Source organism: Apostichopus japonicus, chromosome 13, assembly GCF_037975245.1.
Source record: "Apostichopus japonicus isolate 1M-3 chromosome 13, ASM3797524v1, whole genome shotgun sequence".
In the NCBI taxonomy this organism is placed as follows: domain Eukaryota; kingdom Metazoa; phylum Echinodermata; class Holothuroidea; order Aspidochirotida; family Stichopodidae; genus Apostichopus; species Apostichopus japonicus.
This window is the reverse complement of record NC_092573.1, coordinates 14,095,660-14,167,748: the sequence shown is the minus strand read 5'-3', so window position 1 is coordinate 14,167,748 and position 72,089 is coordinate 14,095,660. Positions and strand designations below refer to the sequence as shown.

General features: G+C 38.2%; 3 protein-coding genes and 2 long non-coding RNA genes across 6 annotated transcripts in view; 2 read left to right on the top strand and 3 right to left on the bottom strand.

Moving 5' to 3' along the window:
* The window catches only part of LOC139978590 (galectin-3-binding protein B-like), an 8,624-nt gene extending 2,504 nt beyond the window's left edge, over positions 1 to 6,120 (bottom strand). Inside the window, exons 1-2 of the mRNA XM_071988933.1 lie at positions 5,787 to 6,120; positions 2,864 to 3,199 (exon numbers count right to left, since the gene is read on the bottom strand). Of these exons, the coding sequence (XP_071845034.1) occupies positions 2,864 to 3,199; positions 5,787 to 5,913 (463 nt within the window). The 5' untranslated portion in view covers positions 5,914 to 6,120. The remainder of the gene's footprint in view (positions 1 to 2,863; positions 3,200 to 5,786) is intronic.
* A 9,044-nt stretch (positions 6,121 to 15,164) lies between these two features.
* LOC139978595 (uncharacterized) lies at positions 15,165 to 35,949 on the top strand. The gene is made up of 2 exons (XR_011796982.1): positions 15,165 to 15,898; positions 34,552 to 35,949. It is a non-coding gene; the product is annotated as an uncharacterized lncRNA (long non-coding RNA).
* Positions 15,926 to 26,401, bottom strand: LOC139978583 (uncharacterized). 2 transcript variants are annotated; one of them, XM_071988923.1, is made up of 6 exons: positions 26,217 to 26,401; positions 26,031 to 26,167; positions 24,099 to 24,434; positions 23,442 to 23,638; positions 20,837 to 20,932; positions 15,927 to 17,922 (listed from the first exon to the last, which is right to left on the bottom strand). In XM_071988923.1, the coding sequence occupies exons 2-6, from the start codon at positions 26,155 to 26,157 to the stop codon at positions 17,800 to 17,802; spliced, it is 879 nt and encodes a 292-aa protein (XP_071845024.1). In that variant the 5' UTR covers positions 26,158 to 26,167; positions 26,217 to 26,401; the 3' UTR covers positions 15,927 to 17,799. The 2 variants fall into 2 exon arrangements, with proteins under 2 accessions (XP_071845025.1, XP_071845024.1); XM_071988924.1 differs by lacking the exon at positions 20,837 to 20,932 and having other exon boundaries at positions 15,926 to 17,922; positions 26,031 to 26,401.
* A 147-nt stretch (positions 35,950 to 36,096) lies between the features above and the next one.
* LOC139978589 (uncharacterized) lies at positions 36,097 to 71,824 on the bottom strand. Its single transcript, XM_071988931.1, has 4 exons — positions 71,529 to 71,824; positions 38,860 to 39,195; positions 38,415 to 38,623; positions 36,097 to 36,619 (listed from the first exon to the last, which is right to left on the bottom strand). The coding sequence occupies exons 1-4, from the start codon at positions 71,635 to 71,637 to the stop codon at positions 36,497 to 36,499; spliced, it is 777 nt and encodes a 258-aa protein (XP_071845032.1). The 5' UTR covers positions 71,638 to 71,824; the 3' UTR covers positions 36,097 to 36,496.
* Positions 45,439 to 49,215, top strand: LOC139978700 (uncharacterized). The gene is made up of 4 exons (XR_011796994.1): positions 45,439 to 45,932; positions 46,530 to 46,687; positions 47,777 to 47,892; positions 48,550 to 49,215. It is a non-coding gene; the product is annotated as an uncharacterized lncRNA (long non-coding RNA).
* Positions 71,825 to 72,089: the final 265 nt, after the last annotated feature.

Below are 72,089 nucleotides of genomic sequence, written 5' to 3'. Positions count from 1 at the left end.
ACGCAATGTAGTCGGCAGAACAGTTTGATGTGATTGGTCTTATGAGTATATATATATATATTTATATATATATATACATATATATATATATATATATATATATATATATATATATATATATATATATATATATATATATATATATATATATATATATATATATATATATATATATATGAATATATATGTTCTATCGACGCTTACGTCTCCGTGAATTTGTTGTCGACGAAAATGGCAATAACACCACGCAACAAACCAACGACTTGCATTCCAATTTTAAGCCAAAAAGCTCGTGGAATCCACCCAAGGCCCATTGTGCGCCTCTTGAATCATTTATTTCGGCCATTGGAGAGGATGTAAAAACACAGACCTCTGCAGCAGACTTCCGCGACAATCTCAACAAAACTGAGAGACAGGCCATCCATGAACTCCGGAAGCGCGATGACATTGTCATCAAGCCAGCCTACAAGGGTTCTGCAATTGTCGCTATGGGCAAACAATTCTACAGAGAGGAAGCCAACAGACTCCTCGGCAACCCTCAACACTACAAACTCCTGGATTCTGATCCTACTCAAGAAATCACACAAACCGTGAAAAGAGTCATCCAAAAGATAGTATCTAACGGTTCCATTGACCGCAAGTTAGGCAAAAACCTCCTGGAAAACGACCCAAAACCTGGTCGCTTTTATTTTCTGCCTAAAATTCACAAAGAAGGCAATCCCGGGAGGCCCATAATATCGGGTAATGGTACAGCGACTGAAAAAATTTCCAAATTCGTGAATCTTCTCATCCAACCTCTTGTTTCGGCCCTACCGTCCTATGTGCAGGACACTACGGATTTCATCCGGAAAATTGGGGAAATAAAAAATCTTCCCCTATCTATTCTGTTAGTTACCTTGGATGTGTCTTCGTTATACACAAATATCCCTAACGAAGAGGGCATTTCGGCCTGCACAAAAGCATTCAAACCGAAACGTGGCAAAACCCCCACGAAGAAAGAATTGGCCGAATTAATACAACTTATCTTGACCAACAATAATCTGGTATTTGGCAAGAAAACACTACCTCAAAATTCATGGCACCGCAATGGGTACCAAAATGGCACCGTCTTTTGCCAACATCTTTATGGGAAACCTCGAGAAAGAATTTCTATCTCGACAAAACTTGGAACTACACACGTGGTTACGTTTCTTTACGAAATCTTCATGATATGGACCCATGGCGAGCCAAATCTAAAACTCTTCATTGATGACATGAACTCGTTTCATCACACTATCAAATTTACTGCTGATTTTTCTGGACATGGCGTTCACTTCCTGGACACCACTGCGACCCTACAAAATGGTTCACTCAAAACAGACCTGTTCAATAAACCCACGAACAAGCACAACTACCTCTTACCAAGCAGTTGCCATCAACGTCACTGTACCAGTAATATTCCGTACAGTCAAGCGTTGCGCATTCAACGCATTTGCTCCTCTGAAGTCGATTTTGATTCACGCACTAAAGAATTGTCACAACACCTCCTAAACAGACAGTATTTTCGGGGTACTATTGAAGATGCCATCAAAAATGCTAAAAGCAAACCCCGTACCGAAACATTGACGTACAAAACTCGTCAAACCAGTTCCAAAAGGGTACCGTTGGTTACTGAATTCCACCCTGGTCTCCCACCACTGGCTAATATCATTCAGAAGAATTTTCACCTACTTCAAGGCACCGAACGCCTGAAATCAGTTTTCTCGGAACTACCTGTTATCGCATTTAAAAGACCCACCAACCTACGGGATATTTTAGTTCTGGCATCCTTTCGGGATTACACCGCATTAGGGGAAAGCAAAACAGAAACTACGGGATCCTCGCCCTGTACACAAAATTGCAAAACGTGCTCACTTGTCGATTCGACTGGGGCCTTTCAGAGCAACCAAACCAAACGCACGTTCCAAATTCGGCACAAAATTAACTGCCTATCCAAAAATGTCATTTACCTCATCTACTGCAATATTTGTAACTTACAATACGTTGGAGAGTCCAAAAACACTCTTAGAATGAGAATGACACAACATAGATCGGCGATCAAAACAAAAAAGATCAATCAACCTGTTGCAAATTACTTCAATCTCCAAAATCATTCAATTCAGAATTTGCGTGTTATTGCAATTGACCAAAACGATTCTTGGACAGATAAATCTAGGAAAGGAAAAGAAAATTTCTGGGAACTATACCTAAAGACCACGGCACCATTCGGTTTAAACATCAGAAACGATTTGCCGTCCCAGATAAACCAAACAGCTCCTTTGCAATTACGACGGAATCGGATTAAAATAATCCGACGCGGATTAAAATAATCCGAATTTCTAAAACTTCTGCTCAATTCAGCAGAAATCAGTAAGTCGCTTTGACTTCACAACCATGCCGACACTCTTCGCTATAAAATAGTTTCAATTCCTGCTACTCCTTGTCACTTTCGGTGATCATGCACTGAAGAAGAGCTAGTTTTGCTCGAAAGCTCTGCAAAAACCAAACAATGGTTGTTTTACTTCCAATCACTTAATTTAATTATTGTATCTCACTCGAGATCCAGTCTTTCTCTAAATGCAGCATAGTTGTTTAACAGTTTTCCAGTTATTCCTATACACACACACACACACACACATATATATATATATATATATATATATATATATATATATATGTATCTATATATATATATATATATATATATTTATATCAATATGTCAGGAGATAGTGTTATCATGTAAGAATTTGTCAGTAATAAATTCAATATGGTATAAATCTTCTTTCTTATCCCAGAGCATTCCTCATTCAGAAGACAAGGGGACGTGGCTATTCGTAGACTTACCTTTGCAGATGACCCCAAGGTCATTGTCATGCTTCCAGGAAGTAAATGTAAAGTTCATGTAGGTCAAGACTTGGATATTACCCTCCCTTTTACTTCTGTCACAGTCAAGGATTGACTCTGCCCCCTCAGAACACATAATGTTCCATTCGGGTGAGCTGAGGGGTCCAAGATGCTCTGTGGATTTAATCGATTCTGCCGGACCTTGAAATCCTTGTTGTCTGCAGACCACAGTGGTAGTAGCCTCATCAAATTCGATTGTGGAAATAGTCCCCCACTCATCCTCTAAGAAAACTTCTACGTGTCCCTCGCGAGGATTATCTGACACGATGTGAATATCTGTACGAAAGTAGTAGACATAGTACATGCTAACATGACAGGACTATATTAAATACTGCACTACTTATCATATACAATTTAATGATTGGTCATTGCTGCGAGCCAGACTCGAACACACTTTTCTGTGACTAGTAGTGTCGTTTTTTGATTCCAAGTAAGATTGAACTGGATCCAGCTATCTGCGTTTATATCATTCTGATCTGACAGTACTTCCAGAGGCTTTTTGTATCTGTACACATTAGTACATGAAAATATGTCATTTCCCCTCCCCTCCCCTCCCTAACCCCTCCCCCTCCCTATATGTTACAAACTGAAAGTTTAAACTCTAGCTCAGTATCCTTTACTTATATACACGATTGTGATTAGTTAACGCTATTGATTATGCAGAATCTCCTCACCTATGTATTCTTTATTAGAAGTCGAGGATGGAATTTGTCGATCATGTAGGCCTGTATTATTTAAAATAATATACAATAATGAAATAATAATTGAAAAGTCTCTTCTTGTTTACCTAGTTAATTGTATGTAATTAGTTTCTTGCCGTAACTGCAAAGTTGAAAGATATTTCACTTGAATTTTTTTACAATTATAACCAAATCCTTTTTTAAAACAAAGATGACATATAATATGAATTTACTGATGCTTTTTATAAAAGCCTTGATTTATCTTTTTGAACGCTTTGTTCGGTATATTCGGGGGAATTTATTTGAGTTTTGACTTCCTGAAAGATGAAAATTGTATAAATAAATTCGTTTATTTTCTTTCACTTTCTTGCACCTTTGACTTATGCTACATATCATAAGCACCACATACACAAAACTACACTGTTAAGAAAAGTGTTGTAATTTTACGGTAGATTACCGACAGTCAATGTGCTATGTAGCCCCTGTTATAGCCCTGTGTTATAAGACGCAATTGAACTGCAGTTTTTAAGGGGGGGGGGGGGAAACGGTGCGACGTTTTTTTTTTGACGTTCGAACGGTAAAATCACGTCATTAGAATTCAATTAAAGAACAGCTCCTCTCCTGTAAACTTTTCTACTGTTATCAGATCAATGTTGACTCATTATGAACTTACATTATAAACTTATTCTGTATAATTACGAATGAGTACCACAACAGCTTAATGTGTACGTTTTTTAGAAAAGTCACCCAGGAAAGAACCTGGGCACCATAACCAAACAACGGAACGACTGGTCCACCCCTATAGTCCCATTGCATCGAGACTGTGAGATCATCGTCAGGATGTGTATCACGATTCCCATTCAAGGGGAACATATTCAACACATGCAGGTACTAGTGATCTGTTTAACTTTTTAAGAAAAGTCACCCGGGAAAGAACCTGGTATACGAACAACCAAACTACTAAACGACTGATCCGCTCTCAACCCTATAGTCCCCTTGCAACGAGACTGTGACTGTGTGATCATCGTCACGTGTATCACGATTCCACTAAAAGGGGAAAATATACTACACATGATCTTAATCAAAAGGCCGAAAAGTGATCTGTTTAACGTGCTTAAGTAATAGATGAAGTGCACTTGTGTAGGTTATAATAGTTGAAAGCCAAGTCAGCTATACATTCCGATTTTGTGTATTGAAGATTATAGTGAACACTGTCACTTTAGTGTAAATGCACAAAATTTGACACGAAGGGTAAATAATATGTTTCGAGTCATAATATCCACGGTTAATTTAAAGTGCATTCTCACTGTTATTCTACGACCAAAGGTGAATGTTCGTATATGGTATCATAGTATTTTTACTTCAATTACGTCCTGTGGTTTTATAGAACGGGAAGTAAAGGTACACAATGAATAAACATGCTTTATAACGGTTACTTTTATTTTAGCAGTAAAAATCGCTGTACTATACAAACGGCGTGCCACAGTAATGTTACGTCAACATTTCACCTTTAATTGATAGTTGCTAGCTCAGCTGAATGTTTTCTGCAAAACTGCAAAACTCATATAAATAAACCATTTCAAGATATCTTAGGATAATATTGACTCATATCTTGTTACGTTGAAGTCATCCATCAAACCTCAATATAGTTTCGCATTCTGGTTTAAAGATAATATAGAGGCAGCTCTGCATTTTAAGTATTCAAGAACACAGCCATTTTACTTTTCAATCTAATTTCAAACTTGTATCATGGTTTATTTCCTTAAAAAGAAGGAACATGAGACAAGGAAAAAGGAGATGGGAGGAAAGGAAATGACACTGTTATCCCTTGTCTTGTATTTTTCTCAAACCTAAATGGATAGGTACTAGGTATAAATAGATATAGATATATATATATATATATATATATATATATATATATATATATATATATATATATATATATATATATATATATATATATATATATATATATGTATATATATATGTGTGTGTGTGTAACGAACCGACTGGTTCGCTCATCGTCAGTTGTTTATCACAATTCTCTAACAAGGGGAACATAATGTTACACATGATGTTTGCCACAAGGACACATGACAACATAAACACATTCACTGTTGATATTCCAGTTCTACAAATAATTTTTAAATTAAAAGGAAAAGGGGTAAAAAGTGTCAACTTACCTCCGTCAATAACTTGAGCTTGGCAAACGCAAACAGTAACAAGAAAGATACCAATGAGTCTATAAGAGAACATGGCTAACATCGATTTAGGAACTGAATTCAGAGTCATTACGTCCACCATATTCATTGAAAAGCAGACTACAGGAGGTCAACTATATCTGAACTGGTATAATCATGAATGTAATGGTTTAGCAGTCTTGATCAGTATGCTTATCGCTTTTGACTTCCACCGGGAGGATATTAAGGTTGTCGCTTCACGTCTATCACTGTTTGAAGTGATGAATGAATTAGACGGTTTTTGTGTAATAAGCTAAGTTCTTCTATGTGATGCGTCACTGTAACTCATACGGGAAGCAGGATGTATCTCGACTGAGCAGTACATTCCAACTATGGTATTATACATAGCAGTACCGGAAACAACTAGTGTATTTAGCCAATTGGTCTTAGTTCAACATTCAAATGTGGCACAAAGATGAACAGAACATCCAAGAGATTGTCTCTACAAGATGTCTATGTCTGCTGTAAAATGGTTAATTTCGTGAACGCTTCATTAAAGAGGTTATGAAGTGGTGGGTTTCATGTCTTGGAATGGTTTATCTACATAATTATAACACCACCCATGCACAACTTTCCGTAAATGCGGCTTCAAACGCCAGCAATTTGCTGTCAAAGTATTCCCTAGAGACCTCTCCAGCTGCCACTCATAAACAATTCAAAGCGGCCCATCGCAGTTCATATGACGTCATCAAAGAAACCATTTCAGCCAAAGCCGACTCCCCGTTTTTTACCGATACGGCGTCATACAGTTTACTACATATAATCACAACACTTTGCTCATCAATTGAACATGTGTTTTCTCGAATCTTCCGATTCCGAGGAAATGGAAATAACCTCTCAGAAACTTCGTAAAGCCATGACGAAAATGATTTTCTTGAAGAAGAAGATGAAAAAAATAGTTTTCAAGGGTGATGAAGATATCGGTGTTTTTCCATATCAATTGAGCCCCTTGCAGAAGAATTGTAAAGCGATCCCGATGGCCGAGACGCGTCGCTGCCGATCGAAGTCCCCGAGCAGAACGGTTGGACTATCCTGAAACTGGTCGGTTGAGCATAAACAAAACCACCGTTATTAAGACCATCATATGATTTATAATTTAAAATGATCCTGCTACTTAACTTCGTAGCGAAGTTTCTAGAATTTTTTACTTACAGTGCAAGGAAAGTGTGATATTCTGTGCAAGTGCAATCCTATAGTACTAGTCGTGGTAACATGGGGTCTAGACCTATCTACTAGACGTTGTATAACAGGCTAGCCTGTGTAATTGTATCATCAAACTGTTACGTAAAATCATAACACAAGGCCAGTTTTACCACAAAAGAAAAATTGCAGATGTAGTATTGATTGTTCTAAAAACCAACTGGCTTTAAGATTTGTACAAAATATTAGGTAACCAAAAAAATTCGTCATTTACTGCATCAAGGAGGCCTAAGCTATGGTCATAACAAGTAATTTGACAATAGTATAGGCCCACAGGCACTCGTGACATTGTTTATGTGTAGTGTTTAGAACGAGTCGTGTCCAAATTCTTCGATTTTTGTCATCTTTTGGAAAAGCGTGCACTTTAATTCCGTCTTTACTTGTGGTGGAGCAGCCTGGGACCACACATCGGCACGGCATATTTAACAGTTACGAGATAAATTTCACGTAAAAACAAAACTACAAATCTCATAGCACTGTAACAGAGTAACGTTGTGTGTTCTTAGACGTTTAAGAATGTAAACATAGTGTTCTGGAAGTGAGCTGAGTTCCTCGACTGACGTCACGTCGCATTGCCGTATATACATCAATATTTAGAAAGGTTTTATTACCCTCGAATGTTTGATCGTTTATTCCTCGAGGATGCAAGCTTTGTTTGACACGAATTTGGTATCATTGGAAAGCTACGAGTGTATAGAAAACGATGATTTATATAAATGTTTCCATTTCACCCCCTCTTTAAGACTAGGCACAGTTTACACTGTCCGAAATTTGATTACATATACATGACGTAACATTTGACTTGTTTCATCCAGGATAGCAACTCTCTTCTAGGGTTGAATTACTGGACAAAAGAAAAGACGTAAATTTAGAATGTATGTCATCAGATGTTCAAGAATTATGTGACATCACAAAATATAAACGCGGTATGTAATTGTAACCACACTGTCTACGCATGACGTATGAGTGCCAAAGCTTTGGCAGACGATGGATGTGCCCTCGTTGTAAACTATATTGACCAAATGTTGCAGTGGATATATTTATATTCAAACTATATGTATGCTCTTCGTCGGATATCAAATCATTTATTTTGTAGATTTATTAGATTTGCCAATTTTTGGTGAGTCAATGGATCGGTGTTACGTAATTAACCAATGCAATCAATTCCACACTGAAGTGTTTCATTGTTTCGCCATAATGGAAGCAAACCATTAACAATGTATAAATGAGCAACATGTATAAATCTTGCCGTTTCACTACATCATAAGAAACTGTACCAAGACTGGAGAGTTGCATGTGACGTGCTAGCACTTACTTACTCTGATACTTTTACATATAAGCATATCCTACGCGATACCTTTATATAATATGCATATGTCCTATGGACCATTGCAATTATATGACTTTGGACATCTCGTTTCCATACTATTAAATGATATCTGATTTCTGAATAATAACCACTTTTATTTTAATCCATCTCTTTGAAGAGCCGTTGAGTCTTCAAATTAAATCAATTGTTGTATTGCAATTTTCTTGAAAGCTTACTGCAAGCGGGTCAGAAATAAATTTCTTTCTGAATTGATACAGTCTAAGTCAATGTGTCTAAAGACAACTTATATTAAGAACATGTGATGGTACGCTGGTTTGAGGTCTTCAGGGCACGGTGTTACCTCCACGGATGTATCCCAAAATGCATCTACCATTGGTTCTTACACGTCATCTGGAAGTTCCTACTGTGCCAGAGAGTAAATATTTATCCAGAAAAAATCACTCATGAGTGTTTTATTGTTTTGTAATGTATCTTACCGTATTTTTAATTTTTACTCATTTTACTTCATTCACAACAAATGTTATGAAGAAAACAATTTAATAGGTTTGACTTCATTTTAAGGGCGACAGCTCATTCTCTAGAGCTTCTCAATCAAAGAATTGAACTTTTGTAATCTTTTTGAAATAAAAGACGATGATATTCATTGACCGATTTATTATGTGAAAGGAACTTAAATCTGTTTGATTTGTCATTACTGTCCTTGTTTATTCTTTTCAGATCACTGTCAAGACTTGTGATTGTGGCAGCAAACAGGTTGACAACCGAATAGTCTCCTTAGTTACCTGCTCAAGTCCAATAGATTGTTTTACACAACAATTTGTTAACTACTGTCCAACCACGCATAGGTCGTTCATATGTTTTAACCTTTATTTGCCAAACTGTAAATTACGGATATGGGAAATTTGTCTGGCAGAACGTATATGCATTTGACATGGTGTTAGTTGGGGCGTAATACGGTCAAACTTATAAAGCGGGTGAATGTGTAATGTTATCGGCATTCTTCTTACGGGTACAAGACCAGATTCGGAACGGACTGATCACAATTGCATTCGCAAAGCCCCCTACTGACTTTGTTTTTCATGAAACAAAATTCTCAAAAATCTTTTTCAAAGAGAAATTAACTTTTTGGGAACTTTCTCCTGTCTAGAGTGTCAGTATATCATCAAAGTGTACTGCATAGGCTCTACTAAAAATTGTCACTCAATGATTAATATGCGATTTTCGTTGCTTTGTAAGCTTGCGTGACTTTTATCAGGCCAAGTAATACTTGATGATTGAAACAGGGAGTTATTATGGACAACTCTCTGATTGGTTCCATATTAGATTTATCATAACAACCTTACCCATCATATTATCGCGAGTTATTATCTGTCAAGTACTGTGCATAACACTTCTGCATCTTCTATTGTTTTTTGGGAAAGAATTGTAAGTTCAACTTTCCTAGTAATGTTTTGATAAAATAGCATGACTTGGTAATGTATTTAGGGATATAGCCAGATAGAAAAGTGTTACTGGAAATCATTTCACAGTGTGAATTGGAGTAATCCTAGCAAAGATAACCTGTCGTACACGTCGAAACAAGATGGCATAACAGAAAATGAACAGGAAACGAACAGTCAAAGCTTTCATTGTTCATCTGAATGTAAACTCATTGACTTGTAGATTGCAACGGCAACCAGAAGTCAGTGAAAATTCGTCAATATCCATTTTTGAAGACCGACGTGCACAAACACAGGTCGACAGCACACTTAGTTGAAAAATCTTTAAACAATGCATTAAAATGATCAACAGATAGTTTTGCTGTTCAACTATAAATATTGTAGAAGAAGATAAAGAATCTCTCTGAACGTTTAACTCCATGTATTCTATGGATTGACACAATCAACTCTAATAGTACAGTACAACCATCTTTAAAGTTGAAATATGGTATTGAACGAAGCTCTCTCTTGGGGTGGAAAGATGGATGGCGATGAGGGTGTCCCCTCGTGTTACATAATTTAACTAGCAGATGTTTCACAAGCGTATATATTTCGAATAATTTTTTTTTGCTAAGGTTGCTGGAGACCCGGTCCTGTTCAACCCCATGAATGTTTTATTGTTTTTGCTTGGTCAACAATAAATGATTGAATTGAGTCCACCTAAAGTATGTCAACTTTGCTGTAACAAACAAACCAAGTAGAGATACAGAACACTTTATGAAAAAAGGCGCTAGCTTAAAACTCAACGCTATTTTAATAGAAAATTTTATAATGTCTCTGAAAAGCATACATACATTCCGTTTTTTGAGAATTGTGCCTCATCAGGCCACATATTCAGTGGAAGGTGGCTTCACACATGCCGGTCGAAAAGAGTGTTTCAACCCCTGGTCATAATCCAGAATTCACGCACGCCACCTAGACCAACCCTCTGCGCATCCGTCCGGGTTTTCTGCGCCACCAAAGGAGAAATGAAAACGGGATCCTAGGCCACAAATTGTGTCATACAACCACCAGAGCGTTACGAATCCCAGTTTGACTTGAACCATATAGCACGACTCAAGCGACCGGCAGAGCAATAGTTTTTCATCTACCCGGTATAGCACCGGCCACCACGTCTACTGTTATAAATATACGTAACTTCAGATGGACTCGAGCTCGGAACACCTGGTTACCAGTCCACATCTCTACCAATGAGCCCAATGACTAGGTAGCCTACTTCTGAAATAAATTAATTTATCGTGACGGTTGTACAATGTGTATTCATTGCAATACATTCCCGTACTTTCAACAAACATTCCTTGCAAACAACGTTACTGACATTAGCACAATGGATGAGTATTCTAAAGTGCACAATAATGTTGCAATGTTTATTACATCGCAACACACTGGAAGCGAGTAATGTTCTCTTTGAAAGATCTAAATGTACAATAGACTTACACTGCAATGCTATTGATGACTTCAAAGCAAGTAGAAGAATAATGAAGAGATATCGTTAAGCTACAACGATTGCTATTAATTGTAGCGCACAGAAAAAAGAATGTTGGTTTCTTTGTGATATCTATATGTATATTCAGTACTATATGATACTGACGACTTCAAACCGATAATAAAGGATGATCGTTAACGATGTTAATGCATGAAATGCTGCGCCAACTTACGTACGATAGCATAAGTCGAACGTTTGAAATAACTAGTAAAAAAGTTGAAATAGTCAAACTTTAGATAAAACGCAGAAACTTCGGTATTAAAGTTTGACAATTCGAGAGCAAAAGTCAGAATTTTTTAGACAAATCCAAACTCTGAGGAAAAAGGTGAAAGTTGTGAAAGTGTGCACATTTTTAGATAAATCGTTGAAATTTTCAGTGTCACATCTAGTTCAACTTAGCATGAACGAAAGTAACTAAGTTCGTTTTTCGAAGATAGCCAATCTGTTCAACGTTTTGCACTAACCCCGCCAGCTCCCCCGCCCCCCCCCCCCCCTCCCTCCATATTTTGTTATATCTTCGTAGCTCAACCACCGATGGTGATCTTGTTTGCGTTTGACTTTTCTGAGTTCTAAGTTCAAAACAAGTCAATTCACATCTTTTTCATAAGTTTCCCGAGTTCCAATGCCAAACATACCTCCACAAATTACAAGTTAATAACTCATTCGGCACAAGGGTACTACTGAACAAAGAAATGCATTCCTAACAAATCTAAGTTTCACTATTTTTTATACATCTCGACGATCTTTTGCGAGTGCACCTCGTTGTGGTGTCCATGAAACATTGCGCCCACCTGCAACCCTCAAGACTGAATGGATGTCTACACAAATGCTTCAGGTCACGTGATTTTGCAACACTGTGCATAAGGTAGAAATTATGAGTATTTATTGGCAAAACCTTGCGAATTAGAGACTGAAAGATTCCCAGCTCGTCTACATGGGCGTCACCTTCAGTGACGCCAGGGCCACACCCTCATATAACCCTTGACTCTTCACTGGTTCACATCCTATCCTTCAATCAGTCGGAGAAATTACTCATCCCCCCCCCCCTCCGTTCCTTCGTCCACATCTTTCATTACGTACAAGCCAATGTCCGTAGGTATGTGTAATCGAAAATAAGGCGAGTTAGGAAATTTTTGTGTTTATTTATAATGAACAGTATTAGACTCATTTAAACTAAGTAACAATCAATTTTGCACAACTCATACCCTTAACATATGTTTTCATTGGTTACATGATTTGCTATGATCGAGAAGATGCGTTCAAGACATATGTGTCTGTGTAATATGTTGTTAAGGAAAGCGCCAGGAAGAGTTTAGAGACAATAACTTTCTTAGGCTTATAGATGATGGAAATTAATCTAAGAGCATAGTGCCGAAGTTCAAATGTTATTCCTACAAGCCGTCAGTTTTCACATAGTATTCCAAATTTCAGTGTTGCAAAAGGGAACTTCAGGTAATCTATGATGTTGTATTGAGGGCACATTGACAGACAAATTATGTGATTCTACTTACTTTACACTCTGCCGTTTTTACCTTTGAATGGGGGTACCTTGCTACAACTTTCAGTTTATCGGTTCGAAAAGCACGTTTATATTTATATTCGCATACATCCACGTTTAAATCTAAAAGTTATAAAAAAAAAACTTATTTACCTTTATAGTCCATTAAACTACTGTTATACATTACATAAGTGGCTTCCTAGTATATTCCCTACTTTCCAGCTGTTATTTGCATTTACTTTTTGTCAGTACAATTTGTCTCCTAAGAACCTCGTACAACAACTGTGTACAACGAATCTGATTAAATCCTATGAAGTCTACACACAAGTCGTCAGCTCTGAGACTAACCAGTCAAACTCTCCTCTGCGCAGAACACACGACAGCCTCCCAAGAAATGAGTGTGCAGCACTCTCCTCACTGATGTCTCGCAGTGACATTATCATCAAGCCAGCCGACAAAGGTTCTGCAGTTGTCATCCAGGATCGACAGGATTACATCAAGGAAGCCATGCGTCATCTCTCCAACAGCGAGATATGTACCAGCGGAACCAGATCTTTAAGAAGGATGTTTCTTTCCTTTCTCCCACAGACTGTAAGGCAGCCAGGTTTTATCTTCTGCCCAACCCTGGTAGGCCTATCATCTCAGGTAATGGGTCCCCCACCGAGAAGATATCCTTGTTTGTTGACCACTTCATCAAACCTCTAGTTCCTCAGATTAACTCTTACATCTCTTACACTCCAGTTTTCCTCGGGAAACTTTAAGATATCAAGAACCAAATCCCTAGTACAGCCATCATCGGTTCTTTCGACGTCACTTCTCTTTACACTAACATCCCTCATGCTGAAGGCATCGCAGCCACGTGTGCAGCCCTGTCTAAGAAGGTCCACCGTTGTCCACCCATCTCTGACATCAAAGTTCTCATGCAACAGGTTCTCACCAAAAACAACTTCACGTTCATGGACAAGCATAACCTTCAAAGACACGGGACTGCCATGGATACCAGGATGCCTCCTTCCTTTGCTTGCCTGTTCATGTCTAGCCTTGAAGAACGCATGCTCAGTACAGCTCCCTGCCGTCCTGTTATCTGGTGGCGCTACATTGATGACATCTTTTTCGTTTGGACCAGTGATGAGGATAGCCTGCTCACCTTCATCAATCACATCAATTCTTTCCATAGCACCATCAAATTAACCTCTGATTACTCTCACCAACAGGTTAACTTTCGCGATGTGACTGTTCGCAAGGAACACGGTTCTCTCTCTACAGACTTATACACCAAGCCCAAAGACACACACCAGTATCTCCATTCTTCAAGCTGCCATCCCCGTCACTGCAAGTCTGGAATTGCCTACAGTCAAGCACTTCGTCTTCGTCGCACTTGCTCTAACAATTCCTCCTTCATCCGCCTTACAGATGCTTTGGAAAAAACACCTTACAGCCAGGGGACATGGTGCCAGAAGGATGCGTAAAGCCATTCAGAGAGTCCGCTCCCTTTCCAGATCATCTACTTTGGCAGTGAAGAACAAAAAGGGACGAGATTGCAACAACAAGCTCCCCCTAGTTGTTTCTTTCCACCCAAATCTTCCTCCTCTTCAGCAAGTCACCTCTAACAACCACAACATTCTCCTCACTTCAGATAGACTCCAACGAGCCGTCCCTGAAAACCCATCATCGCCTACAGACGACCACGCAACCTACGAGACCTTGTGCGTGCTGCTGTTCCACCTCTAAATTCTAACCCTACACCCATTCAGCATGGTACTTTCAATGTGATCGTACTTCGAGATGCATCATCTGCAGCCACCACATTGTTGAATCCAATTCCATCACCAGCCACAGCATGCAACTCACACACAAGACTAAGGGTCACATCACTTGCACAACCACTAACGTCATATATCTGATCTCTTGTAGAGTTTTCGGCATCCAGTATGATGGTGAAACCAAAACCAACCCAAGAAGCGATTCTATGGTCACAGATCCACAGTAAACACCATGAAGACTGAGACCCCAGTTGGAGAACACTTTAACCTTCCCAACCATACCATTAATGACATGTCCCTACAGGGGATTGAATCCTTAGGTAGCCGTCCTGACCTAGTACGAATCAGCACAGAGAGGCTGTGGATGCAACGCCTGCGCACCATTCAACCCCTTGGGCTCAACACTCAGGAAGGACATGACTAACTTTTCTTCTGACCCCCTTCCTTCTCCCCTTGTTCCCCCCCCCCCCATCACTCCTCTTCTCATAGCTCTCTTCCACCCTTTTTTTCTCCACACCTTTCTGTCTTTGTCCTTCTCCAGTTTATATCCCTACCCCCCGTCCCTTTATCCACTCTTTGTCCCTCCACTGTTCATCTCCCACCTCTCCTCTTCCCTTGTTGGTTTCTTTCTTTCTTCCCTCCATCCCTTGTCTACTAATCCCCTTACATCTATCTCCTTGTGTTCACCATGCTCATTAACTGTCTGTATTCTGTGCGTGTTTTTTGTCCCTTCTGTTACTGTTACTTGTCATTTAGCCTTTGCAGAAGATCCTGCTAGGATCGAAACGTCAGGCAAACTTACTTTTACACATTCTCCTACACAGGCTCTTTAGTGGATAAGCGGTTTGCTAACAGTTCTATTTTATTTTTAAATCCTATGTTATATATGACGTTCCTGTTAAACATCTAATTTGTAGCATTAACGTTGATTTCCCTGGTCATCGCAATTGCATTCCGATGTTAGGGAATAGGTAGATGTCATTGGGTGGTAAGAATCAATTCAATGGAGAATACAGCTTATGCATCTTCCTTCTAACGTTAAGCTTATACACAAGTAATCAAAAAACCTTTGTAGTGCGTCAATTTGGCTACATTTGGAATAAACAATAAAAAGAAAGACAGACTATGTCCTTGTATCAATAAACATATATTTAATATTCTTTCTATTGTCAATATAGTCATTTTCTATTGTAAGTAGCTTATCAAATACTATAAAACTGCAATTTTACCTAATTTTCCCATGTATTTTTTTTTTTTTTTGAAAATTTCACCAAAAAACATGCTGTGCAATATACTTCAGGCAAAAACAATCTAACAATATTATTCAATGGAAATTCAATTCAATATATTTAGATCCTATAACCAATTTGTTCCATGTTTTGACTATACTGTGTACCGTTAGTCTGCAGGTTGTATTCTTAATAACAAAGGCAATATCGATCAGTTTGAAAATTTGAAATTTGTGAATTGCATGATTAATACTCGTAAACCCCCAAGAAAAGTGTCTTTTATAGAAATTAATGGAAACATTCATTAGTTGTTATTAAAATACGCTTATGTTTCTTGGATATAAAAAAAACATAAAGAAAGGTTATATTTTACAAGAGCCGGTGACCGATAAACGTAACTAAATATAAAGCTGTCTTGAAAGAAACCCGAGAGAAAAGAACACCTGCACGGCACCCTCGGTAAAACACGACGAACGTATCTGATAAAAAGCAGTATATCACATCTTTGTTTTAGTCATATCTGAGTAAAACTAGAACCCTCTCTTTGTTAGGCTTAAAAGGAATGTCTGGTAGCCCTAAGAATTTACCTTAAAAAACGATAAATTATTTTCCAAACATGTTGTCGAAGTATGAGAACGCTAACTTTGCGTTTGACATTGAAACGTCATCTTCGCAAATGCAGATTGCGACATAACCCACGTTCCATACAGTACCTACAGTAATCACAACAAAAAGCGCGTTTGTATTAAGCTTAATTTCTTCCTTAATTGATGGTGAAATTTCTTATAAATTAGATATGCTTTTAAAGACTCCTTAAGCCGCCATATATATATGTAGTAGATCAGTGGTTTCGTGGTCTTTGTGTAACACAAGATAAGTTTGAACAGCAGACTCTTCGTTGTTTACATTGCGATGTTCAGCTCCAATGCGAAGAATGTTCGCATGTAGGCTGCTCTAACGTTTACAATCGGACAGTTCTGCGAGCCTAAGCTTCTCGGTACTACGTTCTGCCCTGACATCGATTCCGCCAAGTGGTTCAGCCAAGTTATTTCGGTGTTCCGAATACTTTTCAAGTTTCCTTTTACTGTAAAGTTGATCCGTGAATTTTATCTCAGCGATTTCAAAGAACAGTTTATGTACTGTGGTTTGAGTGCGAGAGTGTAGTATGTGCAACGCTACGTACGTATACCAACTGGGCATGGTATAGTACGCTGTATACGCTCGCGATATGAACGTATTGATAATAGGCAATCACCTGTGCGTGTACACACGAGAGTGTATTTGCTGCGGAAATAGGAGTGCTAACTTCAAGTCGCTCAAGTTTGCCTATTTGCCTGCACTACGTCAATCACCAAATTGATGCGTTCGAACAAACGGTGCTTTTGGTGAGAAACTATTGGAAAACCAGATTTCTACAAGAAGAAAATGTCGAATGGGGACAATTTTCAAATGGTTAGAAAGAAAAAAATAAAAACTACAAGGATAATGTATCAAAATTGTCAAGTGGAAAGGCGGAAAGGCCGTTTAAATACCAAAACTTGATAATAACAGATTCTACTTTCCCTCCATTAAAACAAGGAACTATAGTGGTTCATATAAATGCCGTCAAGTGGCTATTCATGCACTAATAGTCTGCTGATAATAGATTCAGTTTACTATTACTACTAAAGATGGCCAATTGAAAGTTTTGCCTCCTCTTTAGCTTATTCAGCTTTAGGCAAATGTTGTTGACCAAAGGCTAGTTTAATGTTCATAGCTACAATAGAAAGTAACACCTCTTATGCGGTCGTAGGTCATATCCAAATATAACTGACACTTAACAAGCTAAAAAAAATTTTTTTTAAAACCCGTTTCACAACATATATCATTATAGACTAACCGTATGCAATACAATGGACTATATCCATTCCAACTAGATATGGTAAAACAAGGTGGCTATGTTTTACTGGTAGTCCACCATTTTGGTTTGTCTTTATTCAAAAGTAGCGTAGGTAGAACCGTCTTTATCTTCTACAATCGTCATGTCCTTCATCTTGATGTCTTCTGCTTCCCCCGATGCCCTTTCTTCTACCACCACACGCCTGGAGTACTCATGCTAAAATGGAAGAAGAAGAAATATTGTGATTAACTTTAAATAGCAAACATTAACAATGATGCCATTTAGGGATTTGCAGGTTTCATCTACGAATTTTGGTCTTATGCCATTACTTTGACCAAAGACGGTACGAAGTCATCGCAATGTCCTATTTACCACCAACCAAGTTTGAAGTGCAAGACCTTTACAGTTTAAGAGCAGTTTGCTACACAGTTTCTTTGTTAACTTTGAAACTCAACTGATCTTGGAAATGTAATACAATGTAGAAATTAAAAGTATGATAACTTACAAGAAATCAGTGGGTTTTCTTTAAATAAAAACCCAAAGTTCTGGGTTTAATGACCTCTGACGGTTGACCCTAAAACGTCAACGGCAAAGGTCAATCAAAATTTGCAGTCCACTGTTCTTTTGGTTAAAGAGAAGTTTGCAACACAATTTGAAGTCTGCAGTTTTCCAACATGGCAAGAAACATTTGTGTAAGTTTTGTGAAAGCTAAAGATAGTTTACTGAACTTCTATCTGACCAGACGTCCCGATTTCCGGGGACAGTCCCCATATTTCATGCGTCGTCCCCGGATTAAGAGTGTCCACGGAATTGCCCCGTATTTATGTGTCTTCCCTGGAATATCCATGAAGTTTTTTGAAATACCATGAATAATTTCAAGTTTCCTTGATTGGCCTCCTCAGCTTGAACTTAGGCTGAGCTGTGACTGTTTACAACTAGGCTACATACATACATTCCATGCATGTCTCACAGATAAAGCTAGGCATCCCAGATCGCTAAAAAATTTCATAGCCTGTAATTAACATTGGAGCAATTTTGGAAACCCAGACAATCAAACTACTGAGTGACCATCAAAATGCCTTTTTTCCAATGAACAGTGTATGTATACTAGCCCTTGATGTCCACATGTCCCCGGATCTCCTGGAAAAAAACTATAGTCACCTTATTCTTCTGTGAACCCTTGACTGAATGACGTCATTTAACAAGGAGGCTCAGTAGGCCTTACAGAGGCATACGCACACCAGATCTGATGCCGTTAATGAAACATCCTTTCGTCTTTTGTGGGAGACATTTGTGGAGAAGCAAAGTAGGGGCAGTGGGAAGGGGTTGGTATTGGCTGAACTGGGGAAAAGAGTTTGTTTGTAAACCGATGCAAATCTAATTTCTTGCCTCGACGATCTGAATGGGACGGAGCTGAAGAGGTGGACCTTGTCACCTACACCCACTCGCTCGCGCCATCAACTGTCAGAGATCCAAACAGTGAATGAATCATGCATGTTTAATGCACAGGAAACCGCCAATTGCCCGAAATTGAAAGTTGGGCGGATGGAAATCTTTTGGTGTTTATACAAGCTCAAAACGAAACAACCCGATCATAGGTTTTGTTACATGTAGCAGAAATAATCAAGAATATTCCTTGTGCTGTGCCTGTTAATAGTATGCCACGTACACTCATATAACGTATACGCAGCTTCGTACGCTATATGTCCTGTAATATAAATTATACATATATGCTTATAAATTAACTGTTATCATATATTAAAACCATGAATGGTCAAAGAACGATAAACTAAACGATGAATATATATATATATATATATATATATATATTTGTATATGTATATATATGCCTATATATTATGTGTGAATGTAACATGATTTGGTCAAAATTACAACCCAACGTAACATATATATCATTATAGATTAACCCTATGTAGTACAAAGGACTAGATCCATTCTAACTAGATATGTTAGATGGCTAGATGTTAGATGTTAGATGACCTGTGTAACTTCATCGATGAGCCATGGCTCATTCATTGGCTTAGGGATTTCATGCAGGGATGGTCGAGACAAGTTAAAGTAGACAAAGGCTATACAACAACTTCTGAAATCAGAGTAGGAGTTCCACAAGGTGGCCCTCTATCAGCCCTATTGTTTACTATTTATACAGATTGCATTCGCTCTAATTCTAATTGCTCAGTAATTAAATATGCTGATGACACTGTTTTATCGTGCAATATCACCAAAGGCTCCCACCAGCAAAATCAGCATGAGTATCAGGATTTTATCACTAGTATAGTTAGCACTTGCGACCAGAAGAACCTACTTCTCAACAAAAAGAAGTGTAAGGAAATGGTTTTCGAAAACATCAATATTAAGCACAGGGGTTTAATCGAGAAGAGAGACGAGAGGACAATTATTCACAATACATCCGTTGAACGTACTTCCAGTACAATGTATCTAGGAGTCTGCATTGACAACAAGCTGACGTTTTCAAATCATATTTCGAAGGTACATTGTCGCCACACTCATGTATATTGCTCCTCACTTTCCTGTCCATATACGGGAAAGGGTGTTTGAGGCCTCTATCTTGCCAAATATAATATATGCTGTCCCGGTCTGGTATCACTTTGTCCAAATAAAAGATAAGAAAAGATTATTAAGTTTCCTGAGATACTGTGAGAGAATCTTTGGATTAAATCATAACCTACTTAAAGATAAAGTTAATACGGCTGCTAGGAAGGAATTTGAGAGGCTACTAAATAACATCCAAAGAAATGAAGGACACCCACTCCATTGTGCAATAAACTCTCTGTGCAATAAGACAAACTACAATTTGAGGAATGCTGCAATAACTCCCAGATTCAGGATTGAACTTTATAGGAATTCTTTTGTTTATAGGGCGTCCATGTTCATACAGCATGGTGCTCTAGAACCATTGTTGTGATTTTGTTTTTCAGTGTTTTGTCTAGTATTTACTATTTTATATCTTTATCATAATTTTATTTATTTTCCTATTTATAAATTTTTAATGATTTATACTGGAAATAAAGAATTGAAATTGAATTGAATATGTTTCACTGGTAGTCCGCCATTTTGGTCTTTATGTAAAAGTAGCGTATGCATGAACCTCTTTATCTTCTACAATCGTCATGTCCTTCATCTTGATGTCTTCTGCTTCCTTCGATGCCCTTTCTTCTACCACCACACACCTAGAGTACTCATGCTAAAAAGGAAGAAGAAGAAATATTGTGATTAACTTTAAATAGCAAACATTAACAACTAGGCGATCCAGGGAGTTGCAGGTCTCATCTAAGAATTTTATCGTATGCCATTTACGGTACGATGCCAACACAATGTCCTATTTACCACCATCCAAGTTTAAAGTACAGGACCTTTGCAGTTTAAGAGCTGTTTGCTACACATTTCCTTATTTAACTTTGAAAATCCACTGACCTTTGAAATGTAATAAGATGTAGAAATTAAAAGTCTGATAAATTAGACGGAATCAGTGGTTTCCGTGAGTGTTCATGCTACTCATGTTTTTTGTTTGTTAAATAAATGAAAACCCAGTTTTTTGGTTTTAATGACCTTTGATCTCTGACTTTTGACACTAAAACATCATCGGCAATTGTCCATCAAATACGTGCAGTCCAGTGTTGTTATGGTTAAAGAGAAGTTTGCAACACAACTTTAAGTCTCATCACGAGACCTTTATAAGGTTTGTGATAAGTAATGCGAACTTAATGTAGTTCTGCAGTTTTCCAACATTGCAAGAAACATTTTGGTAAGTTTTGTGAAAGCTAAAAAAGTTTTAATGACCTTCTATATGACCACACGTACCCGATTTCCGGGGACAGTCCCTGCATTTATGTGTCTTCCCTGGAATATCCATGAAATTTTTAAAATTCCATGAATAATATCAAGTTTCCTTGTTTGGCCTCCTCAGCTTGAACTTTAAGTTGGGCTGTGACTGTTTACAACTGGGCTACATACATAAATTTCATGCATGACTCACAGATAAAGCTAGGCATCCCAGATTGCTGATTATTTTCATAGCCTGTAATAAACCTTGGGACAATTTTGGAAACCTAGACAACCAAAATGCTGAGTGACCATCAAAATGCCTTTCTTTCAAAGTACAGTATAGTTACTGACCCTTGATGTCAACATGTCCCCGGATCTCCTGGAAAAAAAAACTATGGTCACCTTGTTCTATTTCTAACCTTTGACTGAATGACGTCAATTAACAAGGAGGCTCAGTAGGCCTTACAGAGGCATACGCACACAAGATCTGATGCCGTTAATGAAACATCCTTTCGTCCAAATTTGGTCAAATCATATTGGGACACATTTATGGAGGAGGAAAGTGGGGCAGCAGGAGGGGTTGGTATTGGATGAACTTGGGGAAATAGTGTGTTTGCAAACCGATGAAAGCAAATATGCATTTTATTCTCCAAGATGTGTAAATGTAATTCCTTCCTACAACGATCTGAATGGAGTATAAGGGAAGGGGTGGACCTTGTCACCTACATCCACTCCCTCCCGCCACAAACTGTGAGAGATCCTAGCAGTGAATGAATCATTCATGATTAGTGCACAGGGAGTCCGTCAATTGCCGAAAGTGAAAGTTGGGCGGATGGAAAGCTTTTTGGTGTTCATACAAGCTTAAAGCGGAACAACCCGATAAGGTTAATAGGTGTTGTCACTTATAGAAATAATGCAGAATACTCCTAGTGCTTTGCTTGTTAATATTATGCTACACTCATTAAAATAACGTATTAGCAGCCTTAGGTGTAGGCTATATGTACTGTAATATAAATTATGCAGTTCCTTAAGTAAAGGAGAATACGACATATTTGGTTATAAATTAACTGTTATCATATCAAAACGATGAGAGATACTTGATCATCGATCCATACAGCTCGATTAAAACAAAGGCGCTAGGCTTTTACATCCATACTCCATTGTTATCCTTAATAAATATCAATTAAGTTGGTCAATCAACTTATGATCGATGTTTCTCGATTAATTAACCTGGTTATAGAAATAATCTGGCCTATCAATTAGTATCTAACACAACCTATTAATTCAGTCACATGCCCACCCGATTCAAAAGGTGGGAGCTGTAAGCAGGGAATGCCAAATGTCCTCTGACTTAGGTAGGAGGAGCGTGAACGTATAGGCGAATGATGCATGTAGTGGTGGGTTGATGAATGCAAGTCCCCTACAGGGGAAGTCTGGGGAACCCCCCTGGCTAAACAGTAAGTCTAAACACAAGGTTTTGCTAAAAAGTTTATTGAATTTGGTTAAAAACAATCTCCATACTAAACGTATTCGCCGCGACTGACAATGGATTTTGGGGAAACCTGCGCCTCCCCCCCCCCACCCACGCACGCCCACCCCTTCCCTTGTGCACACCACTGGAACAATAATAAATGTTTATTTCGATGAGTGAAAACCTGGCTTACGTTTATCTGATAGCTGTTAGCCTGTAGTGTTAGAACATGAAATCATCTATAAGATGTCATGACGAAGATACATAACATATATATATATATATATATATATATATATATATATATATATATATATATATATATATATATATACTACAGTCGAATAATTAATACACTTACGAGCGCAGCAGCAAGATTCTTATTTTAAGATTGAAACACACCAGTTTTGAAAAGAAAAGAAATTTCATTCTTTACGTTCAGGAAATTCAATCTTACCTTTGGGGCGTCGATAGTGGTGAAATAGCCATCGTTGGAAGAAGGGTCGGGGTTGGTGGTTGTAGTGGTCGACGGAGTCGTCTTCCCACGCTTAGCGCAGTAGTAGGCCAAATAGGCAAACAAAAGTATGAAAGCAATCAGGAGCAGGGATAATGCCACATCGACTACTAACATCTTCGTCGGTGAACTTTTTTTTACTAAAAGAAAAATGAAAAGAAAACATCTCTGTATCATAATGAAAATTAAATCTCGATGTCCTTAATTGACATTCTTACAAAGAAGAAAAGAAAACGAATCGGAGCATACGCAATGTAGTCGGCAGAACAGTTTGATGTGATTGGTCTTATGAGTTGTTTATAAAAGGCGATATTTTATTCAATAAATTCCCCCAAGATGTATAGAAACTAGAAACGGAAACTGAACTCCTCCCTCCAATTTTCAAACCAAATACATTTACTTCGATATTGTAACCAGGGTTAGAATATATATATATATATATATATATATATATATATATATATATATATATATATAAGAAGATAGTGTTATCGTGTAAGATTTTGTCAATACTAAATTCAATATGGTATACATCTTCTTTCTTATCCCAGAGCATTCCTCATTCAGAAGACAAGGGGACGTGGCTATTCGTACACTTACCTTTACAGATGACCCCGAGGTCATTGTCATGCTTCCAGGAAGTAAATGTAAAGTTCATGTAGGGCAAGACTTGGTCATTACCCTCCCTTTTACTTCTGTCACAGTCAAGGATTGACTCTGCCCCCTCAGAACACATAATGTTCCATTCGGGTGAGCTGAGGGGTCCAAGATGCTCTGTGGATTTAATCGATTCTGCCGGACCTTGAAATCCTTGTTGTCTGCAGACCACCGTGGTTGTAGCCTCATCAAATTCGATTGTGGAAATAGTCCCCCACTCATCCTCTAAGAAAACTTCTACGTGTCCCTCGCGAGGATTATCTGACACGATGCGAATATCTATACGAATTTAGAAGGCATAGTACATGTTAACATTACAGGAATGTATTAAATACTGCACTACTTATCATATACAATTTAATGATTGGTCATTGCTGCGAGCCAGACTCGAACACACTTTTCTGTGACTAGTAAAGTGTTATTTTGGATTCCAAGTAAGATTGAACTGGATCCAGCTATCTGCGTTTATATCATTCTGATCTGACAGTACTACAAGTGGCTTTTTGTATCTGTACACATTAGTACATGAAAATATGTCATTTCCCCTCCCCCTCCCCTCCCTAACCCCTCCCTAACCCCTCCCTATATGTTACAAACTGAAAGTGTAAACTCTAGCTCAGTATCCTTTACTTATATACACGATTGTGATTAGTTAACGCTATTGATTATGCAGAATCTCCTCACCTATTAGAAGTCGAGGATGGAATTTGTCGATCATGTAGGCCTGTATTATTTAAAATAATATACAATAATAAAATAATAATTGAAAAGTCTCTTCTTGTTTACCTAGTTAATTGTATGTGACTAGCTCTTGCCGTAACTGCAAAGTTGAAAGATATTTCACTTGAATTTTTTACAAGTATAACCAAATCCTTTTTTAAAACAAAGATGACATATAATATGAATTTACTGATGCTTTTTATAAAAGCCTTGATTTATCTTTTTGAACGCTTTGTTCGGTATATTCGGGGAATTTATTTGAATTTTGACTTCCTGAAAGATGAAAATTGTATAAATGAATTCGTTTATTTTCTTTCACTTTCTTGCACCTTTGACTTATGCTACATATCATAAGCACCACATACACATAACTACACTGTTAAGAAAAGTGTTGTAATTTTACGGTAGATTACCGACAGTCAATGTGCTATGTAGCCCCTGTTATAGCCCTGTGCTATAAGACGCAATTGAACTGCAGTTTTTAAGGGGGGGGGGGAAACGGTGCGACGTTTTTTTTTTTTTTGACGTTCGAACGGTAAAATCACGTCATTAGAATTCAATTAAAGAACAGCTCCTCTCCTGTAAACGATTCTACTGTTATCAGATCAATGTTGACTAATTATGTACTTACATTATAAACTTATTCTGTGTAATTACGAATGAGTACCACAACAGCTTAATGTGTACGTTTTTTAGAAAAGTCACCCAGGAAAGAACCTGGGCACCATAACCAGACAACGGAACGACTGATCCGCCCCTATAGTCCCCTTACATCGAGACTGTGAGATCATCGTCAGGATGTGTATCACGATTCCCATTCAAGGGGAACATATTCAACACATGCAGTTACTAGTGATCTGTTTAACTTTTTAAGAAAAGTCACCCGGGAAAGAACCTGGTATACGAACAACCAAACTACTAAACGACTGATCCGCTCTCAACCCTATAGTCCCCTTGCAACGAGACTGTGACTGTGTGATCATCTTTACGGGTGTGTATCACGATTCCACTAAAAGGGGAACATATACTACACATGATCTTAATCAAAAGGCCGAAAAGTGATCTGTTTAACGTGCTTAAGTGCTCACTGTTGATATTCCAGTTCTACAAATAATTTTAATTTAAAAGGAAAGGGGGAAAAAAGTGTCAACTTACCTCCGTCAATAACTTGAGCTTGGCAAACGCAAACAGTAACAAGAAAGATACCAATGAGTCTATAAGAGAACATGGCTAACATCGATTTAGGAACTGAATTCAGAGTCATTACGTCCACCATATTCATTGAAAAGCAGACTACAGGAGGTCAACTATAGCTGAACTGGTATAATCATGAATGTAATGGTTTAGCCGTCTTGATCAGTGTGCTTATCGCTTTTGACTTCAACCGGGAGGATATTAAGGTTGTCGCTTCACGTCTATCACTGTTTGAAGTGACGAATGAATTAGACGGTTTTTGTGTAGTAAGCTAAGTTCTTCTATGTGATGCGTCACTGTAACACATACGGGAAGCAGGATGTATCTCGACTGAGCAGTACATTCCAACTAGTATTATACATAGCAGTACCTGAAACTCCTATTGTATTTAGCCAATTGGTCTTAGTTCAACATTCAAATGTGACACAAAGAGGAACAGAACATCCAAGAGATTGTCTCTACAAGATGTCTATGTCTGCTGTAAAATGGTTAATTTTCGTGAACGCTTCATTAAAGAGGTTATGAAGTGGTGGGTTTTCATGTCTTGGAATTGTTTTTTCTACATAATTATAACACCACCCATGCACAACTTTCCGTAAATGCGGCTTCAAACGCCAGCAATTTGCTGTCAAAGTATTCCCTAGAGACCTCTCGAGCTGCCACTCATACACAATTCAAAGCGGCCCAACGCAGTTCATATGACGTCATCAAAGAAACCATTTCAGCCAAAGCCGATTCCCCGTTTTTTACCGATACGGCGTCATACAGTTTACTACATGTAACCACAACACTTTGCTCATCAATTGAACATGTGTTTTCTCGAATCTTCCGATTCCGAGGAAATGGGAATAACTTCTCAGAAACTTCGTCAAGCTTTGTCGAAAATGATTTTCTTGAAGAAGAAGATGAAAAAATAGTTTTCGAGGGTGATGAAGATATCGGTGTTTTTCCATATCAATTGGGCCCCTTGCAGAAGAATTGTAAAACGATCCCGATGGCCGAGACGCGTCGCTGCCGAACGAAGTCACCGAGCAGGACGGTTGGGCTATCCTGAAACTGGTCGGTTGAGCACAAACAAAACCACCGTTATTAAGACCATAATATGATTTATAATTTAAAATGATCCTGCTACTTAACTTCGTAGCGAAGTTTCTAGATTTTTTTTACTTACAGTGCAAGGAAAGTGTGATATTCTGTGCAAGTGCAATCCTATAGTACTAGTCGTGGTAACATGGGGTCTAGACCTAACTAATAGACGTTGTATAACAGGCTAGCCAATGTAATTGTATCATCAAACTGTTACGTAAAATCATAACACAAGGCCAGTTTTACCACAAAAGAAAAATTGCAGATGTAGTATTGATTAAAATATTAGGTAACCCAAAAAAAATCGTCATTTACTGCATCAAGGAGGCCTAAGCTATGGTCATAGCAAGTAATTTGACAATAGTTTAGGCCCACAGGCACTCGTGACATTGTTTATGTGTAGTGTTTTGAACGAGTCGTGTCCAAATTCTTCGATTTCTGTCATCTTTTGGAAAAGCGTGCACTTTAATTCCGTCTTTACTTGTGGTGGAGCAACCTGGGACCACACATCGGCACGGCATATTTAACAGTTACGAGATAAATTTACGTAAAAACAAAACTGCAAATCTCATAGCACTCTAACAGAGTAACGTTGTGTGTTCTTAGACGTTTAAGAATGTAAACATAGTGTTCTGGAAGTGAGCTGAGTTCCTCGACTGACGTCACGCCGCATTGCCGTATATACAACAATATTTAGAAAGGTTTTATTACCCTCGAATGTTCGATCGTTTATTCCTCGAGGATGCAAGCTTTGCTTGACACAAATTGGGTATCACTGGAAAGCTACGAGTGTATAAAAAACGATGATTAATATAAATTTTTCCATTTCACCCCCTTTTTAAGACTAGGCACAGTTTACACTGTCCGAAATTTAATTACATATACATGACGTAACATTTGACTTGTTTCATCCAGGATAGCAACTCCCTTCTTCTAGGGTTGAATTACTGGACACAAGAAAAGACGTAAATTTAGAATGTATGTCATCAGATGTTCAAGAATTATGTGACATCACAAAATATAAACGCGGTATGTAATTGTAACCACACTGTCTACGCATGATGTATGAGTGCCAAAGCTTTGGCAGACGATGGATGTGCCCTCGTTGTAAACTATATTGACCAAATGTTGCAGTGGATATATTTATCAAATCATTTATTTTGTAGATTTATTAGATTTGCCAATTCTTGGTGAGTCAATGGATCGGTGTTACGTAATTAACCAATGCAATCAATTCCACACTGAAGTGTTTCATTGTTTCGCCATAATGGAAGCAAACCATTAACAATGTATAAATGAGCAACATGTATAAATCTTGCCGTTTCACTACATCATAAGAAACTGTACCAAGACTGGAGAGTTGCATGTGACGTGCTAGCACTTACTTACTCTGATACTTTTACATATAAGCATATCCTACGCGATACCTTTATATAATATGCATATGTCCTATGGACCATTGCAATTATATGAATTTGGACATCTCGTTTCCATACTATTAAATGATATCTGATTTCTGAATAATAACCACTTTTATTTTAATCCATCTCTTTGAAGAGCCGTTGAGTCTTCAAATTAAATCAATTGTTGTATTGCAATTTTCTTGAAAGCTTACTGCAAGCGGGTCAGAAATAAATTTCTTTCTGAATTGATACAGTCTAAGTCAATGTGTCTAAAGACAACTTATATTAAGAACATGTGATGGTACGCTGGTTTGAGGTCTTCAGGGCACGGTGTTACCTCCACGGATGTATCCCAAAATGCATCTACCATTGGTTCTTACACGTCATCTGGAAGTTCCTACTGTGCCAGAGAGTAAATATTTATCCAGAAAAAATCACTCATTAGTGTTTTATTGTTTTGTAATGTATCTTACCGTATTTTTTATTTTTACTCATTTTACTTCATTCACAACAAATGTTATGAAGAAAACAATTTAATAGGTTTGACTTCATTTTAGGGCGACAGCTCATTCTCTAGAGCTTCTCAATCAAAGAATTGAACTTTTGTAATCTTTTTGAAATAAAAGACGATGATATTCATTGACCGATTTATTATGTGAAAGGAACTTAAATCTGTTTGATTTGTCATTACTGTCCTTGTTTATTCTTTTCAGATCACTGTCAAGACTTGTGATTGTGGCAGCAAACAGGTTGACAACCGAATAGTCTCATTAGTTACCTGCTCAAGTCCAATAGATTGTTTTACACAACAATTTGTTAACTACTGTCCAACCACGCATAGGTCGTTCATATGTTTTAACCTTTATTTGCCAAACTGTAAATTACGGATATGGGAAATTTGTCTGGCAGAACGTATATGCATTTGACATGGTGTTAGTTGGGGCGTAATACGGTCAAACTTATAAAGCGGGTGAATGTGTAATGTTATCGGCATTCTTCTTACGGGTACAAGACCAGATTCGGAACGGGCTGATCACAATTGCATTCGCAAAGCCCCTTACTGACTTTGTTTTTCATGAAACAAAATTCTCAAAAATCTTTTTCAAAGAGAAATTAACTTTTTGGGAACTTTCTCCTGTCTAGAGTGTCAGTATATCATCAAAGCAAGGGCGTAGGAACCGGGGGGGCTGGGGGGGGGGGGGGGGCGCCAGCCCCCAAGTGAAAAATATGGGGGGCGGAAGTATCGTTCCGCCCCCCCCCCCGCTACGCAAGTCAGAAAACCCCTCTTTCATTTCCAAATGAGAAAAAAATCTCATTTGAAAATGCAAAATTCTTTACAAAATGGAGTGGGTGTTGAAGTGTGCTATATTGCACCAAATTGCATCTGAGGCCACCTGGAAATGCAAAAAAATTCCAAAGGGGAGGGGGACATCCCCTCCCCTTAGACCCCTCCCCCAGGCCGGTCATCAGTCTTCAGCCCCCCCCCCCACTCAAAAGTACCTTCCTACGCCACTGCATCAAAGTGTACTGCATAGGCTCTACTAAAAATTGTCACTCAATGATTAATATGCGATTTTCGTTGCTTTGTAAGCTTGCGTGACTTTTATCAGGCCAAGTAATACTTGATGATTGAAACAGGGAGTTATTATGGACAACTCTCTGATTGGAACCATATTAGATTTATCATAACAACCTTACCCATCATATTATCGCGAGTTTTTATCTGTCAAGTACTGTGCATAACACTTCTGCATCTTCTATTGTTTTTTGGGAAAGAATTGTAAGTTCAACTTTCCTAGTAATGTTTTGATAAAATAGCATGACTTGGTAATGTATTTAGGGATATAGCCAGATAGAAAAGTGTTACTGAAAATCATTTCACAGTGTGAATTGGAGTAATCCTAGCAAAGATAACCTGTCGTACACGTCGAAACAAGATGACATAATAGAAAATGAACAGGAAACGAACAGTCAAAGCTTTCATTGTTCATCTGAATGTAAACTCATTGACTTGTAGATTGCAACGGCAACCAGAAGTCAGTGAAATTCGTCAATATCCATTTTTGAAGACCGACGTGCACAAACACAGGTCGACAGCACACTTAGTTGAAAAATCTTCAAACAATGCATTAAAATGATCAACAGATAGTTTTGCTGTTCAACTTTGAATATTGTAGAAGAAGATAAAGAATCTCTCTGAACGTTTAACTCCATGTATTCTATGGATTGATACAGTCAACTCTAATAGTACAGTACAGCAATCTTTAAATTTGAATTATTATATTGAACGAAGCTCTCTCTTGGGGTGGAAAGAGGGATGGCGATGAGGGTGTCCCCTCGTGTTATCTAATTTAACTAGCGTATGTTTCACAAGCGTATATATGTCGAATAAATTATTTTTTGGCTAAGGTTGCTGGAGACTCCGGGCCTGTTCAACCCCATGAATGTTTTATTGTTTTTGCTTGGCCAACAATAAATGATTGAATTGAGTCCACCTACAGTATGTCAACTTTGCTGTAACAAACAAACCAAGTAGAGATACAGAACACTTTGTGAAAAAAGGGCGCTAGTTTAAAACACAACGCTATTTTAATAGAAAATGTTAATATGTCTCTTAAATGCATACATATATTCCGTTTTAGGAGAATAGTGACTCACCGGGCGACATATTCAGTGGAAGGTGGCTTCACAGATGCCGGTCGAAAAGAGTGTTTCAACCCCTGGTCATAATCAAGAATTCACGCACGCCACCTAGACCAACCCTCTGCGCATCCGTCCGGGTTTTCTGCGCCACCAAAGGAGAAATGAAAACGGGATCCTAGGCCACAAATTGTGTCATACTACCACCAGAGCGTTACGAATCCCAGTTTGACTTGAACCATATAGCACGACTCAAGCGACCGGCAGAGCAATAGTTTTTCATCTACCCCGTATTGCACCGGCCACCACGTCTACTGTTATAAATATACGTAACTTCAGATGGATTCGAGCTCGGAACACCTGGTTACCAGTCCACATCTCTACCACTGAGCCCAATGACTAGGTAGCCTACTTCCCAAATAAATTAAATTTATCGTGACGGTTGCACAATGTGTATTCATCGCAATACATTCCCGTACTTTCAACAAACATTCCTTGCAAACAACGTTACTGACATTAGCACAATGGATGAGTATTCTTAAGTGCACAATAATGTTGCAATGTTTATTACATCGCAACACACTGGAAGCGAGTAATGTTCTCTTTGAAAGATCTAAATGTACAATAGACTTACACTGCAATGCTATTGATGACTTCAAAGCAAGTAGAAGAATAATGAAGAGATATCGTTAAGCTACAACGATTGCTATTAATTGTAGCGCACAGAAAAAAGAATGTTGGTTTCTTTGTGATATCTATATGTATATTCAGTACTATATGATACTGACGACTTCAAACCAATAATAAAGGATGATCGTTAACGATGTTAATGCATGAAATGCTGCTCAACTTACGTACGATAGCATAAGTCGAACGTTTGAAATAACTAGTAAAAAAGTTGAAATAGTCAAACTTTAGATAAAACGCAGAAACTTCGGTATTAAAGTTTGACAATTCGAAAGCAAAAGTCAGAATTTTCAGACAAATCCAAACTCTGAGGAAAAAGGTGAAAGTTGAGAAAGTTGTGAAAGTGTGCACATTTTTAGATAAATCGTTGAAATTTTCAGTGTCATCTAGTTCAGTTAGCATGAACGAAAGTAACCTTCGTTTTTCAAAGATAGCCAATCTGTTCAACGTTTTGCACTAACCCCCGCCAGCTCCCCCGCCCCCCCCCTCCCTCCATTATTTGTTATATCTTCGTAGGTCAACCACCGATTGTGTTCTTGTTTGCGTTTGACTTTTCTGAGTTCTAAGTTCAAAACAAGGCAATTCACATCTTTTTCACAAGTTTCCCGAGTTCCAATGCCAAACATGCCTCCACAAATTACAAGTTAATAACTCATTCGGCACAAGGGTACTACTGAACAAAGAAATGCATTCCTAACAAATCTAAGCTTCACTATTTTTTATACATCTCGACGATCTTTTGCGAGTGCACCTCGTTGTGGTGTCCATGAAACATTGCGCCCACCTGCAACCCTCAAGACTGAATGGATGTCTAGACAAATGCTTCAGGTCACGTGATTTTGCTACACTGTGCACAACGTAGAAATTATGAGTATTTATTGGCAAAACCTTGCGAATTACAGACTGAAAGATTCCCAGCTCGTCTACATGGGCGTCACCTTCAGTGACGCCACGGTCACACCCTCATATAACCCCTGACTCTTCACTGGCTCTTACATAATGGTTCACATCCTATCCTTAAATCAGTCGGAGAAATTACTCATCCCCCCCCCCCCCTTCGTTCCTTCGTCCACATCTTTCATTACGTACAAGCCAATGTCCGTAGGTATATGAAATCGAAAATAAGGCGAGTTAGGAAATTTTTGTTTTTATTTATTATGAACATTATTAGACTCATTTAAACTGAGAAACAATCAATTTTGCACAACTCATCAACATATATCTTTATTGGTTACATGGTTTGCTATGATCGAGAAGATGCGTTCATGGACAAGCATTACCTTCAAAGACACGGGACTGCCATGGGTACCAGGATGCCTCCTTCCTTTGCTTCCCTGTTCATGTCTAGCCTTGAAGAACGCATGCTCAGTACCCATTCAGCGTGGTACTTTCAAATGTGATCGTACTTCGAGATGCATCATCTGCAGCAACCACATTGTTGAATCCAATTCCATCACCAGCCACAGCATGCAACTCACACACAAGACCAAGGGTCACATCACTTGCACAACCACTAATGTCATATATCTGATCTCTTGTAGAGTTTTCGGCATCCAGTATGATGGTGAAACCAAAACCACCCTCAAGAAGCGATTCTATGGTCACATATCCACAGTAAACACCATGAAGACTGAGACCACAGTTGGAGAACACTTTAACCTTCCCAACCATACCATTAATAACATGTCCCTACAGGGGATTGAATCCTTAGGTAGCCGTCCTGACCTAGTACGAATCAGTACAGAGAGGCTGTGGATGCAACGCCTGCGCACCATTCAACTCCTTGGGCTCAACACTCAGGAAGGACATGACTAACTTTTCTTCTGACCCCCTTCCTTCTCCCCTTGTTCCCCCCCCCCCCCCATCACTCCTCTTCTCATAGCTCTCTTCCACCCTTTTTTCTCCACACCTTTCTGTCTTTGTCCTTCTCCAGTTTATTTCCCTACCCCCCCCCCATCCCTTTATCCACTCTTTGTGGCTCCACTGTTCATCTCCCACCTCTCCTCTTCCCTTTTTGGTTTCTTTCTTTCTTCTCTCCATCTCTTGTCTACTAATCCCCTTACATCTATCTCCTTGTGTTCACCATGCTCATTAACTGTCTGTATTCTGTGCGTGTTTTTGTCCCTTCTGTTACTGTTACTTGTCATTTAGCCTTTGAAGAAGATCCAACTTACTTTTACACATTCTCCTACACAGGCTCTTTAGTGGATAAGCGGTTTGCTAACAGTTCTATTTTATTTGTAAATCCTATGTTATATATGACGTTCCTTTTAAACATCTAAGTTGTAGCATTAACGTTGATTTCCCTGGTCATCGCAATTGCATTCCGATATATAGGGAATAGGTAGATGTCATTGTGTGGTTAGAATCAATTCAATGGAGAATACAGCTTATGCATCTACCCTCTAACGTTAAGCTTATACACAAGTAATCAAAAAACCTTTGTAGTACTCCAATTTGGCTACATTTGGAATAAACAATAGAAAGAAAGGCAGACTATGTCCTTGTATCAATAAACATATATTTAATATTCTTTCTATTGTCAATATAGTCATTTTCTATTGTAAGTAGCTTATCAAATACTATAATACAGCAATTTTACCTTACTTTCCCATGTATTTTTTTTTGACAATTTCACCAAAAACATGCTGTGCAATATACTTCAGGCAAAAACAATCTAACAATATTATTCAAAGGAGCGCACGTTAATTTCAAATCTCAGAAGTTAAACTAAAACGGTCAATAAACTCGCACGAAAGAATATTAATGATTTTTTTTTTAAACCAGTAGCTTGTTGAGTTGATTGTAGTAAATGGAAATTCAATTCAATATTTAGATCCTCTAACCAATTTGTTCCTTGTTTTGACTATACTGTGTACCGTTAGTCTGCAAGTTGGATTCTAAATAACAAAGGCAATATCGATAAGTTTGAAAATTCGAGATTTGTGAATTGCATGATTAATACTCGTAAACCCCCAAGAAAAGTGTCTTTTATAGAAATTAATGGAAACATTCATTAGTTGTTATTTAAAATACGCTTATGTTTCTTGGATATAAAAAAAAGCATAAAGAAAAGTTATATTTGACAAGAGCCGGTGACCGATAAACGTAACTAATTATAAAGCTGACTTGAAAGAAACCCGAGAGAAAAGAACACCTGCACGGCACCCTCGGTAAAACACGACGAACGTATCTGATAAAAAGCAGTATATCACATATTTGTTTTAGTCATATCTGAGTAAAACTAGAACCCTCTCTTTGTTAGGCTTAAAAGGAATGTCTGGTAGCTCTAAGAATTTACCTTATAAAAACGATAAATTATTAGCGACATAACCCACGCTCCATACAGTACCTACAGTAATCACAGCAAAAAGCGCGTTTGTATTAAGCTTAATTTCTTCCTTAATTGTTGGTGAAATTTCTTATAAATTAGATATGCTTTTAAAAACTTCTTAAGCCGCCATATATGTAGTAGATCAGTGGTTTCGTGGTCTTTGTGCAACACATGATAAGTTTGAACAGCAGACTCTTCGTTGTTTACATTGCGATGTTCAGCTCCAATGCGAAGAATGTTCGCATGTAGGCTGCTCTAACGTTTACAATCGGACAGTTCTGCGAAGCCTAAGCTTCTCAGTACTACGTTCTGCCCTGACATCGATTCCGCCAAGTGGTTCCGCCAAGTTATTTTGATGTTCCGAATACTTTTCAAGTTTCCTTTTACTGTAAAGTTGAATTTTATCTCAGCGATTTCAAAGAACAGTTTATGTACTGTGGTTTAAGTGCGAGAGTGTAGTATGTGCAACGCTACGTACGTATACCAACTGGGCATGGTATAGTACGCTGTATACGTTCGCCATATGAACGTATTGATAATAGGCAATCACCTGTGCGTGTACACACGAGAGTATATTTGCAGCGGAAATAGGAGTGCTAACTTCAAGTCGCTCGTTTTGCCTATTTGCCTGCACTACGTCAATCACCAAATTGATGCGTTCGAACAAACGGTGCTTTTGGTGAGAAACTATTTGAAAACCAGATTTCTACAAGAAGAAAATGTCGAATGGGGACAATTTTCAAATGGTTAGAAAGAAAGAAAATAATAACTACAAGGATAATGTATCAAAATTTCCACCAGACAATTCCTTTAAATCAACCTGTTGCGTTTAAATACCAAAACTTGATAATAACAGATTCTACTTTCCCTCCATTAAAACAAGGAAATATAGTGGTTTATATAAATGCCGTCAAGTGGCTATTCATGCACCAATAGTCAGCTGATAATAGATTCAGTTTACTATTACTACTAAAGATGGCCAATTGAAAGTTTTGCCTCCTCTTTAGCTTCTTCAGCTTTAGGCAAATGTTGTTGACCAAAGGCTAGTTTAATGTTCATAGCTACAATAGAAAGTAACACCTCTTATGCGGTCGTAGGTCATATCCAAATGTGACTGACACTTAGCAAGCTATAAAAAATATTTTTAAAAACCCGTTTCACAACATATATCATCATAGACTAACCCTATGCAATACAATGGACTATATCCATTCCAACTAGATATGGCAAAACAAGGTGGCTATGTTTTACAGGTAGTCCACCATTTTGGTTTGTCTTTATTCACAAGTAGCGTAGGTATAACCCTCTTTATCTTCTACAATCGTCATGTCCTTCATCTTGATGTCTTCTGCTTCCCCCGATACCCTTTCTTCTACCACCACACGCCTGGAGTACTCATGCTAAAATGGAAGAAGAAAAAATATTGTGATTAACATTAACAATGATGCGATTTAGGGATTTGCAGGTTTCATCTACGAATTTTGGTCTTATGCCATTACTTTGACCAAAGACGGTACGAAGTCATTACTATGTCCTATTTACCACCAACCAAGTTTGAAGTGCAAGACCTTTACAGTTTAAGAGCAGCTTGCTACACAGTTTCTTTGTTAACTTTGAAACTCAACTGATCTTGGAAATGTAATACAATGTAGAAATTAAAAGTATGATAACTTAGACGAAATAAGTGGGGTTTTTTTTTTAAATAAAAACCCAAAGTTCTGGGTTTAATGACCTCTGACGGTTGACCCTAAAACGTCAACGGCAAAGGTCAATCAAAACTTGCAGTCCACTGTTCTTATGGTTAAAGAGAAGTTTGCAACACAATTTGAAGTCTGCAGTTTTCGAACATGGCAAGAAACATTTATGTAAGTTTTGTGAAAGCTAAAGTTAGTTTAATGAACTTCTATCTGACCAGACGTCCCGATATCTGGGGACAGTCCCCATATTTCATGCGTCATCCCCGGAGTGTCCACGGAATTGCCCCCGCATTTATGTGTCTTCCCTGGAATATCCATGAAGTTTTTTGAAATACCATGGATATTTCAAGTTTCCTTGATTGGCCTCCTCAGCTTGAACTTAGACTGAGCTGTGACTGTTTACAACTAGGCTACATACATACATCTCATGCATGACTCACAGATAAAGCTAGGCAACCCAGATCGCTGAATAATTTCATAGCCTGTAATTAACATTGGAGCAATTTTGGAAACCTAGACAACCAAAATACTGAGTGGCCATCAAAATGCCTTTTTTTTCAAAGTACAGTGTATGTATATTAACCCTTGATGTCCACATGTCCCCGGATCTCCTGGAAAAAAACTATGGTCACCTTATTCCACTGTGAACCCTTGACTGAATGACGTCATTTAACAAGGAAGCTCAGTAGGCCTCACAGAGGCATACGCACACCAGATCTGATGCCGTTAATAAAACATCCTTTCGTCCAAATTTGGTCAAATCATTGTGGGAGACATTTGTGGAGAAGCAAAGTGGGGGCAGTGGGAAGGGGTTGGTATTGGTTGAACTGGGGAAAAGAGTTTGTTTGCAAACCGATGCAAATCTAATTTCTTGCCTCGACGATCTGAATGGAGCGGAGCTGAAGAGGTGGACCTTGTCACCTACACCCACTCGCTCGCGCCATCAACTGTCAGAGATCCAAACAGTGAATGAATCATGCATGTTTAGTGCACAGGAAACCGCCAAAAAAAATCCACTTTACTACCGGATTCGTCCATTTGGGACATATCAGACGAAGGTAGGAATCGAACCCCCGATCTTAGGTCACGAACCGAAGTCCGTACCACTCGACCACAGTGATTCACTGGTATGTGAATGCGTATAAATTGGTTTTGTATAACTTTTTTTGAGGGCGAATGACCAAAGTGTTATGACTGTACAGAATGCACCCCTGGTGATTTGAATCTGACAATTTACACAGAATAACCATTCTTTATAGGCAAGCCAAGCCGTAACTAAGAAATTAATGTGTAGCAAGTGGTATGACAGATATATAGTAAATAAAGAACAACACACCAGGAAGTGGAATACGGTCGAATAATTAATCACTTTAGGAGCGGAAATTAGCTAGATTATTATCTTAAGATTGGAACACTCCTTGTTTCTTCTTCAGACAAATCACCATTTTGAAAAGAAAACAAATTCCTATCTTTACGTTCAGACGAAATTCTATCTTACCTGTGTGGTTTCGATTGGGGTGACATAGGTCTCGCAGTAAGTAGGGTTGGAGTTGGAGCCAGGGGGTAGTTTGGTGGACGGAATCGTCTTTCCTCCCTTAGCGCAGTAGTAGGCCAAATAAGCAAACACGAGTATGAAGACAAATAGGAGCAAGGATAAAGCCACATCGAAGACTAAATACATCCACGAGGGGAAACCTTCTTCTAATCCTAAACGAAAAATGCAAAGAAAACATCCACGCATTATTATGAAAAATAAATCTCGATGTACTTAATTGACATTCTGACAAAGTAGAAATAAACACATTTGCTATGTATATATATATATATTTAAGGAGATAATGTTATCATGTAAGATTTTGTTAATACTAACTTCAATATGGTAATAGTCCTCTAACGTATTCCCAGAGCATTCGTCATTCAGCAGCGGCTGCATATAGACTTACCTTTACAGATGACCCCAAGGTCATTATCATGCTTCCAGGAATTAATTGTCAGGGACGAGTAGGACAAGTCTATGTCAATGCCCTTCCTTTTACTTCTGTCACAGTCAAGGATTGACTCTGCCTCCTTAGGACACTTAATGTTCCATTCCGGTGAGTTGAGGGGCCCAAGATGCTCTGTGGATTTAATCGATTCTGCTGGACCGTGAAATCCTTGTTGTCTACATACCACCGTGGTTGAAGCCTCATCAAATTCGATTGTGGAAATAGTTCCCCACTCATCCTCTAAGAAAACTTCTACGTGTCCCTCGCGAGGATTATCTGACACGATGCGAATATCTATACGAATGTAGAAGACATAGTACATAATAGGACTAAATATATTACTGCACTACTTAACATATACAATTTAATGATTGGTCATTGCTGCGACACAGACTCGAACACACTTTTCTGTGACTAGTAGTGTCGTTTTTGGATTCCAAGTTACATTGAACTGGATCCAGCTATCTGCGTTTATTTCATTCTGACCACCAACTGCTTTATTCATCTGAACACATCATTATATGAAAATATGTCCAACCCCATCCCACTCCTCCTCCCCTCCCACTCCCCCTCCCACTCCCCCTCCGACTCCCCTCCCACTCCCTAATGTTAACAAATGTAAGTGTGAACTCTAGCTGAGTACCCTGTACTTATTTTTCATTTGAGGTCACGAGGGGCCATTTTCTTAAAACGTAATAAGTGTTACTCCTCCTAGCGCGTTCGTTCAAATTTGCTGAATAGTTGTGGATATAATGCTTGTACGGTGGTAAACCAAGTTTTTCAGAAACTTCTTGTTGTCGTCGTGTGAGGGCCCAAAACATGGCCGCCTTCTGTAAATTTTTCAGTTATGTATAAATGTAGGCCACATATCATATTCAATGGTCAAGAAATTTGTTTGCCAATTTTTTAGTATTCATAACCAGTATGCGTTATGGTTTGTGAGTAGCAAACTGCCTTACATCTTAATTTTCCCGTCATTTTCGGAAATAATTCCACCCGTGGGAGACTTGATAAAGTCAAATATTTATCTGCTATTCATGCTTGCTATGTAGTTCATTGTCATTCTCTCTAAAAGGACTACTTGGCAGTTATGCAATTTTAACTTTTCAATAGTTTGTGTGTGGGATACTCCTTGTGAGAATGGCCTATAGTTGGAGCCGATTCCGATTTCTGTTCTTTAAGGTTTCTTTGTGGTACGTCGGTCGGAAACAAGTAACATAGTTTAGTAGAAAAAAGGATCAGGAGGGACACTTAAGTCCCCATCAAGGACCCTATAAAGAGAGGGGAAAAACTGAAGACACAAACACTCAGACCCGATTACAATGCTTAAAGTGCTTGTCCAAAGCATTCTTAAACCCATTGACACTACTTGCAACAGTTGTAACCGCCTATAATAAAGAACCCTCTTTAAGGAACTAATCATCCTAGTAACTCTCCTCTGGACCTTTTCAAGTACTTCCTTATCCTTCGCAAAATAAGGGTTCCAAGCCTGCACAGCATACTCCAGATGAGGCCTAACCAACTGCTTATAAAGCCTAACTACGATGTCCTCTTTCAGAAAACTGAAGTTCCTCTTGATCATACCTAAAACCCTATTACCTCTTTTAGCAGCTTCAAGACAATGTTTGGAAGGTTGCAGAGACGAGTCAATGTAGATACCTAGGTCTCTTTCAACATAGACCTCCTGTAACTCCACACCATTTAGATTGTGTGTAAACTTTTGGTTACTACTACCAATGTGCATTACCTTACATTTATCAATATTAAAAAGCATTTGCCACCCCTGACCAGGAAAAAATCTTATCTAAATCCGTTTGAAATTTCTCAGAATCGCTTCTGGAAGAGACCTCAGAATACAATTTGGTGTCATTAGCAAACTTTTTAGCTGTACACAAAATATCTCCGTCGATGTCATTTATATAGGCAACAAACAACAGGGGACCTAATACAGACCCTTGTGGAATCCCACTAGTAACGCTTTGCCAAGAAGAAGCACAGCCATTAATTACCACCCTCTGTTCCCTATTACCAAGCCAATTCCCGATCCAAGACAGTAAATTCCCTATGACACCCATGCTCTTCAGCCTAAGTAAAAGACGCTGGTGGGGAACTTTATCAAAGGCCTTCTGGAAATCCAGGAACACAACATCTACAGACCTCTGCCTATTTAGTGAGTTTGTTACATCTTCCATAAACTCAAGGATAATAGTGAGTCAAGACCTTTTTTGACAAAAGCCATGCTGAGACTCTCTGATCAAAGACTGACTGCTGAAGTGACAGACCAAAGACTTTTTAACAATAGACTCCATGACCTTGCAAACTACACTAGTGAGACTAACGGGCCTATAATTACAGGGCTTAGTCTTATCACCCTTCTTGAAAATTGGAGTAATATTAGCACATCTCCAGTCCCTAGGAACATAACCTTCATCCATAAATTTACTAAAAATCAACGAGAGTGGAACGCAGAAATAGTGTGCAAAAGTGTTCAACAAATACGGATGGATTGCATCCGGTCCAGAAGCTTTAGAAACATTTAGACGAAGCAGCTCCTTTAAGACAACGTCATCCGAAAATAAGACCGTATCCAGTTTAGGCCTATCACTGTCCCACTGAAAATCTGGAATACTACTCCTATCTTCCCTTGTGAAAACCGACACAAAGTAGTCGTTCAAAAGATCTGCTAGATCCTGACTATCAGTAACTATCTTATCAGCCTGTGGTGCCCTAAGGGAAACAATTGCATCTTTAACTTTTTGCTTTGACCTGACATAAGAAAAGAAGGCCTTTGGGTTATCCTTAACTTTTAGAGCAATGCTTTTTTCGAAATTCAATTATGCATCAGAGACTAAGCATTCTACCTTCAGCTGATGAATTTTAAACTTGGCCAAAAGAGATTCAGATTTAGTCCTCCTAAACAACTTCCACATTCTACGTTTTTGCCTAATTGCACATCTAACTTTCTTATTCATCCAGTGAGGCATACTGCTTTTACGACGACGATTCTTCCACGGAACATGATTTTCCATAATGACCTTTAATTTATCAGCAAAACAAATCCAAGACTGAGAAGCACTCATATCACTAAACAAATGAATCCAATTTGTACCCTTTAGTAAAGTTTCAATTGCCTCTGTATCTGATCTCGAAAAATCAGGGACTATTTCCTTGCTAACAGAACTTACGACCTTGCAAACAACATCAACAGCTAGTATATCATGATCACTAGTTCCTAGTTTTCCTAGACCGGTCAAATCAACAACATTGCTTGGATTAGAACTCAAAACAAGATCCAGGATGTTATCCCCCCTAGTAGGGAAAGTAACATGTTGATGTAAAAAGCAATCTTGCACAACGTCTACAAAATTACTACCTTTCCTACTACTAGAACCATCTATCCAATTAATGTCAGGAAAATTAAAGTCGCCCATTATAACAACATCACCTTTAGCAGCCTTTCTAATTGAATCAAACAGCACGACATCATTATCATCGCTGCTGTTAGGAGAGCGGTAAACAACACCCACAGTGATAACGTCCCTGGACCTCTTGGAGTTGTTTGTGGACAACTCGCACCAGACAGAATTAACAAGAGACCCTTGCAACTGAAATTTCTCAACACTTACAATGTCATCCCTAACATACAGTAAAACTCCCCCACCAACCCCATTATGAGTATCCCTTCTGTCCTGACGATACACAACATACCCCGGGTGAGAAACCTCAGCACTATCAATGTCCTCCCTTAACCAAGACTCGGTGATACCAAACACATCCGGTTTCAGATCTTCGAGAAGCACAGTAAATTCAGCAAAATTTTTACGAATACTTCTAGCATTGGTAAAGACAATCTTCAGCTTATCCCTGAAACTATGTACCTTAGCATGTCTCCTAAAGTTAGAACTATGACTATCACTTTTCTTGCTCTCAAAACGCCTATAATCGCCTCCACTAGGAACATAATTCCTTATCCAAACTAATTCCTGACTTCATCGCCCCCCAATTTAGTTTAAACATAGCTGTTCAACAGAGTAATTCACCATCCTACCAAACAACGAGGCCCCAGTATTAGCTAAGTGCAAACCATCCCTGGCGAACAGATCCCTTCTACCCTGGAAAGATGACCACATATCAACAAAAGTGAAGCCGAAGTCGGCACACAGACTATGCAATAAACCATTCAAAGTTACAATCTTTTCTGACAGAACCTTGTTGTCAAATCTTGGCAACAAACTACATATGACAACTTTAGCCCGAGTTGATGCTAGTCGACACATCAATTCGTGGTACCTAGACTGAATAATGTTTTGCGACTCCTTCTGCACATTATTGGTGCCTATCTGGACTACAACCACCTCCTCATCTGACACGATTTTGTTCACCCTTTTAGAGACATCCTGCATTTTAGCACCTGGCAAACATACCCTGACCCTTTTTGCTTGATCCGCCCTGCAGAACTCTCGGTCTACATACCGTACTATTGAATCCCCACACAATACCATTCTTCCTTTCGACTTCTCCTGTCCCCACTTACCGCTGTTTACAACCACACTACCATCTTCTATCACATCACAATCACCACGCACTTCGTCCACTACTAGCCACTCACTATTTCCCTCCTGGGAGACTTCATTCCCATCATCAACATCACGCAACTCCTCCACAGGTAACACGTCAAAACCATTACAAGTTGGAACAACCTCGCAACAATCCCTTTCAGCAACTGCACTTCTCACAGCCCTACTATTCCCGACTTCCGTCCATACACAACTACAGCTTTTCAATAGCTCCTCTAATTCCTTAAGTTTCACACACTTATCGCAAACAAACACAATAGCTTCACTAGACGCTGATTTAAAATCACATTCCAAGCCAGAAATCTCAAACTCAATCCACATATTACACGCATCACAGCAGACTAAACGATCAGGCACCGCCATAACGAAAATACTAAGTCAAAGAAAAAAAACAGCGTACACAGAAAATCGAACACACGACGGGCAGCTTAGGCTAAACAGAGACTATACACTGAACGATAGGATACACTGACGCTACAGACCTAAAACCACGGACAGAACTGAAACAAGACAAAAAAAGCTCAGATTGAACACAAAAACATGCAGAATGAAAGTTTCAGACAATAAATAACGAATACACTGAAGCACAGAAAACCCGCGATCACAGAAAATCGATACTCACGATTAGCAGCTTAGGCTCAACATAGACTATACACTGAACGATAGGATACACTGACGCTACAGACCTTAAACCACGGACAGCACCGACACAAGACAAAAAACAGCACAGATTGAACAAAAAATATGCAGAATGACAGGAACAGACGAAAATAACTCCAAATAAACAACAAAACGAATCACAAGGTGTTTGATAAAAAAAACGATCCCAAAAATAAACGAAATGCAAGAGCTCCGAAAAAGTACGTGTATACGCTTCAACGAAAATTATTAAAAAACATGTCGTTTTATTGTTGTGTTTGGGTGCAATTTTTCGTGAGCAGTTTTGGGTTAGCACAATTCAAAAGCTATATTCACAAAATTTTTGTACATATAGCAGAGCAATTCCTTTTAAACGTTTTCGTTTTATTATTGCAGGAATGAAAACTACGAAGTACATATACTGTTGGTCCCTTTTTTTTTGGCAATTGGGCATAGTTTATCCTTAGTAATAAGTAAAACGATCTATTGCATAAATTAAGTTCGTGACAGTGTTTCCACTTAGAAGGCAATTCCCCGAATAACGGCAATATCGGAAAATATTACTGGGACCAAGAAGGGTTAGAGTTAGGGGATAGGGTTACGGGTCGGGTTCGAATATGCCCTACATTAATCAGGGCGAACAACCGTTGAAATCAGTCCATTTTGAAAAATAGTCAGAATATACAGTGGCGCGATTCGGGGAATTTCATTTCTGAAATGTGGAAACACTGTTTATTGATCAAATATCACACATTCGTAACTCCCTTGTGGAACAATGGTTGTCCATTTACGAAATCAGACGATACGCACCATATCCTATCTAAATTATCTAAGGCATCAGCGTACTGACGCCATGTCAAGTATAGTGCAGTGCGATATTGTTTTTGTTATCATATCGTTTCTACAGTGCTAGCTAAGATAGTACTGTTTTATACTGTACAACTACTCCTAACACCTTTTTCAATCATGTCACCGTTTTAGGGATTTTATCAATCGTATTCGAGGTCATGAGTCATCTGAAGTCAACAGGACAATACAGCGAAAACTTCTACCTACATCTCATATCTCAAGAATGGAAACATGTTAGTTACCCATTCTGAGTCAGACAAACCCCTTGATATTACTTAACGCCAAAGTCATGTGACTTTAACTGACCCAAATGGGAAACCGTTGTGACCACCATAGCTAAGGAAATGTAAACGTGACAAGTCTCCTACTTCCGGAGAGAAGAGAGTAAAAGAAATTACACAACTGATATGGGTAAACTTTTTTGTGCAAAAATTAAGATGTAGTTTATTGTTACTTTCTGTTGGACAAACAAGCTTGATTTGCCCAATGTTGTGCAAAAACCAGCATTTTTGCGCCATTAATATACTGGTACTCTGCGCGATGTGCATGCATCATGAGTAGATCGTATATAGTGAACGTGTTATAACTTACACAATGGCTGACGAATTTGTTAGCGCAGCACTCAAGAGGTGGGAAATGCCAGAGTTATGTGCTACATTTGAAGGTGAGCGTAAAGAAAAACAATCCTCTGCTTGGTGTGTGCATCGAACACTGCGATCTCTACATATCAGTGGTATCGAATGATCGTTCGTTCTCTCGGTGCTACGTGTAGGCTATACCAGGCATACGTAAAGGCTACTAATACTAATTGTATTTCCAGCATAGTTGTATGACGTTAGGCTAGCTTGTAGTGAAGCGATTGACAAGCCCCACAGGCGCGCCCGCAAGTGTGTAACTAGGCCTAAGTTACTCACATTGTATTAACGTTGCGAACGCCTGTGTAATGCAGATCCTTGTCAACTTACGGTAAGCTATGCGTATGCACCAGGTCTCTCTAGCCTATATCTTGGCTAGACAAGGTTTCATTGTAGCACATTTTCGTTGTAAATCATAAATTGTACTCCCTTTTTTTCTTTTAAGTTTTATACGGCAAATGACCACATGAACCCTTATTAGCTTAACGTTAGACCTAGCCTGTCATAACTTAGGCCTAATGTTAGACTTACACGTACGTTGTTAATGCTAGTAGTAGTACGTACATACAGTAGTATAATAATGGACCTTTCGAAGTTCGAACACTTTAGCACTAAAATGCTCCAGAATTGTATCTGTTCACACTTCTTTTAAGATGATTCTATCGATGGCAGAAGAAACATTCTCGTTAGAAAAAAAAGTCGCTTCATAGGTTTCGTCAAATTGATCCTATTGTATTTGTGCCATGGTGAAATTATGCATCGTTAGGGGTGTCCGAACTTCGAGGGTTTTTCAAACTTCAAAGTAGCCTAAGTTAGGCCTGGCATTCAATGAGTTCTAGGCTATAATAATATTAGTATAGCATAGAACATCAGCGCTAGTTATGTTATAGACCTATAATGCTGTTTGCATATTTTTTCTTTCCTACAGGTAGAACAGGACTTCGAATTATTACAAAAACCAACTGCCGACAAATTATACAACAGAGTGGGATATTTGACAATGGACATTTTGTGCTATACAGGCGATCACCCCAAACTGGCCGAACTTTTTGCATTTAGAGAAGACGTTGGATGCACTGACTGATGGTAAGCCAAATTTATTGTATAGTCATGGCCTGTGAATTCATAGCTAGCTTCATTCAGAGCTTATGCCATGAAAATATAGTTTCTCTTTCCGGTATGTCTGTAAAGATGGGTCAATATTTGGATTAACCTTCAAAATATGTTTTTGGTGGTTTGTTACTTTTTAAAAATCTATCAAAATCAACTGATCTGAAAGGACCAAATCAGCTTGTTAATGTCAAATGGTGGCTTCTGAACCTTTCTGCAAACTTTCTCCAAACATTGCACTCAATATGATTAACTGGCTACTATTTTATTTGTAGTCGCGTTCGGGTTTGTGTGTGGTTGAAGTGAGACCCAGCCCTGTTATAATATTAACTCAATGACAGTCACTTGGACATGTATCAGTGTTGTTTGTAGGTTCCACATAGGGTTTGAATAATTCCTGTTGATTTCTCAACAAGTGAAATGTTTTTTTGACAGCAGGAGTAATGACTGAAAACCTCATTATTAGCCTTGTTTACTCATTAATGCTCAATTGAATATAATATTTGGATTAATTCTACTGTCGATAAGCACAAACTTGAAAATGGCCAATGAGATGGATTCCTTATGTGTATACTTTTCCAATGCTGAGGAAAAGAAATTAGCTTGTTGTGTTGTGTACTCTTCTCAAGATGTTTTATGAGCAGGAAGATTAAACATGTTAAAACGTCTAGAAGTTGATTTTTCCAAAAATCTTTGGACAATTGTATTGAGATTTTAGTACGACTGTGTCAATGAAAGGTTAGCACATACTATGGGCTTTTTCATTTTTTTCCTTCAAAATCTTATAAAATTTGGCTTGAAATTCGTGTGTAGGGTAGGTAATTAAGTCTTCTAATACAAATGTGTAGTCCCCCTATGAGTACACCTGCCACATTAACTTTCATGTTGCTGTTATTAATGTGTATGAGCATAAAGTTGTGGAGCATATTTAGGGCGGTGTAGATCCCATGAATTTTATCCTCAGTCCTTGAAGTTTTATATGGTCAGACTATAGTGTGCCTTATTAATGTTTTTGTCGTTTGTACCGGCAAGCATTCTTATTTCTTGCCTTAATTTCTTTTACAGATGAAAAGAAGAACTTAGCTTTGTTTCTGTTGCCATTGCTTTTTCGAGGACGGGCAAAGAAAAGCGGATCTACTACGGTGACTAGTTGCCTTCAAGCATTCATAGACGATCAGCCAGTAAGCAAAATCATTAATTATATATATTTTTTTTTGGTATTCTTTTGGTGGTACACCTTTTGGTTCATACCAGCTCAGCTGAAAGTTTGTTTAACCTCATAAACTTGGTGTGTTGTTGTTTATAGTGAGCAGAAGAATGCTACTTATTGTGCTAGTGGTGAAAGGTCAGTTGAGGTTAACAAGGGCCAAACACTTAAAACCTTGTAAATATGCTAACTTAAAGAGTGAAAGTTAGATGAATCTCATATGTGATGCATATAGGTTTGCCAACATGAGTACATGAATCCCATTGATTATAGTAGAGGTCAGAGGTCATTAGAAGCCACCAGGGCATTTTTTTTTAAATTACACTAGTGATGAAATGGGGGAAGGTTCAATAAATTTCATCGTCGGTATTTAAACCCTGGTCATAATAATGAAGTGATCCGGTACTTGATAGTGCAAGGGAAAGGTCATTTGACATTAATGGGGTGGGCGTTACACTTTGAAAACCTTGTCAAGATAACTATGTTGACTTTCCTGACCTGTTTTTTTTCTTTTAATTATACTGGTCCACAGTATCATAGCATTGTGCAGAAGTCTTAAAACTCTGTCTATCCACCTGTTTTTGTTACATTTGATTTGCAACTCGATGAGTTTATTTTCTTTAATTTGCAGTCGGTGACAAGTGTTAGAGGACTACTGCAAGACAATATCGAAGGATGAGTGACCACAGCCATTCATTCTGTAATTAGGAGAGAGCAAAGGTTCCCCTCAGCATTTTTTTGTGATAATTGAGAGACATCCAATAATGCAATCCTCACTCCTAACGGCAGTAGACTATTTGTTTTAAAGTCATTATGTGTTGGACATTAACTTCCAAACTCAATGTAAGGGGGTTTGGGAGTTTTTTCATGCTGAGGTATATGAACTTGGTTTTATCAAAAGTCGTTCACTGAGTGCCTTCGTAGCAAACAGAAGTGTTTAAGGGTCAAAGTGTCTTGCAACAAACTTTTCAAATGATTTCTCGGTATTAACCTGACATGTTTACATTTTAAGGTTGCTTTAGTTTCATATATATTTACATATTAAAGGGAAATACTGTACCTACAAAAGATCTGTATTTTTTTTGGGGGGTGGGGGTAGATTTGTTATTGTATACAGTTGTGTAAAGTTGAGGCAGGGTTGGTATATCAAACAAACATTTAATTTTGTGTGTTTAACAGATCAGGTGCCAGCAGTGTCCCTATGATCACTTATAATTGTGATCTTGAAGCTGCTTTTATTTCTAGTATGTAGAATCAATGTGGGATGTGTAACCATTTTGGCTTTTGTTTGAAAAGATGTTTAAGTTTTACAGTTCATCAATCATCTAAGCACAATCAAAATGTTAGCAAAATATGCCTTGGCTTCTTGTTAAAGCAATTGCAGATACAATGGTGTATCAATATAAAATGGTTAGCTTCAATTGACTATATGTTGGAAATTATCAGTGATATTATATTCACTTATTAAGACCAGAGTTGCTTGAAAGAGACCAACATTAAGCTGTACATGATTGTGTGTTGCACCTGTACCTTGTGTAGTTGATGTCAACATACAGGAGGTCTTCTGTGGTCAACACATTTCAAGAACTGAATATAGTAAACAATGGCAAAATATGGATAGCTAATATTTTCAGCTTTAATATTGTTGATATGTGTTTATCCCCATTGTGAGTTTATGAAATTATTGCTTTGGATGGAAGTCACAGATCATTTAACTAGGTAAATAGAGGTCAAGCACTGAATGCTGTGAGAATTCATACTGGAAGAACAATCTGAAGTCGGCAAAGACCAGAAAAAATAAAAGTATGAAAAACATGTATTACTTGTTTGTTCTTTATCATTCTCTGTTTAAGCTTTATAACCTATTAAATAAACCCAGTTGTATGAAAAATGTTACAATCCAATGTTGGTATTGTATTAATTAACCAACCACTATTATTTTTAACTAGCTGTTGGGCAAGAATCATTGGGTAAAGAAAAATCCATTGGTAAAAGGTTTTACACAACCATTGGGCAAATCACTGACCAACATTGTTGGGTAAAGGCGTTGGGCAAAGGTGTTGGGCAAAGGTGTTGGGCAAAGGTGTTGGGTATTTATTTAACCGTTTGCTGGGCAAAATCACTAACCAACTTAGTTGGGCACTTTTTTGCCCAATATCAACCAGGAGGCATACGGACCCAACGGTTGTGTGAATAATTGCCCAGGTTGGGCAATAATTTGCCCAACAATTTTAAGAGTGTATGCTTATCGCTTTTGACTTCAACTGGGAGGATATTAAGGTTGTCGCTTCACGTCTATCACAGTTTGAAGTGACGGATGAACTAAACGGTAGTTGTGTAGTACAGTAATCTACTCTCTTCTATGTGATACGTCACTGTAACACATGCGGAAGCAGGATGTATCACGACTGAGCAATACATTCCAACTGGTATTATACATAGCAGTACCGGAAACTCCTGTTGTATTTAGCCAATGGGTCGAAGATCAATGTTCAACTTTGTGACACAAAGAGGAACAGAACTTCCAAGAGATTGTTTTCTACAAGATGTCTATGTCCGCTGTAAAATGGTTAATTTCGGGAATGATTCGTTAAGACTAGACACAGTTTACACTATCCGAAATGTTATTACATATCGTAGACATAGAGGAATGGCTACCCATGACGTTACATTTGACTTGTTTCATCCAGGATAACAACTCCCGTCTTCTAGGGGTTGAATAACTGGACAAAAGAAAAGACGTAAATTTCGGATGTATATCATCAGATGTTCAAGAATTATGTGACATCACAAACTAGAAACGTGGTTACGAATTTGTAAACTCACTCTCTACGTATGATGTCTGAGTGCCAAAGCTTTGACAGACGATGCATGTGTTGGTTTGACGAACCTCTTCGACAAAATGCATGTAAGCTTGAGAAAGGAAGAATCTGAGAATGTTTATTGTGTATTCGTGTTAGTCCTAAAATAATTGTGAATAATTAATACTGGTCATTAAAAGGCAAACCAAAAATTCCTCACTAACCATATTTTCGATTTCATATGCCTACGGACATTGGCATGTACGTATTATAAAATGTGTGGGCGAAGGGGCGGGTGGGGGGGGGGGCGGGGGATGAGTACTTCTCCGACTGATTTACATATAGGATGCGGACCATTATGTAAGATCCAGTGAAGAGTCAATGGTTATATATATGAGGGTGTGGCCCTGGGGTCACCGAAGGCGACGCCCATGTAGAGGAGCCGGGAATCCTTCTCCGGAAATAAATGCTGAGACATCAAATGGGCATTCTGAGGCATATTCAGACTATAAATAAGGTCTGTAATTCGCAAGGTTGTGCTAATAAATACTCATATTTTCTATGATGTGCACTGTGTAGCAAAATCACGTGACCTGAGCTTTCATCTCGACATCCATTCCGTCTTAAGGATTGTAGGTTAGCTAAATGTTACATGGACACCACAACAAGGTGAACTCGCAAAAGATGGTCGAGATGTAGTAAAATTGAACTTTTGATATCAAAGCAATGTATTTTCTTTCAGCAGTGCTCCAGTGCCGAATGAGTGCTAAACGTGGAGGCCCGTGTGGCATTGGAACTCGGGAACCCTTAAATGTGCTTAATTGATTTACTTATCACAAGAGAACATATATATTATAACCTGTTACGTGTGTATGATTCTGATAAATAACAAAGAAGTGTTTATAAATCTGTATTTGTGTCGTGGTGTTTGTTTCTGGCATCATTCGCTAGTTTGTGACAATAATCTCCGTGTTTTGCTATACATAACAACACATTAAAACATAGCTTGTCTACGCGTGCGCAATGTGTACCGTACGTTGATTTCGTTCATTCAACTGGTTCACCCAGGACTCTGTGGCTATGAGGTTTGGTTCTAACATATTTAGCGAAACGAATCACAACCATAACAGTCATGTCTTTGCATGAATGACACTTACTTGCCTTGTCATAGTATGTCGTATTTCTCTTATATCTAGCTTTTAAAAGAGTTGTAGACGAAGAGCCGAAACTAGTCTAAAGTTAGAATAGTCTAAATTTAAGAAATAGGGTATTTAGTTATACGAAACAGGAACAGGGTTTTCCCACGTAAGATATCTCTAACTTTGTACTCTGAAAGTCGAACGCAAACAAAAACACCATTTGTGGTGAGATGTGAAGAAATAACAAAATAGTCAACCTTTAATACCGAAATTTCTGCTTATATCTTAAATTTTGACTATGTGACGTTTTTACTACTGATGTCAAACGTTCGGCTTATTGCTATCGTACGTAAGTTAAGCAGCAGTTCATGCATTAACATCGTTCACAATCATCCTGTGTTATTGGTTTAAAGTCATCAGTAGCATAGTACTGTATATACATATTCACTCTAAAAACAGTCAACTTGGTTAAAAAATTAACCAATACCATAACCAACACTGGTCACGTATGTCAAATTCCACTTATTGATGATACTTTAACCAACACTCTTTTGTTAACGGCTTTATCCAGTTGTTGGGTAACATTTTTAACCAATAAAATAACTAGAAGTTTTTACCCAACAGTTGTAGGTTAAAAATAATTGTGTAAATTATGCCCATCATTGGTGAACTTTACAAATGTAGGGATCATTAAATTGGGAAATTAAAAATCATTATATTGGGCAATTACAACATTTAAATTAGGCAGTGGCTTTTACCATTACAAAAGGGTTGGGGAGTCAGATGAGCCTCCATTGCCCCAATATATATACATTGGCGAATGGAATTCATTGGACAGTGACGGAAGAGATCCTCAGTCCTCGTGGATGTTAATTAATGTAGTTGAAATAATCCTCAGTTTTGTGTTTTGTTCATGCAGGCCTTATTTGCAACAATCATTGGAATATAGCAATGCAAAGAGTAAAAAAAATCCTTGAAAAATATTGAGAAATTAACAAACAGTTACATGACAGAAGCCAGATGGATGACGTTTTGAGAACTTGTTTTTATTGAAAACAATAATCAGCTGTACCATATGAATAAAATACAAACATAAAAAAACACAAATGTGCTTGGATGTAAAAACTTCTAAGCTGTGCTCTATCAGAGCTTTAAGGTGACACAATATAAAAATCCTCTACTCTTCAAGAAGAACCTTATTCGTAGAAAACTTGTAACACTAAATATCTCACATATGTAACTATAGATCAATTAATGTATAAACAATATATCAATCTAAACATCAATCATGATCTGATAGATGTTGGTTTACCTTTACGTTCAGTTAATTAAGAATAACATTGAGTATCACTGACATGTGGTGTACACGATTATATTTAGAGACATATTTATGATATATGCAGTACTTTGCAGCCAGTGCATTGTTCTTATTTCCAGTATTTGAATTTATAGTATATATATCTTCACCATTAATAGAGATACATGTGTAGATGAAATTTAGCTACATTAAACCTTACTCACTCATGAAAGATCAGTTGAACAGATCGGGATTCCAATAAAAATTAATAAGGAAAGTTATGACTTATTTCATGTCCCTTCCAGATGATGCTATCGGGTTTGCGAATTATAAAATAGTAATATTATACAAACTTCTTGCTTACAATTATTATATGAGCTTCTTGCTTACAATTTCCTTTAAAGGCACTTCTTACTTTTCAGGACCAAGAATGCTCTAATACAACTTGGCACATTTGCCTCTTTGATTCATAAATCACATCTTGAATGAACTGCCAAACAAGACCACATGAAGGTTGATAAGCCCTGCCCAAAATGCACATTGGATTGAAACAGAAATATACAGCTTTTACAAGAGATTCGAGGAACTGACCTCTGTTCTAAAATAGCAAATGTCTGGGTAGGTACCAAGAGAGCTTCTTTGCATACAAAAGTGGCTGCAGTATTTTTCCTGGCATCAATATCCTTTGAACTTGTAGAATATCAGCCATGAATATCTTGCTTACAATTCTCTCCTTTTAAGCCACTACTTACTTTGAAAGGCCAAGAATGATCTAAAATCGCTTATGCACATGTGCTTCTTTGATTTCATAAATCACATTTTGAATGAACTGCCACACAAGACAGCATAAAGGTTGGTAAGCCATGTCCTAAATGTACATTGCTTTGAAACAGAAATCGATAGCTGTCAGAAGTGATTCTTGAGGGACTGGCATCCGTTCTAGAATAACAAACAGACAAAGAAAAGGAAGTGTTGTTGTCTTTACAAAATGTAAATTAAGGCTGTTTTGAGAACAAGATCAGATATATTACAGATAATTGGTCAAACCTGATCTTTTGGAAGTTCCTAGTGTGATGCTGGTAAAAGGTTCCAAGGAGTGATCAACATACAAAAGAAACTAAATCAGCTCAACTATGTGCACTGAACTAAGAAGCACTCTTACCAAAAGACAAACTCTCTAGGTTAAAGGCATTGAAGACTTGCCCCAAACCGCGCCTCGCGCTCTGAAAAAGTTATCTTTCCATTGCTTGCAAGTGAATTTTTCTTCTTGTCGCTACAAAATGATTTGCTCTCGCTGTTTCCTCCGAACATATATACACGTAACTTACACATATGACAAGTGTACATAAATACACAAAAAATCGATATCAAGTCAGCGCGAAATCAAATCTAAATTTTCCGTGGAATGGCAGATTTAGAAACAAATGCGGCAACCGAAGTTCAAAGTGATAGTGGTCCTTCACCAGGCAGTGAAATTGGGCTAGAATTAGAGTGCCCTTTCTCATATTCGAAGCAGAGAGTGAAGGCAATGATCATGCTCATATGGAACCGAACGTTGTGGGTGGACCTGGGATGTTACTGTTAGGCATAGAACCGTATCAGTTCGAGCCTGTAAAACGAGACGAAATTGAAGCTCCATAATATATCGAAGAAGAAAACCGTTCGGAACTATTACAAGGAGCATACAACGTGGTAAGAATTTTGTAACGAAAAAAAATATATAAAAAATCCAGTACATTCTTTGAATGTGTCGTTGGAATTCGCGGAACTGCCGAAACCGTATTGTTGGTTTTGTTACGGTGACTTAACAACCATAGAAACCTTACAACACATATGTACAGTATGTTGGCTATGTGTTGTACTACACCGGTGCTGCTAATAAGAGTACATCATACATTTACAGTATTCTGCGTAGTACTAGTAGGGTTGGTTGAATACTGAAAGTTTGGCTCGGGGATGTAAACTGCATTATGCAGCCATGTTAGGTAGGCATTTGTGTCATTTTATGCCCATTGTTAGGCTATTACTTAGGCCTGGTGTTTGCAAATCATTTGTCTGAAACTAAAGAATGTTTCATGTAACATAGAAGGTGTATATTCATAACAAATGTAACCATAACTGTACATTGTATCACTGCTTGTTATTGTGGACATCATGGGCCCACCACATTTATTCATTTGAACTTTCATCATTGTATTTCAGGCAGTACAGATACATAGCCTACCGTCAACAGGTTCAAAGGTGTTGGGGGTTCCTAGCAAGACACGTCATGGTTGTGCTACCATCATGTGTAGTACAAAGGATCAGAAGTGAGTTTCCAGCCAATGGTCAGTACATTGAATTCAAGTTGCCAGGAGAAAACTCAATTGTATTGGAAGCCTTGGTTGAGAAATCCTTCCAGAAGCACCTTTTCTATTCTACGATTGTGTTGGATTATCAATGCGTCAGTGTTCCCTCAGTGTTGATATATTGATATTCAAGACTTCTAATTAAGGAAGAAATGGTCATTTTCCAGACCCAACATCAACAATGAAAAAAGAAGGCAATTTTTGGAAGCATTTGGACACATGTATTGGCGTGATTTTGATGTCATGTAATATGTGCATAAGTGAAAGTGATTGACCTTTATAGGAGCATTTACCTCCCAGACATGTTTGCTTCGATCGTACCTTTAATCTGGAAGTCAAAATATCCGTATCTCCAATGATATTTGCGGAAAGTCATAATAAAGACCAATGGAGGCAGCAGAACTCTTGAATGTTAAGACTTTGTTTCTTCAGCAGCAGGTTTGTTTAACAATCTATCTTCAAAAACTCATTAGTACACCCTGTTAATGGTCTTCAATTGTTTTAATGCGTGTGATGCTGTGTTTCATGTTGCGCGACAGTGTTGTACATGTCGTCGTGCGTGGGTAACATTGTTCCATGTGATTTGCGTTGTGCAGTGTTTCTTGGTTTAAATTACCCTTTATTGTATTTGCTTCTGGTTTATTCTAATTAATTTGTCACAACAACGATTGATAGCGATGGACATGCATCTGTTTTGTAGGCTTAAAGCCAAAAATTTCATGTTAGTTATTTTTCCTTAAACCTCCTTTGATGTCACAAATTATATCAGTGCAATTTAAAAATGATACTGTCTATGGAAAGTACAGTATTATTTTTGTGTCATATAATGCAATGATTGTTGTTAATGTTGGTTTAGTCACAGGCTTGTTCGGATTGTCCAGAATGTCTGTCTAGAACTGATTTTGAATGAACTACATTGTATGAATTTTTGGCTCTTTGACTGTTTAAAATAAATCGCTGTGAGATTTAAACACCCTTTGGAATATAGTCTTTTTAACTACTTATTTTGACCCATCCCTATCACCCCCACTCCCTCCCCAAGAAAAAAATGGTTTTCCTGGAATACTAATAAGAATTATTGTTGCCATAACTAATTGACCCAGCATATTCCAGAAATAAATTGGGGCACTAAGATTTTTCACAAGAAGATGTAACCCATCCCTTCTGAAGCTTACCACATAGCTTACTACACAATAGGGCAATGAAGGGTGTGTTAATTCAGATGATACAGCAAAAACTCTTCGTCTCTTGCGACTTCAGTGTAGTAACGCTAATACTAGTACTACTAGTACTAGTGCTCGGCTGCGCTTCCTCCAAAGGATCGCCACTTGTCCAACTGGAGGTTTCCTCTTCCCCGATCTGGTCTTCGGAGTTTTTAGAAGAACGACTCGCTTACGTATTTGTTTTATATCATAAGAAAGAAGGGATCGTAGTCTGCGTCCGTGAAGTGTTCGCTAAATACGGAGCTGTATACTTGCTAGGCCCAGTGAAATCGGCGCTGGTGTTCTGCACTAACTTGGTCATAATCGCCGTGTTTTTTCGTCCTTCGGCCATCGATGAAGGCTATTTGCATGGAATATGACATTACTGCAGCCCCCAACAACACAACGGACCGGCATTTCTCTCGGATATTTACAACATATTGAAAAACAAACTTGAAATTTGTAACGTAATACAGTGGTTGTTCTCTCAGTGTAAATGTGCGTGTGGTGTGACGGTATGATCGTCGCGGATCCGGTACATGCCTGAGCTTGGCATTTGCGTTCCTACTATGACGTCATCATAGTCTTGTTTTCAAATCGCATTTTTCAGAAGTCTTTTTTCCAATGCGAATATTAAAACGTTAATTTCTAATTAGTCCTTGAATGTGTTGAGAATAGTTTTGAACATAGATTTTCTCATAGATTCAGAGGAAGTTACTCTCGATTAGATGGATTTTACGTGTCATGACCTCTTTAAAGTTTCGCCATATAGACACATGTAATGTTTGGCGTTAGGGATGGAATCTTTGTCTGGTGGTGTAGCAATACTGCCGGATGTACATGATAGACTACTCGCCTTTTATTCCCTTAATTGTCACACGGTCAATTCAAAAGTTAAAGAAAAAGGGATGGTGCTCGTTAGGGCCTAGTGTTTTTTGGGTTATGTCTAGGTAATCCTCACACCGAAAATGAAGCTACTCTCTCAGAGGATTTAAAATGCACGCATCTGCTTGCAGAGATGGTCATTATTAATAAGTAAAATATATTTGAAGGACGAGTACCGAAAATGCTGGCAGTATTCTGCCAACGACTTTCAACCTTGTGCGTCGTGAAGGTTGAAGCGGAAAGAATATTATATTATTATTTGTTATGATCGTGAAGATGCGTTCTAGACCTATGGGTCTGTGTAATATGTTGTTTCGGAAAGCGTCGAGTAAGAGTTCCGAGATAATCATTTTCTTAGGCCTGTAGATTAGGGAAATTAATGTAAGGGTATAGTGCCGAAATTCAAATATTATTCCTACAAGCCGTCAGTTATCACACAGTATTCCGGTCGAATTTCAGTGTCGCAAGAGACAACTTCAAGAAATGTATTTGTTGTCATGGGTGTTATCTTTCTCCTAAGAACCGCGTGGAGCAAATGTGTAAAATGAATCCAATTAAATCCTATGTTATATACTACGTTCCTTTCAAACATCTAAATTGTAGCATTAACGTTGATATCACTGGTCATCGCAATGTCATTCCGATGTATAGGGAATAGACAGAGCCCTGAGTATACATTTAAGCAGACTGTTTCCGTTCAAGATAGATGTCATTGTGTGATTTCTTTTTAAATATAAGTAGTAAGGATCAAATCAATGGAGAATACAGCTTTCGCATGTTCCTTCTAACGTTAAGCTTTAATATACAAGTAATAAAAAAGCTTTGTAGTACTCGAATTTGGCGAAATTCGGAATTAACAATAGAAAGAAAGACATGAAGTTTCCTTGTTTCAATAAACATATATTTATATTCTTTTGATTGTCAATATAGTAGTTTTTGTGTATTGTAAGTAGCTTAACAAAAACTGTAAAACTGCAATTTTGCCTCATTTTCCCATATATTTACCCATATATATATATTTTGTACAGCTCTACCAAAACCATGCTAGGCAGTACAATATATGCTTCAGGCAAAAAATTCTTACATGATTGTTATTCAAAGTAGAGCACCTTAATTTTAAATCTCAGAAGTTAAACTTAAACGGTCAATACACTCGCACGAAAGGATATTTTGACACCAGTAGCTTTTTGAGTTGATTGTAGTAAATGGTAATTAAATTCATATTAACACCCTATAACCAATCAGTTCCTTGTTTTGATTATACGGTGTACCGTTAGTCTGCAGGTTTGATTCTAAATAACAAAGACAATATCGATACATTTGAAAATTCGAGATTTGTTAATTGCATGATCAATACTCGTACACCCCAAGAAAGTGCCTTTTATAGATATTAATGGAAACATTAATTAGTTTAAATACGCTCATGTTTTTTTTTTATTTCTTTACAATATTTATTGTCGTAAAATTAATTATAGGCAAGGTCGTGATGCTGTATAATTCTTTTTTTTTTCTTTTTTTCTTCTTTTTTTTTACCACGCTTGGTATCTTTATTGGTAACATTCTTGTGCCAATTCGAACAAATTTGAATACAATAAGGTCAAAAACCTTTTACAAGTAATGATAGGTACATACAATAACCAATATGAATCGATATTAACTGAACAGTATAGTGCAATTACTAAATGAGTCTTTTAACTGCTCGTAAGAAATGAAAGCTTTGCCTCTTTGCTTGAGTTCTTTCTCAAGTTTAATAGCAATATAAAAAATCTCTACAACTCATTTCCGTGTTCGAATTTGTCTTACTAAAGATGAAGTACTTGAGATGAAAAATTAAGAAATTATATGGATGATTTACAGAATAATGAAACCCAAAGCAAATGTCATTCTTCGAAAGTATAAATTGTCTGCCAAAAATAGCAAAAATAAAGTTCGATATAATAGGGCAGTCCCAAAACAGATGTAACAGGGTCTCGTCATAGCGGCCACAAAAGTGACATCGTGGGTTATCGATTTGCCCTATTTTATGACGGTAGTGGTTTGTTCCAATAATGCGATGGAGGAAGCGAAATTGAAAATATTGCATCTTGGAATCTCTGACAGAGCGAAACGGGGCTTGAAAAATTTTCTCCCATTGGGTGGCTGTGATATTAAAATAAAGATTCCATTTGGCTACAGCCGCAGGAGGAGTGCTAACACGAGTAATAAGGCTTTTATAAATATGTTTAGAGACAAAGGGAATAAATTGGGGATATTCACTTGAGCTATTAACAGTATCCTTATAAACCTTCATCAGTCCAACCTTCCATGCTGTAGGGATAGACGAAATAATTCCATAGTAAACAGTAAATGGGCAATAATCTAATCTATACTTCTCTCTGAAACGCAGTATTGACAATGGACGATTGTCATTGTCAAACAGATGTTTCACCTGCCAAATACCTTTTTGGAACATTGAGTTGTAAAAAACCATCTTATTGTTAATTTTAATAAACGAATTGTTCCAAATTATCTGTTCACCATAGTTGGAATTAGGCGTAATAAAAGAGTGCAATGACCATGCATGGCAGACATCATAAATAAATGCATTACTAATATGAATGTCGTTTATTTTATAATTACAGTTAAACAATAGTGATTTGCCGTACTTTTTCAAATGAAAATCGAAAAACAGTTTTCAGTAGTTATCGCTACTGTTGTTGTATCTGTTCACCCAGGTACACTTAAGACTATGAATAAAATACTTAGTATGTGTGACATTTAGTCCACCTGAACTGATAGTACCAATCATAGAGGAACGGCGAATTTTTTCGGGTTTCCCACTCCAAATGAAACGAAAAATAATGGCATCTAGTTCTGTTATAAACTCTTGTGGGGGATTTGGAAGAATTTGAAAGAGATAAACCAACTGTGAAAGCCCGAGGGCTTTAACAATGGTAACTTTTCCCATTGGAGTAAGGTCCCTCTGCGACCAGACACCCAATAAACGTTTGAGCCTCGAAAGCTGAAAAGATCTGATCTGTTATTTGTAAAAGAGACGCCTAATAAAGCAACAGGACCGTTAGACCAGTTCAACCCAAAGATTTTACGAAACCATGGATCCCTCTGTGTCTGTCTACCTAGTGGGAAAAGGGAAGATTTTTCCATATTGACTTTTAGACCCGACGACTTCTCAAAAGTACTAAAAGTACTAATAGTTTCTTTTAAAGAACTATAACTACCGTCTAAAAACATGGTCGTATCGTCCGCATATTGTAAAATTGTAATGTTGTTGTCAAAAAGAGATATACCATTGATAGCATTATTATCATTTACACACAGTGTGAGAACCTCAGCACAAATGGCAAGAGTACCCATTGTTAATGATTCTGGCGGAATTGTTAGAATACAAAGTTTTAACCCTGTTAATAAAACTTTCCCCAAAACCAAAGAATCTAAGGGAGGTGAAAATAAACTCCCATTCCACACTGTCAAAAGCTTTTTCGAAGTCCACGAGGAACAGTACACCTGTTTTGTTCCTCGTGTTACAATACTCAATTAAATCTAGAACAAAGCGGACGTTTTCCCCAATAAAGCGGTTTTTAAGGAAACCGGTCTGGTTATTGCTAATCACTTTGGGGAGAACAAGTTTAATTCTTGTTGGTAACACTTTTGCGCAGATCTTGTAGTCAGTGTTGAGGGGTGAGATTGGACGATAGTTCTCAATAAAGTCCTTATCCTTGCCATGCTTTGGAATTAAGGTAATAATTGCACGACCCTGCTCGGCAGACAAGTCAAAATTAGTATTAGCGTAATTCAAAGCATTTACCACACAATCCCCGATAACTGGCCAAAATTTCTTGTAAAAATCGACTGAAAGTCCAACACTAACAGGGGATTTACCAATGGACAATAAATTCAGAGCGTCAACACACTCAGCAGATGTCATAGGCCCATCACAACAATCTGCTTCATCCATACTCAGCTTATTATAATTAAATATATTGGAAAAAATTAACGATGGGTCCACCTCTCCACTGGTATACAAAGTGGCATAGAAGTCCCTCAGATTAGCCAATATTTCCCGTTTTTCAATAAGTATGTCGTTATTGTCAGTTTTCAATCTCTGAATAACATTATTTGCTTGATTATGTTTTTCGAGATTCAAAAAATATTTTGAGTTTCTTTTACCGTATTCGACCCACTGCGCTCGCGACCTAACGATGATCCCATCAAGCTTTTTATGATACAGGGATTCGAGCTCAGATCTCGTATCTTTTAAATTTCTCAAAGTTTCCACTGAGCCTAAATCGTAATAAGACCTTTCGAGCTGGGATATCTTATTCAAAAGATTCCTTTCATAGTGACGCTGTTGTTTTGCTTTTAATTTTGAATAGCTAGTAGTAGCCATACGGACTTTGTATTTAATAAACTCTCACTTAGCACTGGGATTAAGATCATTTACACCATTCCGCTCGGAAAGTAACAGGCGTGTAATCTGATCAACATATATGGAATCCTGTAACAATGAATTGTTTAACTTCCAGTACCCAGGACCCCGTATATCAGAAGAGCAATGGATGTTTAATATAACAAGAGAGTGATCTGAATGCAGCCCTGGTGAAATATAACAATTGGAAATCAACTGAAGTAAATGTCTAGAAATTAGAAAGCAATCTAGTCTACAATGGATCCCAGAAATAGTATTGGAAGACCAAGTAAAATCGGACTTAAAGGGATTGCGTTCACGCCAAACATCGACCAAATCGAAAACATTCATCAACTCCAAACAATGCTCTCTGGCGTGAAAATTAGTCTGTGGGACTCCCCCCTTCTTATCGATGTCAGTATTGAAAACAAAGTTAAAATCTCCCCCGATTATAACACTTTCACAGGCAAAGCCACTAATATCGGCTGACAGCCTATCAAAGAAGGACGGAGAGGTATGTTGGGGGCATAAATGCAAACAATAGAATACGTTTTATCAAGAATCTGCACATCTAGAATAATAAAACGACCATGGTTGTCAAGTTTGGAGTTAAGAACCGTCACATCTAGACTGGGGTTAAAAAGTATACAAGTACCCCTACTAGATGAAGACCCGTGAGAATAAAATACCTTTCCACCCCATTCTTGACTCCATCGATGCTCGTCAAGCACGGTACTATGGGTTTCTTGAATGAAGGAAATATGGTTATTGTGGTTTTTTAAAAAGGCAAAAACCTTATTGCGTTTGGAAAATTGCCTGAGACCCCTAGCATTATACGTTACAATTTTTATATTAGAGATTGAAATAGCAGCGATCGAGCCTACTATAGACAAAAGTAATTATAATAAGCTTACCGCTATATGTAATCCTAAGGATCCAAGGCACATATATAAAACAATGAAGAACTGCACACAACTATATCTGATCAATTCGTGGAAGCGAGGTTTTAATAAAATGAAAGGAAAAAAATAAGTCAATCCCACAGGAAAAAGGTTTAATTTGAAAATATCAGACCAAATCCTAATTATCCCATAAGGAAACAAGGCCCAGGGAAAGTGGGCCATATGGACTGTTTCGACTTCGACAGTGGGTCACAGTGAATAAAAAGTAACGTCTAAAGAAGGTGTCCGCCAAATCTGCGACTGGAAAACAAGAGGACTTTACTGCTCAACAAACTTGTATGGACGACCATCTGCAAGTCTCCACTGACCTCTCTGGAAGCGTAGCTTGGTGCCGTTTCTGTAGAGATCCGATACCTTGGTTGCCCCCTTCTTCTTCTCTTTCAAATCTGCTGGCGTAAGGTCATCAGTTATGAAAAAGGTGTCTTGTTCCAGCTTCTTTCTAGCATTTTTGAGAATAAACAGCTTGTCTTGAAAAAAGGAGAGTTTAACCAGAATATGGCGATTTCGGCCCTCAACCGGTCTGCCGTCTCTTTGAGCCCTTTCAATGATACAGTCTGGCTTGCCAATCTTATCGAACACCGATTTGGCTATCGCCAAACATTCTTCATTGTTTTCAGTAGTGTAGCCGACAATATGAAGATTGTTTTTCCTCGAGTAGCGTTCTTGCCTGTTAAGAAGCATAGAATGTGTCTCGTATTGACTCTCCACGTTTGAAATTCTGTCGTTGATTTCTTTGCATTGTTTTCTGATATCCTGGTTTTCCGCTTTAAGACTATCGATTTCCTCGGCATGTACTCTTAGTTCTCTCTGAAAATCCTTTTCGAGGTTACGTAATTCAGCTGAGACTCCTTTGATAGCTTTTTCAATGGCTTTGTTCAGCCTCTCTGTAAGGTCTGATTGTGTGCCTTCCTCCTCGTCAGAAACCGAGTTGGCAGAATCGCGGAAGTCATACCTATGATGAGCCTGTTGTCTAAGCCGAGACAGCGTAGTCTGTGTTAAGGTACGGTCCTGATTGGTTTTGATTTCTCCTTGTTTCTTCTTGTCCCCACTGGCTTTCCGTGCACCACGCACCATTTTGATGAGACAAGTTGTTAGTTTTCAAACAGGAGAAACTTTAAAGCGGTTATGAAGACATTCAAGTAGAATAATGAAATTCACGAGCCCAGATTAACCTAGAGTGTTGTCATGTCAAGGTTGATACATCCATACGCTCATGTTTTTTGGAAGATATACTATAAAGAAAGGCTGGCTTTTACAAAAGTCAGTGATCATAGATAAAAGTAACAAACCATAAAGCTGTCGTGTTAGAAAACCGAGAAAAGGAACACCTGAACAACACTCTTCATACAACACGGCGAACGTAAATACCAAAATCTGAAGATAACAGATTTTACTTCCCCTCTATTAAAACAAGGAACTATAGGTTTTACTTCCCCTCCATTAAAACAAGGAACTATAGTGGTTATATAAATGCCATCAAGTGGCTTTCATGCACTCATATTCTGCTGATAATTGAATCAGTATACTACTAAATACTGAAGATGGCCAATTGCAAGTTTCGCCGCCTCTTTAGCCTCCTCAGCTTGAGGCAAATATTGTTGACCATGGGCTTATTTAATGTAAAGAGCCACAATAGAAAGTAACAACTTTTAATGCGGTCGTAGGTCATATTCAAATGTGACTGACACTTGGGAAGCTATAAAAAACACTTTAAAAACACTTTCACGACCCTTTCCACACACAAAACACACGTATAGACCTAATGAACAGCCAAATATGACGTCTAAAATGCCTTCTTTTTCTGGTAGAGGGGTGGGGGCTTCTGGGAGGACCCCTTCCCCCACCTGACATGGGAGTCCGGTTGAACGAGTCAATGGCCATCCCCCTTTATATGTTTTAAACTTACGTCGTGGGAGATAATTTCGTACTAACAAACGCGAAATGATTTAAGTGAAGTATAGTACCGAAGAATATGCGCAAGATTCTATACCGTTAGTTGGGTGATAATAGAGTTAATCTATACTTTGGAGGTCACTATGATTTATGTTTAACATACACAGTGAATTGCATACTGTTCGTCCTGTATGTTGTGCAATAGTTAAGGAGAGAGACATGTTCACCCTTTGTGTATAAACATTTACATTAATGTAGAGCCTACGAACAGTCTGGAAACATTTAACCTTTAAATGTGTGGATTTTTATGTAAAGTCCATGAAAACCAGAAAATGACATTTTTTAGTCATGAATATTGTTTAGAATAGGCTTACAAAATGGATTTACTATATAAAATATAAATGTTCACACTAACTGCTCAAAGGTTTCGGCAAAGGCGATACAACTATATACCTGACATGAAATTCGAAGGAAATAAAAGTTCTTCTGTTTAAGCTAGATTATATAGGTGAAAACTGCATCATCGAAGAAAAAAACCCGGATGATTATATCCTTAGCGCATACATAAGTGTCATATTAAGGTGTCTGTATGGTTGATTATATGTGCCTATATATTATGTGTTAATGTAACATGTAATGATCAAAATAACAACCCAACGCAACATATACGCATTATATATTAAACCTATGTAGTACATGGACTAGATCTATTCCAACTAGATATGATAGAACAAAATACGTTTCACTTGTAGTCCCCCATTTTGGTTTGTCTTTATGACATATTAGCGTAAGTAGAACCCTCTTTATCTTCTACAATCGCCATCTTGATGACTTCTGCTTCCTCCGATGCTTTTCCTTCTACCAAGGCATACTCGGTGTAGCCATGCTAAAAATAATAAGAAGAAATATTGTGATTAACTTTAAAATATAAACATTAACAATGAGGCGATCCAGGGAGTTGCAGGTTTCATCTACGAATTTTGGTCGGTTGCCATTACTTTGAGCAAAGGCTGTACAATGTCATCACGATGTCATATTTACAAGTATACACCAAGCAAGTTTGAAGAACATGACCTTTACAGTTTTAGGTCATATTTGCTGCTACTCAGTGGGGTTTTTGTAAGCTTTGAAACTCCACTGACCTTTGAAATGTAATACGATGTAGAAATTAAAAGTGTGATAACTTAGACGGAATCAGTTTGTTTTCGTGATTAATTATGGTACAGTTGTGGCTAAACAATATAAACCCATTTTTGGGGTTTTAATGACCTTTGATCTTTGACCGTAAAGCGTCATCGGCAAAGGTCAATCAAAGTTTGCAGTCCATTGTTCTTATGGTAGTCGGGTTACGGTAGTCTGCAGTTTTTCTACATTGTTAAAAACGTTTTGGTCAGTTTGTGAAAGCTTAAGAACGTTTTAATGACCTATATGACCATGACATCCCCGATTTTCGGCGACAGTCCCCATATTTCATATGCCGTTCCCGGATTAATAGGTACCCAGGAATTGTCTCCTTGTTTATGTGCCTTCCCTGGAATATTCATGAAATTTGGAAAAATGCCCTGAATTAGTTCAAGTTTGCCTGTCTGGCTGCCTATTCCTAGAGACAACTGGAACTTAGGTTGAGCGCAGTAACTGTTTACAACTAGGCTACATACATAAATTTCATGCGTGACTCACAGCAAAAGATAGGCAACCCAGATCGTTGACTAATTTCATAGCTTGTAATTAACCTTCGGCATTTTTGGAATCTGGGACAACCAAAACACTGGGTGACCATCATAATGACTTTTATTCAAAGTACAGTGTAGGTACTAACCCTTGATGTCCACATGTCCCCTGATCTCCTGGAAAAAACTATGGTCACCTTATTCTATCTCTGAACCCTTGACTGAATGACGTCATTTAACAAGGAGGCTCAGAAGGCCTTACAAAGGCAAACAAAGACCAGATCTGATGCCGGTCGTGCAATATCATTTCGTCAAATTTGGTCAAATCATTTTGGGAGACATTTGTGGAGAAGAAAAGTGGGGGCAGTGGGAAGGGCTTGGTATTGGTTGAACTGGGGGAAAGAGTTTGTTTGCAAACCGATGATAGCAAATATGCTTTTTATTCTCCAAAATGTGCAAATGTAATTGTTTGCCAGAACGATTTGAATTGGGCGGAGGGAAAGGGATGAACCTTGTCACCTGCCCCCACTCCCTCCGTTCATTAGCATTGAATGAATCATGTATGTTTAGTAGACATGAAACCGGTAGTTGTCCGAAGTGAATGTTGGGGATGGAATGCTATTTGATTTTGTTACCCGGGGGCGCGAATTACTATCAAAGCGGAGCGCCACATTTGGTTGGCGCGCAGCGTACAAGAACATTTCTGGTTTTGATAGCCCCCTTATCACCGAAAATGGCACTTCTGGGCTTGAAAATGACCAACAGATGTACGTTTTTGCCTGAAAACCAAGTTTTTGCAATTAGTTCTTTCATTCATAACCCCTTTCAAGATTGTCACCAGTCACGCATCATGTTCGACCTCATCGCATCTCATGTGAATCATTGCTTTTGTAGGTAATATTACGTAACGGTCCACAATACCCGTCAGCCCCACTTTTCAAAGTTTTAAACCCATTATTTGTTCAGAATTTGAATAATAAATTCACTTCAAAACATACCCATAATGTTGCACAAAATTTCATCTATGGACAACCAATATGGAAAATCCCCTTCAACCCCTAACAAACCGGTCAAAAATTGCACGATTAGAGGGAAGTATGATGAAGAATGTTGGTCACGGAATTTTCGAAAATTCAGACACAGTTAATTTATTGGTGTACAAATATTATAATCTCTTATAAAACTTCGATATCATAAAAAATATGCTCGAGGGGGCGGTCTTCCCCTTCGCCCACCCCTCCCCCCTTGGCTACGCGCCTGCAGATAGAAATCTTGTAGGAAACAGGCCAAATGGAAACCCAGTGAACCCATATCAATGTGGATCATATGTATGATTGTACGTACTTACACTCATACACAAGAGATGTACAGATATTATGATAATAATCATGAAATCACAGAAACGACAACGAAGAGTCATTTACCTCATGCAGCATGTGTTGGATGAAGTTTTAGCCACCGCCAAATAGGATTTGGATAAATAATCTCACGCATTATTTGCTATTTATAGCCACACATAAAAACTATACCACCAAAATTTAAAATTGGAGGGGGGGTTATTAGATATTATATCCCCCACCTAAAATATTGGGGGACATGTCCCCCCTTCCTCCCCACCCACCCCCGTGATCGCCGCCCATGCATCCATCCATCCATCAAAAATTGCACTGTAAATTGCACTGATCCTTTTGTCTGAGTTAAGAATAAGCGAAGCTGACGGAAAGTGGAATACAGTCGAACAATTAATCTTTTTAGGAGCGGAAATTAGCTTAGGATTGACACACTCCTTTTTGTTTCTTCAAACAAATCACCATTTTGTAAAGAAAAGAAATTCCTATCTTACCTGTGTGGCTTCCATTGGGGTGACATAGGTCTCGTAAGTAGGGTTGGATTTGGAGTCAGGTGGTAGTTTGGTACACGGAGTCGTCTTTCCTCGCTTAGCGAAGTAGTAGGCCAAATAAGCAAACACGAGTATGAAGACAAATAGGAGCAAGGATAAAGTCACATCGAAGACTAAATACATCCACGAGGGGAGACCTTCTTCTAATTCTAAACGAAAAATGCAAAGAAAACATCTACACATTATTATAAAAAATATATCTCGATGTTTTAATTGACATTCTGACAAAGAAGAAAAGAACGCATTTGCTATGCAATTCTTGTTTTCACTTAAGCATTCGAACATACGAAATGGAGTCTGCGAAATATATATATATATATATATATGAAAATGAAAGTCGTAATGAGTTGGAAAATCAAGAACAGTGAAAAAACTCCCAGCCTCCACCGGGTATGAACCCGGGCCTTCCGCTCTGTACGCGGACACCCTAACCACTAGGCTATGGACGCTGATTGTATGTCCAGAGGTTCGAAACCGGTAAGGAGATTCGTAATTCCACTGTAGGCGTTTGTCACCTGTATCGAACAATACTAGTTCTGTTTTTTGTGACATATTTTGCCTTCCGCCAGAGATCAAACATGATGCTAACCAACTCGAAATCATTTGTGAATCCTAAAGCCGGATCTCGAAAGAGATATTTTGAACAGACTTTAACTTAATGCAATGGAGGTAAACGACAAAGGCAAATAAATAAATATAAATGCAAATCTTAATGAGTTGGAAAATCAAGAACGGTGAAGAAACTTCCAGCCTCCACCGGGATTCGAACCCGGGCCTTCCGCTGTGTACGCGGACACCCTAACCACTAGGGCTATGGACGCTGATTGTATGGCCAGAGGTTCGAAAGCGGTAAGGAAGGTCGTAATTCCACTGTTAATATAAATATATATATATATATATATATATTTAAGGAGATAATGTTATCATGTAAGATTTTTTTCATACTAACTTCATTACGGTAATAATCCTCTGAAGTATTCCCAGAGCATTCTTCATTCAGACGCTCATGCATGTAGACTCACCTTTACAGGTGACCCCAAGGTCATTATCATGGTTCCAAGTAGTAAGCTGGAACGAGTAGGACGAGTATATGTCAATGCTCCCCTTTTACTTATGTCACAGCCAAGGATTGACTCTGCCCCCTCAGGACACTTAATGTTCCATTCCGGTGAGCTGAGGGGTCCAAGATGCTCTGTGGATTTAATTGTTTCTTCTGGACCGTGAAATCCTAGTTGTCTGCAGATCACCGTGGTTGTATCCTCATCAAAGTCGGTTGTGGAAATAGTCCCCCACTCACCCTCTAAGAAAACTTCAACGTGTCCCTCGCGAGGATTATCTGACACGATGCGAATATCTATACGAATGCAGAAGGCATAGCACAGGTTGACATTACAGGACTGTATTAAATACTGCACTACTTATCATATACAATTTAATGATTGGTCATTGTTGCGAGCCAGACTCGCACACACTTTTCTGTTATTCATGCTTACTATGTAGTTCATTGTCATTCTCTCTAAAAAGGACTACTTGGCAGATTTGAAATTTTAAACTTTTCAATAGTTTGCGTGTGGAATACGACATGTGAGCATGGTCTATAGTTGGAGCCGATTCCGATTTCTGTTCTTTAACGTTTCTTTGTGGTACGTCGGTCGTAAACAAGTTACATGTCGTTCTATTATTGTGTATCAGTGCAATTTTTCGTGAGCAATTTTGGGTTAGCACTATTCAAAAGTGGTATTCACAAGATTTTAGTACATTTAGCAGAGGAATGCTTTTTGTACGTTTACGTTCTATTAATGCAGAAATGAAAACTACGAAGAGCATATACTGTTGGTCCTTTTTTTTTTGCAATGGGGTATAGTTTATCCCTAGTAATAAGTACCAAGATCTATTGTATAAATTAGGTTCGTGACAGTGTTCCTACTTAGAAGGTAATTCCCCGAAATACAACAATATCGGAAAATATTAATGGGACTAACAAGGGTTAGAGTTAGGGTTTAGGGTTACGGGTCGGGTTCGAATATACCCTACAGTAATCAGGGCTAACAACCGTTGAAATCAGTCTATTTTGGGAAATAGTCACCCGATTTCAGAATATGCAGTGGCGCAATTCGGGGAATTTCATTTCTGAAAAATGGAAACACTGGTTATTGATCGCACCTGTCATGCCATGATCAAATGTCACACATTTGTAACTTCCTTGTGGAAAAAATGGTTGCCCATTGATGAAATCAGATGGAACAATGGTTACCCATTGATGAAATTAGATGGTACGCAACATAATCTAAATAATTTAAGGCATCAACGTGGTGACGCATTGTCAAGTATAGTGCAGTGCGATATTGTCTTAGTTATCATAACCACGTTTCTACGGCGCTTGCTAAGATAAAGTACTGTGTTATACTGTACAACCCCACCGAAAACCGTTTTTTCAATCATGTTATCGTTTTAGGGACTTTATCAATCTTATTCGAGGTCATGAGTCATCTGAAGTCAACAGAATAATACAGCGAAAATTTCTACCTACATCTCATATCTCAAGCATGGAAACATGTAAGTTACTCATTCTGAGTCAGACAAACCCCTTTGATATTACATTAGGCCAAAGTCATGTGACTTTAACTGACTCAAATGGTGAACCGTTGTGAAAGCTAAGGAAATGTAAACGTGACAAGTCTCCTACTTCCGAGAGAAAGGCGTCAGATTGAGTATAAATGTATTAATTGTAGTGAGCTCAAAATTCATCAACGGTCCACAGTATCTGCAGAACTCATATAAACAAATTCAAGAAAACAAAATGGCTTTTAAAACCATTAGCAATATAGACTCATTGTCACAGAACATGGAGATACTTTTTAAGAAAAGTCACCCAAGAAAGAACCTGGGCACGAAAAAAACCAAATAACGAACTTACTGATCCGCTTTTAACCCCAGTCTCCTTGCATCGTCAGGTGTGTATCACGATTCTCTAACAAGGGGAATATAATGCTATACATGATATTAGCCACAAGGAGAATACATGACAACATAAACACATCCGCTGTTAAATATTCCAGTTCTACAAATAATATTCAAAAGGAAAAAGGGAACAAAGTGTCTACTTACCTCCGTCCATAACTTGAGCTTTGCAAACGAAAACAGTAATGAGAAAGATACCAATGAGCCTATAAGAGAACATGGTTAACATCAATTTAGGAACTGAAGTAAAAGTCATTACGTCCGCTATATTCACTGGGAAGCAGGCAACTAGAGGTCAACTATATCTGAACTGGTATACTCATGAATGTAGTGGCGAAGCCGTCTTAATCAGTATGCTTATCACTTTTGAATTCAACCGGGAGGATATTAAGGTTATCGCTTCACGTCTATCAAAGTTTGAAGTGATGGATGAATTAGACGGTAGTTCTGTAATAAGCTAGTAACACATACGGAAGCAGGATGTACCACTACTGGGCAATACACTACAACTGGTCTTACACGTAGCAGAACAAGAAGACATGTTGTATTTAGCCAATGGGTCAAAGCTCAACATTCAATGTGACACAAAGATGGAGTCTCCTACCTTGTCTCCAAGAGTCTTGTAATGGAGTCTCCTACTTTGTTAAGTCTTTTTAAGACTTTGTAGGAGACTTCCTTTACCATTGTACACAATTGGCGATACCAAAA

Coding starts and splice junctions, on each gene's coding strand:
- LOC139978583 (XM_071988923.1), bottom strand. CDS start 26,157: ATGAATATGGTGGACGTAATGACTCTGAATTCAGTTCCTAAATCGATG. Junction 23,639..24,098: donor CCTCGGGGTCATCTGTAAAG/GTAAGTGTACGA, acceptor TTTTTCTTTTAG/TAAAAAAAAGTTCACCGACG. Junction 17,923..20,836: donor CGATTGTAGAAGATAAAGAG/GTTCATGCATAC, acceptor CTTCCATTTTAG/CATGAGTACTCCAGGCGTGT.
- LOC139978589 (XM_071988931.1), bottom strand. CDS start 71,637: ATGACTTTTACTTCAGTTCCTAAATTGATGTTAACCATGTTCTCTTAT. Junction 39,196..71,528: donor AGCTCAAGTTATGGACGGAG/GTAAGTAGACAC, acceptor ACATTCGTATAG/ATATTCGCATCGTGTCAGAT. Junction 38,624..38,859: donor CCTTGGGGTCATCTGTAAAG/GTAAGTCTATAT, acceptor TTTTTCGTTTAG/GATTAGAAGAAGGTTTCCCC.